The 72,089-nt window shown below is 44.9% G+C and overlaps 1 protein-coding gene and 1 long non-coding RNA gene across 2 annotated transcripts in view; one reads left to right on the top strand and one right to left on the bottom strand.

Moving 5' to 3' along the window:
- LOC141572184 (uncharacterized) overlaps window positions 1-8,807 on the bottom strand; it is a 16,196-nt gene extending 7,389 nt beyond the window's left edge. The window contains exon 1 of the long non-coding RNA XR_012497395.1: window positions 7,140-8,807. This is a non-coding gene — a long non-coding RNA (uncharacterized LOC141572184). The remainder of the gene's footprint in view (window positions 1-7,139) is intronic.
- Window positions 8,808-45,223: 36,416 nt separating this feature from the next.
- LOC109436585 (uncharacterized) lies at window positions 45,224-71,677 on the top strand. Its single transcript, XM_074335511.1, has 31 exons — window positions 45,224-45,579; window positions 45,821-46,038; window positions 46,696-46,857; window positions 47,055-47,237; window positions 47,700-47,805; window positions 48,079-48,174; window positions 48,285-48,456; window positions 48,567-48,729; window positions 49,364-49,543; window positions 50,435-50,609; window positions 51,249-51,370; window positions 51,934-52,059; window positions 52,368-52,603; window positions 52,742-52,863; window positions 53,560-53,787; window positions 54,102-54,437; window positions 54,897-55,277; window positions 56,374-56,544; window positions 56,995-57,152; window positions 58,576-58,716; window positions 59,003-59,120; window positions 59,367-59,551; window positions 59,751-59,876; window positions 60,009-60,201; window positions 60,946-61,068; window positions 63,063-63,214; window positions 63,901-63,987; window positions 65,582-65,728; window positions 66,135-66,332; window positions 69,818-69,940; window positions 70,815-71,677. Exons 1-31 carry the CDS (start codon window positions 45,384-45,386, stop codon window positions 70,818-70,820), a joined length of 5,130 nt encoding a protein of 1,709 aa, XP_074191612.1. The 5' UTR covers window positions 45,224-45,383; the 3' UTR covers window positions 70,821-71,677.
- Window positions 71,678-72,089: the final 412 nt, after the last annotated feature.

Here is a 72,089-nt window from a genome sequence, read left to right as displayed (position 1 = left end):
CAGTTTCGCTACTTACTAGCTGTGTGACTTTGGACAATCTATTTCTCTGTACCTCAGTTTTTCATCTGCAAAATAGATGTAATACCACTTGTCTCATAAGATGTATGAGGATTAAATATATATAAAGCACTTAGAAGAGTTCCTGACATATAGCAAAGGCTGCAAATGGGTTAGATGCTATTATTGCTATTATTTTTATCTATTTGTTTGTTTATTATTAAAGCATTCTGCAGATATGTTATCTTTATCACTCTTCATAATGTATAATATTTCGCTTTCTCCCCACAGACTCATGAGATTTTATTAGTATCCTCACTTTAGATAAGGGAAACATTAAGATCATAAGATTTAAGTGACTTGTTAACAATCCTATGCTCATTTCACTGCATCATTCTTGTCTTTCGATGATGGTGCAGATAGTGGTCTTCAGGTGACAGTCAGGTCCTGTGGTGCCTGGAGTGGGGCAGGGCAGATGGCTCAGCAGGGCATTGCTGGCCCAAATAGGCTGGAGGATCATGTCTCTTCGTTGGCTCACCACCACATGATTAATTCCATGCTTGTACCACCATCGTACCTCTGCTTACTCCTCACATACAGTCCCTAATACAGTCCCTAACTGCGAAACGAACCTCCGTTTTCCTTATTCTCATTAGCTTGGTGGTCATTTTCTCCCATTGTAGTATGCCTTGTATACTCTAAGTGCTTTTCCCTGGGGGAAAAAATCTGCCATCTGCTGCCAGGCTCAGATACAGCCTATTTAGTTGCGCCAGAAAAGAGCAGAAGGCCAGGGCTTTGGGAACTGGGTACTGGGCTGCAGGTACCTGGGCACTAGGAAGCTGGCATCCTCCCTCCCCGGGCTATTAGCTACTGAAGAGCTGGCATGTTCACTAATGGCATCTCCACGACCACTGCAAACCTGGAGCAATGTGCAGGAGAGGTTATAAGGTTGAATCAGACACAGGCAATGCACCCATTAGACTCACAGCCCAGGGGTGGGTGCAAAGCCCACATACAGCAAACTTTAATATTGGAGCCAGCCTACCTCATTTCAAATGTTGCTCTTCAGGTCTTACTAACTTCGTATCCTTAGGCAAGTTGCTCAACTTCTCTTTGCCTCAGTTTCTTATCTATCAAATTTGGATAACAATTATACCTACCTTGTCAGGATTCAGTGAATGAGTATACATAATTATTCGTATACATTATTATTAAAATAACTATATTTTATTACAATGTTCTCTAGTAACACCAAGGAAAGAGTGATCATTTCTGACAAAGTGGGTTTGAGAAAGATGTAGTTATAAAACAACATACGAGTCACTATTTGTTGAGAGCTCAAAATATGCTAAGCCCTTCATAAGCATTACCCAATATAATCCTCACAAAACCCCATGAGTGGATATTTGCCACATTTTGGATGACAAAACTAGTCTTCAGAGAGGGTAAGTAACTTGCACAGCAGTCCAGGTGGGGTCAGGATTTGTACCCAAGTCAGGCTGCCTCCAGAGTACAACTTCTTAACCAGCATGCCTTATTCCTCAGGATGTGTAGCTTCTGATGAAGATCAGAAAGGCAGGAAAGGGGTAGTATATGGGAGTTAGGATGGAGAGGGGCATGGATGCCTCTACAGCCAGGAAACAGCGTTGGGGCAAAGTGGCTGTCAGGGCAAATGCAAGAATGTTGAAGGCCCCTCCATGCTGCACAGTCTCAGGTAGATCAGGGCCAGGCTCATATAATACTCAGCCTCTCCTGCCCTAAGCCATCAAGCTCACGTGGTAGACCAAATGAAAGTCACAGAGAACAAGTGGAAATGATTGTGCAAGTCATTGGAGCTGGAACCACACTTGATTGATGGGGTGGTAGGAGGCAGGAAACCATCCCCCTTCTCATCTATCTCATATTCTTCCACTTCCTTTTGTCTCCTGGTTGCTGAGATACCAATCACCAAGACCTACTCAGAGTCCCATGAGCCTGACTCACTGGCTCTGGGGGAAAATTCTTTAAGGGCAGAGGCTGCTGCAGCACCTGAAGGAAGGTCCCCAGCAGGAGTGAGTGGAGGAGCAGGCTCACTGCTGGGAGAATCAGGAGCTGCTAATGACTGGCCACCCCTGCCTCGTCCAGAAGCCATCCTCAACATCCTTACCTCCATCATCTGAGAGAGCATTTCAGATCAACAGGACGGATGCACAGCTGGGCCATAGTCAAAACAGAGCAGCTCTGCTTTCATTCATTTCTGATTGAGGCTGAGAGGTATAAAGAGAGCCTGGACAAACTGGAGACGTTTCTCTCACCAGGAAATCCAGACCCTTTGAGGGCTGATAAAAGAGAAGCTAATGACATCATCTTCAGGGCAACCCAAGTAAGCATCATGCATGCATTCATTTATCAAAAAACATTTATTAAGAACATACTATGTGCCAGGCACTAGGCAGCTATAGAGATAAATAGAATCCCTACCTTTTAGTGAGGGAGGCTTTTGTGTTAACAAATATGGAAGAAAATGGGATTTATGTTTGATAGAGAAGAACAGTAGAGGGGCACCCGATAGCCAAGAGAGGGTGGATGGGGCAGGTGCAGTGACCTCTGAGTTGAGTTATGAAGAATACGTGGGAATTAGAGTTAACTGAGGAAAGAGGAAAGATAACACCATTTCAGGAGGAGGGTTTATGCAGATGTTTGTCAGTTGCAGTCACAAGAAATTAAAGGCATTCCTATTCAATAGCCAATATTTTCTCTAAGAGTGATGGAAGAAGTGGTGGAAGAGAGAAAGGTTTTAAAATCACCCCTTTAGGATGTGAAAGGAGCTGAAAAGGGAGCTGACTAGATACACTCATGAGGTTCACACAACTCTCCCATGTCTGAATTCTCTTCCTAATGGGGCACTCAGTTTGGATTCTGATTATTTCCTCTAGCTTGGATGGCTTTGGCATAAGAAATGCTGTGTGTTGTGGTAGGAAAAAAGCAGTTTCATCAAACAATTTTATGTAAATTATTTCATTTGATGAACTCTGTTTTACAAATGAAGAAGCTGAGTTATACAGGGGATAAGTGACTTGCACAGTTTCACATGCCTGCAGAAATGGAGGCCTAAGGAATGTAAGGAACTTGGCTAATGGAGATGATGGGAGTTGAGCATAGATCTTCCAGCTCTAAGTCTTAAGTTTGGCACCGTGTGTCAAGAGACATAGCTCCGGTCTCAGTTCTGCTACTAACCTGCTGTGGGATCTTAAATTAGTCACTTAACTTCTCTAGGCCTCAATTTCCTTATTTGTAAATGAATCTATGAGTCTTTCTGAAACCCTTTCTTATTCTCAATTTGTAGAGTATCTTATAAGGAAACTTGCACAATCACTATCCCCTCACCCCTAAGTGTTCCTTGATCCGAGATTCAAGACGTGGCACGTGGGAGCCAACTCATGTTCCCTCTAATCCAGAAATGAGGCTTTGATAGGAAATAGCATAGACGGCTTTCCCTACATTTCCACAACACCACAAGGTTTGAAAAGTCCCCTAAATAAACAAATTTGCCTTAATAATTCATTGATCTAGAATCTACACAAGAAAGGATAGTGTGTAATGAATAGAAAAGACTGAAAACATGCTCTACAACCAACCAATTATATGCCCTTGGTCAAAGCTTCACACAGACAGTTTGTTGATCTGTAAATCATCGGAATAAATGATCATTAAAATTTATTAATGTCTCCCACCTTAATCCATATAAGCAACTGTCTCCTCAGTATATCTGCTTAACATGCTGCAAGCCCATGGACTACGCTTTGAGTAGCAAGAATATACAGTATATAGCAGGCATTAATTTGTTTATTGTCTGTCTTTCCCACTAAAATGTAAGCTCAGTGAGGGCCAGAACTTTGTTTGGTTTACTTCGGTAGTCCCTCGCACTTATATTACTGATTGGCACGGATTAGACATAAAATAAATTTCATTGTGTGAATGAATGAGGGAATCGTGAGGGTGTGGAGCGAGTATGGCAAGAACCCCAGAAAGACATCTAAGACAGCGCTAGGAGTTGAAGTGGAGTCCAATGGGATGATTTCCTGAAGCAGACAGAAATGCGATCACCCAGAGAAAGCAACAGAGTTAAATCAGTTCAGCTGTATCCAGTCATTAGATTTAAGAAATAAGTGGGGCTAGCTATGAGAGGCGAGATCCAAGAGTCGGAGCAGTGATGGACCGGAAAGCTAGAGCAAGGGCAAAAGAGAAGTGAGAAGTTTCAAGGAAATTGCTTGAGTCGTGACTGCAGTGCTCAAAGCCCACTCACGGTGTGGACGTTACATGGTACATCATGTTCGTGGTTTAAAGGCACAGGACTGGGAAGGACAAGTTTCATTTCAACCCATCTTGGAACTACTAATTTTAGAGTATAAGAAACATGTACGCTAACATTTACTACTCACTGCATTTGATTTCCTTTGTTCTAAATTTATTTCTTTCTCACTTGAAAGGTGTCCCATAACTCAACTATTCCAGTACAATATGATAATCTGATGGTATTCTGTCTACACGTTAATGTCAACATGGTTTTTCGGATGATGATGACAATAATTATGTATATCCATCTTGATTTTCAAAAGGATTTGAGGCATTTTATAAAATAACAACAAAAAAATCACATTCATGTGGTACTTACTATATGCCAACCACTGTCCTAAAGACTTTATAGATATTAACTCATTTAGTCCTCCCAACAATCTTATGAGATAGCTATCACTGGTATCCCCATTTACAGGTGAGAAAACTAAATCCCAAGGAGGTTAAGTGAGTTGTCCAAGCTCACTCAGCTAGCTAATGGCAACATATAAAATAAAACAAAAAGTAAATTCTTTAAGAACCAGCAGGAGGAAAACTCAGGGGAGAAAACACTGCTAAAACTCACCACAAAACTTCCTTGCAGCCCGGGGCTTCCTTGCAGCCCGGGGGTAAAAAGAAAATGGGATGGTTTCCAGCCATAGATGACCTCTGGCAAACTGTAAGACAGCCTTGTGAGACTAAGCCAGAAACATTAAAGGCGGGTAGTCAGTGTGAGCAATGCTTCTCTAGCGGGCAGAGTCAAATAGAGAGAAGAGTATAATCAGAGGCAAGAGAGGAAAAGACCAGCAACAGCGCTGTGTGAAATAAAGACTAGAAGGATGAGGCAGGAGGTCCCACACACAGAGGAGGTAAGAGTCAGTGCAATGGACACACAGTAGGATCAGCACCCACAAAAACCCTGGAAAGGCAGGATTCTGAGCATAAAGCCTTTAGTACCTTGCTACTCAAAGTGTGGTCCTTGGATCAGTAGCATCTGCATCACCTGAGAACTTAGCAGAAATACAGAATTTCAGGCCTACCTCGTTCTACTAAATCCGAATCTAAACTTTTAACAAGATCCTCAGGTGATGTGAAAGCACATGCAGGTTTGAGAAGCACTGCTCTAGCATAGACCTTGGTGAATTTCCACATAGCACTAGGCTCCTGACACGCAGACACTCGGCTCTTCACCTCCACGATCCCTTTTGATCCTCATAATAATAATACAATAAAGATATCCTTTTTGTACCCACTTTACAGATGAGGAAATTGAGACTCACAGTGACAGTCACACACCTAATGAGTGGCAGAGATTTGTTCCCAAACCAATTTGCTTCAAATTCAGTGCTCATTGGTAATTCAGTAGAAATCCACAGTAAGGGCCTGAGGAAAGGGTGGCCTGACCAGGAGAACAACAGAGAAGCTATTGCTGGCATGTGTCAAAGTTTGTTACAGTGAACAATTGAAGAAGGCTCCTACAGTAGAGATGGAAAGAAAGAAGGGAGATGTGAGTGGGTATAATTAATGTCTTATAGGAAGATCCAACCAGGCCCTTCTGAGAGCATGGCAAAGCTGTCCCTGAATCCTTTAAGAAAACAAATCCTTCTGATGTTATTACAGGGGACGTGTGGCGGAAGCTCCAGCCATGACATGCTGCCCTATTCTGAGCACGGCTCTCCTGTCCGCCCCCAGCTCAGCTAGCTGCAGTGGTGTTATCCTTCTGTTCCGTTCGTTCAGCAAAATGTCAGTGTGGGAGCAAACCGAGAGTGAATGCGTCTTTCATGTGCCAATTAGTCATGTACCACTAACTGCTTGTGTGTGATTTGTGTGTGTGTGTGTGTGTGTGTGTATGTGTGTGTGTCTGTGGTATGTTATTTAACTTTTCCTTTATTATGGTTGGTCTCCCCACTCAATTTTTATTAAGCTCCATGTGGGTCAGGACTGTCTTGTATTTAACTGGATTCCCCAGAGCACAAGGCAGACACACAGTGTGTATTTAATAAGGTTTATGTGATGGATTGCCTCTTCTGGAGAGTGAAAGCAGCCCAGCCTCACCCAGGGCCCTCAAGCTCCCTCCAGGAAGAGCAGTAGTGCTGGAGGTGACAAGTCCTGATTGCTAAGTGTGTCCATCCCACGGACTGGCCTGACAGTCTCAGATGACCTCCCCATCCAGGGCTCAGGGAATCCCTGGTGCGCCTCACCCTCCACTTTCATCTTCATGGGAAACGGCAACATCACCGCACGTGGGTGTGTGGTGTGAAGACATAAGGTGGGGTTCTCGCCTGGGCAGCTGTTTTGCTGCGTTGTTTTCCTGCCCCTTCCTGAGGAGATAAGATCTAGACAGGCTTGTGGTTCTCTCCCACCGACCCTCAAAGGCAACCAGCAACCAAGTTCCCATTTCTCAGGCGCCTCCTCAGAATCACACCCCGTTTCAATATCTGTAATGAGATCCGGGTCATTTGAAAGCAGCAGCGAAGAAAAACGAAAAACGCAGCTTCCCAGAACACAGGGAAGATCAATGTCTCTGAGCTTCCCTTTCTTCTCTGAAGATCTCCAGGCAAAACTGATTTGCATGGGCTGCCCAGTCAGCACCTCACAGAGGGAGTCTCAAGCCTGAGGTTGCTGGAGATGCTGCCACCTTCCCCGGCCCTGGGGGATGAGGGGAGGTGATGACCTAAAAGAGAACTCACTGTGGGTATCACAGGGGAGCCTAGGGAGAGGGAAGCAGACTGCTCTGGAAAGACAGAAGAATACAAGCCATATATCCCTGAAGAGGGAGAAACAGCTAAAAGGAACAAATGGCTATGCACACAAACCCTGCTTCCTACCTGGCTCTGTAGTCAGATTCCAGTTGCAAGGCGCCCTACGATAATGGACTAACTCCTCTGGAACCCAGGCTGAAGCAGAGGTGGTCTTTCACGCAGAGTGCAGAATCAGCCCTGCTCAGTGAGCCCTGTGACTGGTTTGCTGATTCCTAGTGTGTTCTGCCAGCCCCAGAGGAGGAAAACCTAATTTTGATCACACCTTCTTCTTCCAAGCCTTCTCCTTCTCCTTCGTTCCTCTTCAGACCCCCTCATTTTATAAGCCGGAGATACCAGTCACCTTGATGCAAATACTTACTGAGAAATCAGAGAGAGTGAGTATGAAACATAGCACTGTGCAGAGGGCTTGAAGGGACAGAGGGTAAAAGAATTAGAAATATCTCTTTTTACTTAAAAAGAATCATGCTCTCCTGACCTTAGGTCCCAGAGGTCAGGCTGAGGAGAGGGAGAGAGAGAGAGAGAGAGAGAGAGAGAGAGAGAGAGAGAGAGAGAGAGATTGGGACTCCTTATTCATCTCCTGGTATGAAAGACAGCAGGACAGAGAGGCAGGTATGGCCCCATGGGACCTAGGGGTGGCCTCTCCAAGTGGCCAGTCCAACAGCCTCCCACAACACATCCACATGGAACAAATAAAAGAACTGGTCTCCAGAATGGAAGTCCACCTGGTCACAGCTTTGCAGGGTGTGGAAAAGGGAAAGCTGGTGTATTACTGATGGAATAGCCTGGTTGGAGAAATGAGATTATATAGACTGAGTCTATAGGAATCCCGTCGGTTCCTTTCCGGACCCCTGGTTAGAAAGAATGGAGTCTCTCCCTCTCTGACCTCTTCTTGGTTATGTAACTACATTTAATCCTAGGTAAGGTGTGCCCCTCACTGGACGTCCCCCAGACTTCTGGGGGCTCTGACTTACTGAGGTTAGAGCAGAATAGATTTGAGAAGCCATCAGTCATGCCAATGGAATTGAATAATTTGAAGTACCTCAGGTAGACCCAGAGCACAGCTTGGTTCTAGTTCAATACCCATGCCTCCTCCCAGTACACCTCGAACCCACCAAAAGGCACAGAAGGTGTCTGCCTAAGGCAGAACCGTGTAACCATCAGAGCACAGGCTTTGGGGTCAGAGCCCCTGGTCTTGTATTCTAGCTGCACCATGTACTTTGTAACCTGGACAAAACCATTTGACTTCTCTATACCTCATTTTCTCACATGGAGGAAGGGGATAATAATGGTCTTTGATAGGACTAAATGAGATACTGTGTGTGCCCAGCACTGTGCCTGGGCGGATCAAATGCTCAATTACTAATAGTGATCCTTATTATTTTTTATTCCTATTATCATTGTTTTCCCCCAGATCGGTAGCTTCACTGGGCCTGCAGTGAGTCCTCTCAGAGTGTATTTTTGATGAAGCCAGTCCCCCAGCACTTCCCAAGTCCCAGTAAACTCTTGAGGATGTCAATATGCACAGTTTGCTATATGTTAGTTTAACCGTGATGGCCAGGATATTAACCTGCAGCCTGAGGGTGGGCCTACCTTTTGAGCAGAGTTTGGTGACTCCAACAACTCTGCCTTATGCCTCAGGGTCTGAACCAGCTTTTTCATAGACTGAGATATTAACTATATGAACGTGCCCTTGTCAAAGTTTTATCAACTCCGATGGAAGGATTAAACATGATATTAACGAGCAGCTCTGACTAGGTTTCTGCCAGTCACTGCTTTGCATGACTGCCTCAGCTTCTCTTTCTCTTCCTCTTCCTGTCCTCTCTTTGCTGATCTGGACTCAGCTTGGTATTCTTGTCACATGGTCATTGCCCAGGTGAGCTCAGCTCAGCATGAAACAAACAGCTCATCTAAAGGCACCACACTGTCTGTAGAGGGAGGGAGACCGCCCTCCTCAATCTCAACCTCTGACAAGTGGGCTCTTTCGGTTCCACTTTGCAAAAGCCAGGCAGAAAGGGTTTTCATCTAAGCTTGTGCAGCCCTCCAATGGGGACCACAAGCCGCCCTTTGGGTGCTGGGTGGTCTGCACCCACTCCCTCATAGCACTGTCTGGGGGTCGACCACTCAGCTTTAAAAGATGTCTGGGCACAATTTGTTTTCAAAAGGCTTGTATGTTTGTTATTTTTTGAACTTCAGTTTTAGATCGATTTGGGTGTTCTCCAGAGGAGAGCCATGCTGATTTGGCATTCAACCATTCTCGCTCCCACACTCTCCTCCCTGCTCCCAAGCGTCTTGAATCCCTGCTGCACCAGCTGCTGGTTTGTGCATCTGAGGCTTTTTCGTGTTCTTGGGCCGTGGGGCGTATTTTATAAACACACGGTCAGTTTACACTGCCTGGGAACTTAGGGGCTTTCCTCTCTGCGGGAAACAGCTGTGAGGAGCTTGACCAACCTTTGCTTTGTGGAGAGCAAGACGTCGCCTCTGATCATGCACGTGGGGCAGGTGCACTGGCTGGGTTCCTGTTATTATGCCTGAGGATTCTCCCAGAAACGCTAAGAAGGGAAGCTCATTATGCTCTCCTCCCTCGCTTCCAGTTCAGTTGCTCATAAGTGACTTTGCATACTACAAACCCCCCCATGTGTTCACCTTCACACCATTTGCCAGCAGCACCTTCCACCTTCTGACTGCTATGGGCCTCTGAGGTCACAGAATCATGGAATCAGAAAGCTGGAAGGGACGTCAGGAAAGTCATTCATCCAACAAACTAGATGAGCTTACTATGTACAAAGCACTGTACCAGATTCCATGGGTGAAGGAAGGTAAACAAGACCAAGTCTCTGCCTTGGCAGAAGCAAGACTTCTGGTTCTGTCATCACCTCCATGAAGCCTTCTGTGACCCCCTCCGGCAGGCTCAGGTTGTCTTCCTTTGTGGTCCCATGTCCCTCTGCTAACCACTATCGTGACATCTACATGCTTCAGCGAAACGATCTCCATGTTTTTCTTCCTCATAGAATGTGAGCTTCTGGAGGGTAGGACATGCTGGGTGACACTGAGATTCTGCAGCTCATATCATAAGCTGCAGAATGGTGAAAATAAGAAGAGAATAAAGGTGAGATAAGAAGAGAAATTCTTTGTTTATTAGCCACCAATAATGGTAGATGTTTGGATAAACACCCAAACAAGATGAGGTTGGTGGCTTCCAGAAGAGGAGAGAACTGGAAAAGCCAGCGGGATACCACCAGTCTTGAAAGCCCAAGAGATCAGTCAAAATAGAATCATCCAAGCTACTTCTCTCATGGACCTTCTGCAAACCTTCTCTGCTATGACTGGAGAAGGTTGTATTCATTTGCTAGAACAGCATGACAAAGTACTGCAGACTAGGTGGTTTAAATAACAGACATGTATTCTGTCACAATTCTGAGGCTAGAAGTCTAAGATCGAGGGATAGTAAGATTGGTTTCTTCTGAGAACCTCTCTTCTTGGCTTGCAGATGACCACTTTCTCCCTGTGTCTTCACATGGCCTTTTCTCTAATCTCTTCTTCTGATAAGAACACCACTCCCGTTGGATTAGGGCCCACCTATATGACCTCATTTTACCTTAATTACCTTTCTTAAGACATTGTCTCCAAATACAGTCATATTCTGAGGTACTGGGGGTTAGGAGTTCAACATATGAATTGGTGGGGTGCAGGGGGCAGAGAAACATAATTCTGCCCATAATAGAGATCAACACTCTTGCTCACAGAAGCACCAGAGAGTTCCTGATAAAAGCCACAGCCAATCAATCCAGGATCCAAGAAATAGGCCTGTGACTACCTCCCTTCTTGGCTGACTTACAACTCTGGAGATTCAAAGCTTCAACCAACACTGGTGGCCAAACATAACCCTATTTTGTCACCCCCATTTCCTGTAAATGCCTCCTCATCCCTTCACCTCCCGATAGCACTGGTACTACCTGAGGTTTCTGTAGTTGAGCCAGGGGCAAAAGAAGGTGTCAATGTGGGAAAAAAGTAAAGAAACATGTCTCCTTTGGGACTAGGATGGGAAATGACATTGATGGAGGTGATTTCCAAGGAGAGCTACTGGCTTGTTTCCCAAGCTCATAAGCAGAACATAGAGAAAAGATCCAAATGCCCTGGCTAGATGGAGGAGAGCCAAGCCACCAACAAGCACCAGCAGTGGATTGCTGACTGCCAGCCAGCAGGAACCAAGATGGAGTGGAGAGAGAGGCATGGCAGCCGGATGGCCCTGCCCGCACCACAGCCCCTGCCGTTGGCTCATGCAGGGTCATGAGTCCTCAGCAGCCTCGGTTCCCAGGGTTGTTCTTCACTGTTGGGTGCCAGGTGGCTAAATGTCGTGTTGGAAAAGAGTACAGGATGCAAGCTTCCAGATCAACTGAATCATTGTAACAGACTTGGCTTAGCATGGCTGCACAATGCCAAAAGAGCAGGGACATGTTGCTGACTCAGCACAGAGGAGTTCAAGGACAGGCAGGTGAGGGAGTGGCTAGGGGTGGAGCACGCCCGCTAAGACAACTGGAGTGGCCTAGAGATGCACAGAGCTCAGCCAGCAAGCTGCAACCCAGTTCTCCAGAGGAAGCGAACTTCACAGGCAGGTGTCTCAGCTGCCCCAGAGCCAGGTTTCAAGGTGCGAAGTCCTGGAGGACTTGCAGAATCCAGATGCAGACTTCTCCAGATGTTAGAGCTTCTCCAAAACCATTCCAAGCAGTCCGGATGGCCTGCTCCTGAAATTGCACTATGGCAGGGTACACCAAGTTCAGAAGCCTAGCTCTGGAGCTATAACTCAGGAGATGAGAGCCAACAAACTTCCCTGGACCAGGTGGCATTCTGGGCTTTGCCTGGAGAAAGCCACATTTGTCGCCCAAATACTAGAAGGCTAACAATCAGGAGGAAGAAGGCAGGGGGCGTGGTAGGAAATGGACCCTACCTTAGCAGAAGCAGATAAAAACAGGAGGAGATGAAACTAATGATCATCTTACAAGCGGTGAGCATCAAAAATCATAGGTGCTGCATGTAAGACTCCTTAGTCCACCTGTGGTTCTCCCCTTCCATGGGTAAGAACATAAAATAGCACCTACACATTCTGGGGCAGGATTCTATCGGCTAGAAGGTGGGGAGGATTCCTCTGGCAACGTGATAGACCCATTCGTTCACTCATCAGCACATATTGTTGAACACCTAATTTGTGCCTGGCACTGTGCTTAGTGGTGAACAAGATCAACTCATAGGTCCTACCCTCATGAAGCTCACATTCTAGCAGAGGAAAGATAATCAATTATACAATTCAAACTATTTATAACTGTCACAAATGCTATCAGAGGCTTTGAGAGCATATAATAGGACCTCGTCTGGGAGGTCTGAGAAGGCGTCCATGGAAATGATGCCTAGCCTGGGCTCTGAAAGATGAGTGGGAATTACCTAGATAAAAGGATGGCATGGGGAGAGGGGAGAACATGCAAGGAAAAGGAGAAACACATGCAAAGACCTTGAAGTTGGAAAGAGCATGACAGAATCAAGAAACTAAGAGATCCAGAGTGGCAGGAGTCCAAAGAATGATGTGAGATGGGCCTAAAGAGCATCTTTCTCTAGAAGGTCATATTATGTGGGGCCTTGCAGACTTTCTAAAGGGTTTGACCTTTATCTACGATCAGCAAGGAGCCGTAAAAAGACTCGAAGGAGGAAGAGGTGACATTACTAGGTATGCCAACCTAAGCACTCAGGCCTCCCTTCTTACCTAATGTTGCAGATGGGGAGACTAGACCTTGTGTCTGGGTCCATCATGATCTGAAAACTCTACATTGGACAACTCAAGAGGGTTACTTTGTTTCTAGTGAGCAGAGCAAGCCAAGTAATTTGCAACGATAAAGTTTAGGTTTGCACTTGTGTGTGCAGAAGGGCTGGATGTCCCTGTGGGCTCCAACCTAGGCCACACATTAACTGGTGTCAGCACTGGATTCAGGAAAGAGAAAGTAAGGCTGGCTTCAACAGCACTGCTCCACACTGAGGCCTACAGGTGGGAGGTGTGACAGGTTACAGTGCTTTTTTCATGGTACCATTGAGATCAAGCTAAAGCATGCGAGCTGCTCTCCATCTCTGAAACTCTGTGGTTCACAGCAAATTCCATCACAAACAGAAAGGCAGTCTCTTCTCCATTCACCCAAAGGGAATGTCTAATGCTCCAGTCTGGTAGGATTTTCCTAACTGCTCTGAGCCACACAGTCTCTTCTCTGACCCCAAACAGGAAGAATGTAGAGAGGGTCCTTCTGGTCCCAGTGACCTTCAAAAAGAATTCCAGCAAATTCTTCCCCCACCTCTGAGCCAACCACCCTCCCTGGCACCCCAGTCTTCATGTCCAAGGTGCAAAGACTCGTCTTAGAAGTCACTAATAAGAGTAGAGTGATTCTGGATAAGACTACATGGCCCCACTTCTGTGGGCTTCTTTCCCACCTGCCTGTGAGAAATGGCTCCTGAGCTCAGCCTCTCATACCTTCGTGCCCCCTCCTGCTCCAAAGCCTGGACTCACACGAGCCAGTCTCATCTCACACACATGCAGGACTGACGACAAACCTAATGTCCTGTCACAGGCTTCCCACGGCCTCATCTAGCATGAAACAGATGGAGAAGCGGCTCTGCGGCCTTCTGAGAAAGGGAAAATGCAAGTATCACCTGAGTATAAGACCTTCTGCAGGAGATGGACATTCATGCAACTCACACCCCACCCACCCCCCAGCACAAGAGTCCTGGGGACACACATGCACATACACATCTGTCCCCCAAATGCTCACATGGCCACCACAAGCACTGAAAAAGAAGGATGTGTCCCTTTATCTCATCCTCATCTCCCCCCAGTGTAAAGCTGGGGGTCAGGTGCCTGGCAAAACAGTCAACCTGAGTCCAGAAGAAACTGTTACCACTTGGAAACATTCTCATCTAGAACCTTCCTGCCTTTGGCTGCAGATGGGCCAGGACCAGAGCAAGGCACCTCCTTGAGGCCGCTCAGTGAGCGTGGACACGAGGCAGTTTCACAGGGCACACTCAGGGACTCCAGGTTCCATGCTGGGCCCCGCTGCAGCCAGACCCTAGGGCAGCCCCGTGTGAGGACTATTCCAGTATGTAGGTGCTGTGGCAGCTTCAGTCTCAGTGAGACCACACCCCTTCCTCCCTTTCCTCCTCACCAAGACACCCTAAGTCAGGACATTCATGCAATTTTTGTGTGTGCTTAGCCTGAGCCCCTTTCCGATCCTTGGGCACCAGACACAATGGATTTTCACTTCTTTTCCACCTGAGGCTCCGACAGCCTGTGATTCTTGATCTATTCTTGAATAGTAATTCAGCGCATGCCTACAAAAGAGAGCCCCCTTTGGCCACTCCTCAAAACGCTCCTGAGGTCCCCAGACAGACCCACACCCCACAGGCAGGAAGAGGAAGCACTACAGTGACAGAGCTCCCCCTGCTGACCGCTCAGTGTGGTGGCAGGCCCAGGAAGGCTTGTGGGGTGAGTCTCTCTCCTAATCAACGTTCTGTGAAACTTGGTTCCCTGAATACCTTCCAGCTCCCCTCAATCCACCACTCCCAAATAAGGACAGCTTATCCAGGAGATCTTGAGAAGCAAATGCCTTTATGTCGGTGCCAAGGCTCCCCAGACAACACAGAACTTCAGGCAGAACTTGAAATGACACCCAGGCCAGGCCCTTAACCCAGTACTGGGCCAGACTGATGGGATGTGTTCCAGGGTCCTCAATGCACCGAGCTCAAAGAATCATGTGTGCCAGGAGATTCAAATAAGTGCCCACGCTGACCGCCACCCAGAGAGTTGGCCTACCCCTCCCCAAAGGACTTCTTAGACACTTTGCCCACCTCTCACACTTAAGCACATGCCTACAGCTTCAGAGGGACCTGTTGATGTCCATGAAATGAGTAATAATATAATATACTTGGTTCTCAGCATACATGACATTGGTTATCTCATTTAATGCTCAATACCTGTACAAGCCCCCTGCTCATTAAGCAGATGTCACCAATCAGATGAGGAAACTGAGGCATGGAGAGATGAGGTCATGTGCCAGAGCTATTGAGCTGAGGACCCTAAAGAGTAGGCATCTGGGAACTAGGAAACTTCTGAGGCCTGAGCTCTCAGGATCCTTCCAAACGAAAAGAACCAAACTCTCCCTCCTTAGGCACTGAGTTCACCATAGGAACCCTCCTCAGATCTGTACAGCCTTAGAGCCACCAACACTCCTGGAGAAGCAAACAGAGGAGGGGAATTGGTACAGGCTCATAGACTTGACTGGCCTCTCCTGTCCTGACCATCACTATGAAATGCATCTTCAGAAGGGTCCAGGAGAGCGGTCAACTGGAGGGATGCTAGAGCTCCTCACGGGTTCGACCTCAGGGCATCTCCCATCACAGCCTCAGTTGGTATAACCTTGTCCCACACCACTTGGTGTAGGATTCACCTTGAGGTAAGTTTTGCTGTAAGACAACAAATGCTCATTTGTTCACAGTTATGAGAGTTCATTAATCAACGCAGCAGCAGCAGCATAAATGAATGCTAATTGGCTTCAAAGTTATTCATCATCATTAAAGCTGAAAGATTGTGTGGTTACTAATCAACCAGACTTAAAGATAAGAGTAAAAGATTTACCAGTCAGTTAGGTATTCATTTATTAATTCAGTAGATTTTACCTATAATAGTACCTTCCAGAGAAAGACATTGTATTAGGTGCTTGAAAAGATGAATAAAATATCCCTATCCTCAAGTAATTCAAACCTTAGTAGAGCACGATATGAGAAGTCCTCAAATATGCCAAGTGCCACTGGAGGGTACAAACTGCCATGATAGTACAGAGAGGGGGTGATCATGTTCCTCTGGGCAATCACAGAGGACTTCATGAAGGAGGTGAGATTTGGGCTGGGTCTTGAAAAGTGGGTAGAAGCAGAACAGACAGAGATGGTGGAACATGCATTCCAGGGAGAACATGTACAGTGGCAGAGGTGGGGGAAATGAAGGGTATTTTTTGGAAACAGTGAGGATTTCTGATAGTAGCAGCATTTGTGTATAGGGAATAGTTCACAAGCATGGCTCAGGCCTGCCATGTGCCAGGCTGTGTGCTACATGCAGGCTGTATACTAATCATGGGGATACACCACTAAACAAAACAAGGTCTCTGACCTCACGGAGCTACAGTTCCTCCAAGGATAAGGCTGAAAAGGAAAATGGAGAAGCCCCAATTCTACCCTTTGAAGTAGTTTGGGGGTTTTCAAGTTAGCACTGGAGAGTTAGTGACAGTTTTTCATATTGAAAGGTTGTGATCAGAGTCCTTTGGAAGATTGATCTGGCCCCAGAGTATAAGGCAAATTTCAGAAGAAAGAAGCAAAAAATTGAAAGTCCCATTAGGAAGCTATTGCAATAACTTAGATGAGACATGATGACCAAAACCATGGTGACAGGTAAAAAGGAAAGTAAAGGTATGAATGGAACAAATACTACCCAGATAGACTGTCCTGAATTTGGGAATTCGCTGGATGCAGAAGCAGGACAAGAAAAGCATCAGACTGAACTGGGCTCTAGAGCGCAGTGACTTAGAGAATGCTGGTGCCGTTACCAGGAGTCAAGAGGAACACATTGGGATGGAAAGATGATGCGTAAAGGGAGACTATGCCCAATGTCTTGCCCACAAGGAGGCAAGGGGTGTTCCATTCAAAGAGAGATGAGAATAGCTAAGAAACCTAGAAGAGAGGGCCGGTGGGAAGGGAAGGGAAATATAAAAATGGCAAAGGAGGGCTAGATAGTGAGCAGTTACATCTCCTCAAGACCCTGGCACTTATTGTTGTCTCTACATGTCTCCAGAGCTCTTTAAAATACATTTTCTTTCCTAAAAACCATAGCTTCTCCCCCAGAAGACCATGCAACAGAGAATACAGTAGCAATATGTGTGACAAACGTGGTGGGGATATTGAAAGGGATTTGGATTCTAGTGGACGTGGGTGGCCCAGGGTCTTCATCTCCAATGTCCCTGGCAGTTCTCATGCTTTACCTTGGCTTCTCCTCTGACAGTCATTCTCCTTCCATGTTCCAGAGACCCCAACTCCTGGTCCAAAGATCCTGACTCATCAGTTTTTCCATTACCCCCAGAGTCCAGGCTGGTCCTATTCCAGATGATGGCTACCACTGGCATCAGAAGGAGCAGATCAGAAGTCACGCTCTTGGCCCACACCCAGGGCCTCTTACCTACCCCCTCACCCCTATCACACTACATCAGAGGCAGGCAGGCCCAGGCAGGTCTGGCAGGGCAGCTCGCAGGCTGGGGTGGGAAAGTGACCTTTCCTCGGAGTTTACTCCAAGTGCATGTGCTCTAACAGAGCATGTCCTTTGGGACCAACCTCACAGGGACTATGGTTGGCACAAGTAGGACATTTCTCAGGCTTCCAGCAGCCAAATACAAGCATCTCCAATTTGAAATCCCACCAGCAGTCTCAAAAACAGAATGAAAATCAATTTCCTACAAAGGAATGGATTTGCTTGGAGACCTAGAATTCCCTGAGTGGCAGAGTTTCTTCACAGATGGGTAAGAAAAGTCACTGCTGCCTCCATTTTCCTGTTGGAACATGTCTTTTCTCTCATGATGCCATTAAACAAACCCCGGCAAATTGAAAAATAATTATTAAATGATCAGTTCTCTACACATCTCCAGCCCAGGAGATTAGAGGAAAAATGAGATCCATGCACAGAAAGATTCTCCTCTTTCTGGAGAAATGCAGCCACATTTATAGACTTTCTGAGCTGTGGAACCAAGCAGGATCCTCCAAGAGAGGCCAGGAGAGAGATGGTCAGCAGGCCAGGAGAGTCATCGTCACTCTCCCGACATTGCTGATGACCCAGATAACCGACCTCTGCTCACAGCTCGCAAAGTGCTCTTACCTCACCCAGGCAATATATGGCTAACTCCACATGAAAGGACAGAAGAATAAAAAGGGATTTTTCCTAATAAATATTCTTTTGCAGCTAATCCACCCTTTGTAACTGTCAGGCTTCATGGGGCTGGCAACGAGCCCATCAGATAACAATGCAGCTGTGACCTGAGAAACGTGAGAAGAGGAGCAGATTAATAAAGATGAAAAACATGTTTGGTAACTGTGTCTGAGGGGAGGTATGAGGGGAGTCCTCAGAGGGATACCCTGACAGCTCAGGGACCCCAAAACCAATGCCACCCAGAAGCTGCGGCTACCCCACAGGGTGGGGGTCAGATGTGTGGGCCCTGAAAGTAATCAGCTGGTTTCTCTTACTTTTTGCACAGGCATTTGCTTGCTGAACCTTCCTGAGCTGGCTTAATGGTAAATGGCAATAAAATGGCAGAGCTGTCACATCACAAAAGGCACATTCTTTTGGTGTCTCTGATCCCCAGCGTTAAACTGAGGATACACACAGCTCTGCAGGGAGGCAACCCGAGGCAGTAGCACGCTGCCCTCCCACTCTGACAATTCCCCGATAAGCAGCTCCATCTGAGGATGAATTTGTAGGGAGAGGGATTTGACCAATGACCATGAGTTAGGACAAGTGGCCCGACAAGTTTGTGGGTAAGGTGGAGATACCAGGGCAGAAAATGTCTGAGTTAGGGCTGTCCTGAAAACTCTGGGATTTGTATCAAGTATACAATGGAAATACTGGACTTCTTGGCTAATTGATATGACAAGGACGATTACATAGATGAAAGAAGAAGAAGAAGATGAACGAATTGAGTTCCTTGTTTACATCTCTACCTGTTTCTCCAGTCTCCCTCCCTCCATCATTGTCTATAATTATATCCTAAAGAAGGAGCTCCCGCAAACCAGCCCTCAGGATTTCTTCAAACCCAACCACATGGTTCCTGCTGCTTTTCTTTGCATCCCTGTCCTGTGAGCCTACACAGGTCATGCTGACCTACAGAGCCTTTCAGAGCCTCCAATCACAGATCCTCCCCCTCTACCCAAAAGGAACTGGAAACTGCAGGCTTGGGCTCTACAGTAACCACATGGGGAACAGCAGGCCAGTGGGGAGAATAATCAAGCATCAATAGTGCCGTTCCCCATCCAGTTAAACTTTGGCCCAGAGGCCCAGAGCCCCAGGACAGAAAGCCCAAGGTTAAATCTTTTTTGACTCCCCTCTGCTATCCAGCCGTTCTCTCCTATGGGGAGTTACTCCTAGCCCTTGGTCATCAGCTGTCTGGAGCAGTTCAAGAAAAGTGGGCGTACAGGCATTCCCTCAGCTCCCTGAAGAGCCAGCATGAATGATACCAGCATGACAGACACCCAGGAAGTGCTCCAGGGCCAGCCTCTGATAACCAGGAAGACAGAGGGAGGGTCTTGGGAGCTCAAGGAAGAGTAGGTCCAATGATAGACCACTAAATAATTAAGCAAAATTATAAGCACTATATTAGACCACTCAGTATGGTCCAAGGAGTGTTCCAAATTTTTTCCATTCACAACTTTGTCCCATCGTCACAGCAACCTACTTTTATTTATTGAGGTAAAAGTCACATAATATAAAATTCACCATTTTACTTTTTATTTTTTTAATATTTAAGTATAGTTGGTATACAATATGATGTTAGTTATATTAGTTTTAGGTGTACACTATAGTGATTTGACAATTTTTTACCTTACAATGTGATCACCCCATTAATTCTATTATTCATCTGTCACCATGGGAACTTATCACACAATATTATTGATTATATTCCCCTTAACCTTTTTCACTCATCCTCTCCCCTCTGGCAACCATACCTTTGGTCTCTGTTTCTATGTGTCCATTTTTGTTTTGTTTTGTTTGTTTTGTGTTTTTTTAGACTCCACATAAAAGCGAAACTATACAGTATTTGTCTTTCTCTGTTTGATTTATTTCACTTAGCATAATACGCTCTAGGTCCATTCACGTTGTCGCAAATGGCAAGATTACATTTGTTTTGATTGCTGTGTTATATATGTTATATATTATATATTTTTATACATATCATACATATTTTATATATATATACACATATATGTATATATATGTGTATATATATATATAATATATATATATGTATATATATATCACATCTTCTTTTTTCTTTTTTTTAAGATTTTATTGGGGAAGAGGAACAGGACTTTATTGGGGAACAGTGTGTACTTCCAGGCCTTTTTTCCCCCCCCCCAAGTTGTTGACCTTTCAATCTTAGTTGTGGAGGGTGCAGTTCAGCTTCAAGTTGTTGTCCTTTCAGTCTTAGTTGTGGGGGGCGCAGCTCAGCTCCAGATCCAGGTGCCGTTTTCTAGTTGCAGGGGGCACAACCCACCATCCCTTGCGGGAGTCGAACCGGCAACCTTGAGGTTGAGAGGACGCGCACCAACCAACTGAGCCATCTGGGAGCTCAGCGGCAGCTCAGCTCAAGGTGCTGTGTTCAATTTTTAGTTGCAGGGGGCGCTGCCCACCATCCCTTGCGGGAGTCGAGGGATTGAACTGGCAACCTTGTGGTTGAGAGCCCACTGTCCCATGTGGGAATCCAACTGGCAGCCTTCGGAGTTAGGAGCATGGAGCTCTAACCGCCTGAGCCACCGGGCCGGCCCCCTATATCACATCTTCTTTACTCATTCATCTATCAATGGACATCTAGGTTGCTTCCATATCTCGGCTATTGTAAACAACGCTGCGAAAAACATAAAGAAGCATATATCTTTTCAAATTAGCATTTTCATTTCCTTTGGATACTCAGAAGTGGAATTGCTGAGTCATAGGGTGGATCTATTTTTAATTTTGGGGGGAATCTCCATAGTGTTTTCTATAGTGGCTGAACCAATTTGCTCTGCCACCAACAGTGGAGAAGAATTCCCTTTTCTCCACATCCTTGCCAACACATGTTATAGTTGACTTTTTGATAATAACCATTCTGACTGGTGTGAGGTGGTATCTCATTGTGGTTTTGTTTTGCATGTTTCTGATGATTACTGATGTTGAGCATCATTTCATATGTCTGTTGTCATCTGTATGTCTTCTTTGGAGAAATGTCTTTTCATGTCTTCTGCCCATTTTTTATTGGAGTATTTATTTTTATGCTATTGAGTTGTACGAGTTCCTTGTATATTTTGGATATCAGCCCCTTATCAGATATATCATTTGCAAATATATTCTCCCATTCAGTAGGCTGCCTTTTTGTTTTGTTGGAGGCTTCCTTTGCTGTACAGAAGATTTTTAGTTTGATGAAGTCCCATTTATTTTTTCTTTTGTTTCCCTTGCTCCAAAAAGGTATTACTCAAACTGATGTCAAACACTACGTAGTTTACTACCTATGTTGTCTTCTAACAGTTTTATGGTTTCAGGCCTTACATTTAAGTCTTTAATCCATTTGGAGTTTATTTTTGTATATGCTGTAAGAGAGTGGTCCATTTTCAGGATTTTGCGTGTATCTGTACTTTTCCCAACACCATTTATTGAAGAGACTGTCATTTCTCCATTGTATATTCTTGCTTCCTTTCTCGCAGATTAGTTGACCATGGGTTTAGCTCTGGACCCTCTATTCTGTTCCATTGATCTATGTGTCTGTTTTTATGCCAGTACCATGTTGTTTTGATACTATACTCTTGTAGTATAGTTGAAATCAGGGAGTGTGATACCTCCAACTTTGTTCTTCTTTCTCAAGATGGCTTTGGTTATTTGTGGTCTTTTGTAGTTCCATACAAATTTTAGGATTATTTATTCTAGTTCTGAGAAGAATGTCATTGGTATTTTGATAGGGATTGCATTGAATGTCTAGATTGCTTTGAGTAATATGGTCATTCTAACAATTAAAAATCACCATTTTAAATATTTGTAAGTATATAATTTGGTGACTTCCAGTACATTCATCATGTTGTGCAACCATCCCCCTATTTAATTCCAGAACATTTTTATCAGCCCCCAAATCAAACACCATGCCTTTTAAGCAGTTACTCACAAGAACCTGCTTTTGAGGTAGTGACCCCTACTGACAAAGCTTAACATCATGCTTGCTGGAGGGAGAAATGCTTAGAGACCAACCAGCGTTGCAGAGCAAGTGTTGGAAGGTGAACTTGGAGCCAGAGGCAATAAATAGATAAAAGGCACATTATTCAAATTTTGCACATGAGGAAATAGAGCATGGGACATTAAGTAACTTGCTCCAGGTCACACAAGTAAAGTCAGGCTGTCTGACTCCAGAATGAGGCAGATACTTCTATCTGGAAGATAAAGGCTAAGAAGAAAGATGCTTCATATCTTCTCAACGATAAACAGTACAGATGAGGTTTTCATGAATTTGCTGACTAAACCTGAAGATATTAGGGAAAAAGGCACATTTATGGAACTTTGAACCAGATAGTTTTAGGAAATTGAATGGAAGCACTCGAGAAGATTAGTAAACCTGTGAAATTCATTAGCTAGAGAGACACGGGCCTGCCTAAATAGGCCAAGAATTTCAGTAGCAAATAATGAGAATTTGCTGAGCAAAGTACCATATGAGGCACAATGGACAATACAAAGAAATGACTCCCCAACTTCTCCTTCAATGGCTCCCACTTAATTTCTCATATCTTCCCAGGTTATGTTCTCTATTCAAGCCCTGATATAGGGCCTACTGTCATCATACACTCCTTAGTCTTTCGGGGCTCTGTACTGTTGTTCTTTTGTTTTGTTTTCCATCTATAGAGGATTCTCTTCTCTTCTTAATTTATCTGAATCCTGTCCCTTCTGATTAGCACAGGCCTTGGTGAGCTCTTTTATTTGAAGGCAGAAAAGGCACAACAATAATCATAGTAATTAACAGTTATAATTAACACAATAATAATAATAATTAACACCTTGCCATGTGTCATGCACGGTGACAAGCACTTTTCAATGCATGACCTCATTTAATCCTCACAAAAGAACCCAGACGAGGAAACTGAAACCTAGAGAGGTTGGAAAACTTACTCAAAGTAATAAAGCACTAAGTGGCAGATCCAAGATTAGAATGTGGTCTTTGTGATTCCAGAACCTAATCCCTTAACCTATTAGGGGGCCTCTCAACTGAGTCTGGCCATCTGTAGCCCTTCATCATATGGAGCTAATATCGTTTCCTCATTATTCCACACAGACTGGCCTTTCCTTCCTACCAGGTTACTTCAAGGCCAGGTGCCATGACATAACAGCAGCTCAGCACAGTGCCTCACATATACAGATCCATCTCCTCCTTCTCACTGTGCCCCCAAAGTGTCCATGTCAGTGACGAAATGGTTCCACCTCCAGAAGCAGAAATTAATGGATTTATCTGAAGGGAGAACTGGTCCTTGCACTTTGACCCAGAGAATAAAGGAGGAATATAGTTTCAGTAATGTACTAAGAGGTGAACTGGGGGTGGGGAAGTGCAATGCAAGCTGCACATGTCGCTTTGTGGCTGAACCCCGGGCTCAGCATGAATGTCAGCCTAATAATAATAACAACAATCCCATTTTTCAAGCCTCTGATATGTGTTAGGCCCTGTCCTAAGCTCTGAATTTACACAGCTCATGAGTCTACATACTGAACCTACAAGGTAGGTAGTGTGATTATCGCTCCTTTATGGATGAAGAAATCAAAACTCAGAGAAGTAACTTTTCTAAAAGATCCTAGCTGCTAAATAATAATTTTAGAATTTGAACTCAAGGTTTTCTGATTCCAGAATTAGAGAGGAGAGGAAGACCCCCAAAAACCTATTTAAGGAATAGCACTTCTCACCTGAGTTCAAATATTCAACTTTGATAAACTTTTCAAATTATCAAATATTCATGACATATAAAGAGGTGTTAGGTGATATATAAAAGATATGGCTGCTGCTGTGGAAAGGCTCATAATTTAGGCAAGAGGATAGAAGAAGGGAAAAAAGTGGGACCACTGCCAGGGCTAGACAACAACAAAATGGGCTGCTTTGTGAGGGAGCTGATGGGAGTAGAATAAAAGCACAGGAAATTTAGGTAAGGGATCTGATTACATAAATTCTAATTTGTTTTCCAACACTAATAGTCTGTGCTTCTGTTAATTGACCAACAGTCAACAGGAGATGTAAGAAGTCAATTCTAGCAAAGTTCAGAGCTGAGGACACATGCTTCATAGCCATCAGCATGAAAGTAGTAGATGCTGTCACAAGAGTCGCTGGGGTTCCCAGTGCAGGACACAGAGAGGGATCAGAGCAGAAGCCAGAGAACTGGATAGCAAGGAACACTGAGAATAGAGCCCAGGAGACTGTCAGAGATAAGGAGAATATAACAAGCTGGTCAGAAGGCAGCAGCAAGAGGGAGAATAGCTCAGTGCAAATCAGTGAGCCCTTAGGAGTAGCTACTTTTCATGCCTTTGACATTGTAGTCATTAACAAGTATTCCTTGAGTGTTACTCTGCGCCAGGCTCTGTTCCTGGAGCTAGAAAGACAGCAATAAACACACAGGTAAAGCCCAGCTCTCATTACGCTGACACCCTTGGGGAATGCTTATGAACGGGCATTTCATTGTGGGGTGACATAGAGCAGGATCCCTATGCCCAAAGCACTCAAAGCTGGCCTATGGCTACTAAACAAACACATGGCAAGCTACATTGCAATCCAATATTTAAGTAAGATGTAAAGAAAATAAAGGAGAAAAACTAGCAAGTCAAATAAAATTGTGTCCTGCCAGGTAGAACATGTTCGAAGGCAGGGAAGAATGCTAAACAAATTTAATTGAATACTGCTTTAGGCTGTTTAAAAAATAAACGTTCATATTTTTTAGGAACTGAATCTTACTTACTTCTCAAATAATAGATGTGTCCCTCCTAGGAGTAGTTCTAGGAGCCCTGTCATCTCAGCTGGGCCCAGCCAGGCACTTTCCAGAAGGGGAGGCAGGAAGGAGCTGGTGTTCAGAATTCATTCATAAACCAGCATTTATTGTTCACACTGGGTCAAAGACATAAAATGGTCATAAGATGTACACCAAAGACAGAAGGGATCTTAAAGATGATCCAGTCTGGTTTCTTTATTTTATAAATTAAGAAACTGAGGCATGGGAGATAAACTGTTTTGCCCCTGCTTAATTGATGTCATTGGCAGACTCAAATCCAAGTTTCCTAGTGAGCACTCTTCCTCCGGATAGAAAAAGGACCATCTGTCCAGGAAGAGGTGGGGAGGCAGGGAATTTCTGAGGGCCTCCTCGACAATATCTTTATTGACCCACCTCACCTGTCACTCTCCCTGCCTCTCTCTTTTTCATCAGCCATTCGTTCTGGCTGCAGAATATAAGATGTCACTGGCACGTCTCTACAGTTCAGACCTCAACTGGTCCTGGGAGTCTCCAGCAAGATGAAACTCAGAAAGACTGGTGCAGGCTTCCCCAGGGCTGCCTAGTTCTGACCAGAACTCTGAAGTGTAGCAGTACGTGCCCTGGAGGATCCAAAACCCATCTCAGCTTCTCAAAGCAAACAGAGATGAGGGCACCAGGCACAGGCAAGGCAAAAGAGCTCTTTGGTGGTTCTCTTGGCTGCAATGCACCTGCACCAGCACCACCCAGGGTTCGGAAGGAAATCCAACAATCCAGCCTCGGTCTCCACTGGGCCAAGGGAAGCTTCAAGCCCTACTCTGTTCTCAAGGGCTGAGACCAGGAGTGAGCAAGATATCCAGGGTAGTGTTGGACAACACGAGGCCTCTTGAGAGGGGGTGGGGACTGGAGAAGGTCGGCCGCCACAACAGGTGGGAAGGGGAAGAAGGACTCTTGTTTCCCTGGAGGCTGCACCCTGCCCTGGAGAGAGCAGCTCCCCAGAAATGATACTTGAGGGCCTGGCTTGGGGCCACGAGAGCATAGAGCTGAGGGTTTGGTTTCCCCTTTACAAATGGAGGCAGGCAAGGAAAGGAATTCTTTGGCTGAGTAACACAATACTTGTGGGTCCAGCCCACCAGGCTTGGCCCTGGGAAGAGCAAACAAGCTGCCTGCCCTGTCCCAACAGGTTTGTGGACACTGGCTGCCAGCTGCCACTCACTGCGCTGAGGTGTGGATGTGGAAGCCAATCCTGGAGAAGTGGGGATGCTGGGGAAGATCTCTACCCTAGTCCAGCCTCAACCCCCCAGAGCAAGGCCAGGGCCCGGCACTTAATGCTACCAAACCATTAGATGTAACTCTGTACCCCCACCTGAACTGATGCTATATCAGTTCCCACTTTCCTCACTGACCCAGGCCCCAGAACACAACTGTAAGTCCAGGGTTTCTTCTCTATACACCCCATAAATTGAGGGACTTACCATATACTACTTGCCCAGATGGTGTGCCTCCCCCACTGATGTATACATATGTGTTCTGCATATCACAAGCCAGGAGCAAGCACCTGTGACCCAAATGGTCAGCCACAGAAGTCAAATGTTAACAACAATAGCATTCCTGAAATATTCTGCAATTTACAAAGTACTTTTTACAGATATTTCTATCCTCCTAACAACATTCTAAGTTAAGCATCATCATCTCCCCATTTTACAGATACAGAAGGAAGAGGCTCAAACGGGTATTCATTGCAGTGGCAAAGTCAGGTCTTGACCCCAAGCTACCTAACTCTACTTTCCACACTGGATCTGTCGCTACAGACCAGCAGCTTGATCATTGGTATTGGTGATCAGTAGAAGGGGTTATAACTGACTATGGCTTTGCTACCCCTGGCTTTCCAAACCTGGCATCTGAATGAATGAGAGGGTATCACCTGGCAGCCTGAGGACAAACTTGGGTACAGATCTCCCTGAATCCTGCACCCACAGGCCGCCAGCCCAGGCCACAGCACAGCAGAGTCCCCACCCACTGGCAGACGCAGGCTCACCTCTCCCTCCACCCGCCCTGCCACACACTTCAGACCAACATCCTCCATGCTGTTTGTTTTGCTGAGAGTTTCCGTTGGCTCGCGTGTGGGTGTTTGTTGTATTTCTCCTGCAGATGGCAGGCAGCGTGCCCTCCCCGCCATCACCCCATCCCGAGGGCTGTGTGGAAAGCAGACGCTGCAGGACAGAACAAAAGCCTAACAGGTGAACAGCCCGTCTGCCGGCATCTTTTATCCAACCCAAGTCCAGACAATATCTTTACAAAATTCCTTTCAACTCCCCCATCATCTGGGGCTCTGCCTGTCTGGCTCCCAACCAACTGGAGCCCCCAACATGCCCCCACCCTCATAGAGACATCTGCTCTTCTCATGGGGCAAAGGACACACAGTTCCAAAAAGCAATTTGCTTTGTTTGGGGCAGGAGTTTATTTTGTTCTGGTTTGCTTTTTGGCTTTTATCTATTAGGGCCCCTCAGAACCCAGAGACCCCCATGCTCACAGAAACTTCTGGCTAAAAGAGAGGGATGTATTGATCTGTGGAAGGCAGAAGATAATTCTCATCCTCCATGTTCAGATCTCCCCTCAGCAGAAGGGCCCACAGCGACCCTCCAATTTTACTGCCCCTGAAAATGTCCTTGATGCTAGAAAAGGATAGAGTTTCTCTGCTTTTAAAGCAAATGTATCTCATCCCCAAATTCCCATCTGGGCCCAAGAGCTGTGCTCAGCTTGAGGACTGGTGTCGCCCCCTCTGGCAATACTGTGGGCCAACGCCAGCTCCCACGGGATACAGGGGCTGGCAATCTTCTGAGTGTCCTTCTGCCCATGCCTGAGCAAGAGGTTCCATAGCAAATGCCTTCAGCCATTCCCTGTACCCCCACCACTGCCCAGTGATCAGGAAGCAGGCCGACACCCCAGTTCTCAACCTGTGGTCTCTTACCTGCTTCTACCACTCTGCCCAGGTTCTCAAATTGATGGCTTGGCTACCCAGCCCTCCTGGGTTTTCTTTTCGGCCCCAGTCATTTCTTGGGTGATCTCCATCAGCAACACATCTTATAGCTCAAAGGCCCATCTTATTCCACCCTCATGCTCAGCTCAGATCTGCAGGACCCCAGATAGGTCCAGAGCCTGCAGGGAGGAGGAACTAAAGTCTACTACTCCTGACCCCTGCTGGACAAAGTTTTTGCCCACCTGGAAGTAGGACCTTAGAGACGTCCAAGCCAACTCTGTCATCAACGACCTAGAAGCAGCTAAAGATGCTGCTTAAGGGAAAAGGCAAAGGAACATGCCAGGGCATCCATAGAGCCATCAGCAGGCAGGCAACAGGAGTCTCTGGGGCCTCCCACTGGCAGTTCTGCAGATGCTGACACAGGGTCCCAGACTCCTGAGACCGGACTCCATAGTTTGTGGGTTAAACTGCTGACTCCAACTCATGCAGGCCAAACGCTAACACAGAAAGAGAACTTGGGCCCTGATGTGCAGAAGCTGCTTTGCCCAGTCCCTAAAGACACAATGGGACCCAGAGCACATTGGCAGCCTGCACCCTATGCTTTCCAACATGAACCCCTGTCTTCCCAGCCCCTACCCCCTCACCTGCCCTGGCCTCCAGACCTTCAAGGCCTGGCCCCTTCCTAACTGAAGCCAAGTCTTCTCTTAGGGCATTTCTTCCAGTGCTTACCAAATCCCACCAGGTATTTTAGTTATCTAAGTACACATTTTATCTGTAAATTCGTGAAGGACAGAACTATCTTACTCATCTCTGTTCTCAGACCTCCCACTGCTCCCTGCCCCCAGCACCTAGCACTGTACCTTCCATAAGCAAACATTAAATATTTTCTGGATCAATAAATCCAGGTTAATCCCCCTAAGTCCTTCTGATAGGCCACTCGGGATCCTGGCTAATGGTTGAGAGAAAAAAAAATTACAAGAAAACCAAAACATGTCCACTCCTCAGCAACAATATATATTACTCAAAGTTTCAAAAGAGAGAATGCTAGAGAACGCCCTGGTAATATTGTCAGAGGGTCCCTGGATAGAAGAATCTTCCCCATTCTTACTGGACATTGTCCTGAATTTCCAGTTATACTTTTCTGGTGACACTTCTGTCCCTACACTCCTATTCATCCATGAGAAACTTCTGGTGGACACATTAAACACTTTTCCAAAACCCCAATTTTCTGAACTTGAGGCAAAACAGGCTTCCCTTGCCTGGGGTGCTGGGTGTTGCCCCGTCCATCCCGCGTGTAAGGCTGCCCTGTCTCCCTCACACACACCCCAGCGGGTGGCAGCTGAGCCTCTGTGGTCAGGACCCCAGTGAGGCCTCCTGGTGATTTGCATATAATCGCACACAATGCCAGGCACAACAAAGCCACTCCACACAGCAGAGCCTTCTCAGCTGACTTTCAGGTTTAATCTCCTTAATACAAAAGTTTCTGCTTTGCTTTGGATGGGTTCTGGGACTCTTGCTAATGATGCTAAACAAATAATCGCCCTTTATCCCCCTCCAGGAGACTTTGCCCCTCGCATTATGGCCGCACAAGCCTGGTTGTTGTGGTTTACGGGCCAGGCCTGCACCTGCACTGTTTGTGTGAGATCACTGGGCACCCACAGAGCTCTTTAAAGGGAGCAGAGCACAGTGGGGCAGGGGCAGCCAGGAGAAGGCACCAGCCCAAGGGCTACTTGAACCCCTCACCAGACACCAGCTCTAGGCTTCCCACACTCACATAGGCCCCTGTTCTTCCCCCAACCACCACCATCCCACCTCACTCACCCCATGCCCTGCTCCCAAAATCCAGCTCCTTCTTTACTGGTCTTCCAAGTTGATCCTTATCCTTTTCCAGACAGTGTTCAGCCCCCTCATACTTCCCCTCCCAGACTCACCCAGCCCCTCCATTTACGCACCCTTTGCCCCACTATCTGAGAGTCACTGAGTAGATCAGTTTCCTATTTATTTCAGCACTCCACCCCTAGGACTCATAGGGTCGCCCAAGCAGAGAGTCTCTAGGACACTATTTCAGAGTGATACTTAATACCTTTAGTCTTGGCTCCAGCCCTCTGCCACATCATTTTGAAAATGAACCATGATCTCCTGTCTCATATTGATACGGGATTTGGAAGTCTATAATTAAGCAGGTGGCCTAGAGGGGAGAGCCTTGGCTGTCTTGATTTATTGCTATGTAATAACCCCCAAATCTAGAAGTATAAAGCAACAATCATTTTATTATATCTCACAATGTTGTCACTCAGAAATTTGTTGAGGGCAATTCTTCTGCTCTATGTGGCATCAATAGGAGTTATTCTGTGGTACTCAGCTGGTAAATGGGCTGATCTGGGAGTCTAAGACAGTGTCACTCTCAGGTCTTATGACTTGGTAAGTGTCGCCAGAAGGCTTGGCTCTGCTGGGACTATTGACCAAAGGGCCTATCCTTACATAGCAAATCAAGGCTGCCAGATAGAATGTTCCAAAAGAACTGGACAGAAGCTGAAAGTCTTCATATGACCTAAGTTCAGAAATCCCAGAACCTCACTTCTGTCACATTCAATTGGTCAAGCAGTTTCAAGATGAGCAAATTTGCAGACATCTTTACTCTACCATGCCAGCTAAAAAGGTCTTGTCAGAATCCACCAGCCCCTGTAACCAGTACAGGAGCAATGTCCTGGGCCCAAAGCCTGAACAGCCTAACCTTGCAAATAGAACATTGCAGTTTTCCAGCCTGCATGCACGAGATGCTGGCATCACTCTCCTTCTTTTCCCCAGAGACTCAAACAAATATTCTCCCCCTTGCCTAGTACAGCATCCCCAGTTGACATATTGCTTGCCCTGTGGGAAGAATCTTTCATTTTTCTTGGCTGCTGCCAGACCTACAGCTGCCCTTTTCAAGTTTTTGTTCGCAGATAGCTTTAGATGAGAGATAAGGAAGTTTGAGTCCATTTTTGCAGAGGCAAAGATACTACCCCAAGATAGGGGATTAATGTTCCAGACTTTCAATCCCATCCCAGCCATGGCAGAATCACAGCAGCAGCAAGTCCCTTTTGAGGGAAAGGATGGTCACCTGTATTTTGCTCTAAGGCTCTCTGCGAGTCAAAGGTGAGCCTTGAGCATGAGTAGGACAACGAAAATGGGGAGTGGGCAGGGAGGTTTCTATCTGCCACACCACTTAGGTATTGAGTAACATCCACACCAAGCAATGCTGGTCAGACAGGCTCCAGCAGACCCACCTGGCCCAAACTAGCCGCATTTTTCCTGGCTCCAGGCTAGGAGTGGCAGGCATCTGGCAAAGCCAATTTTGCTCCAGGCGCGAGGGTGCAGGGTCATGTAGGCCAGGGCCACACAGGCCTTTTGTATTTTCTTCTTTAATATGTTTCAAATTCTATTATGAAATGTTTAAGCCATACAAAAAAGAATGATGAATGCAAAAATTAATATCCGTGTACCCACCCCTCACTTAAGAAATAAAATGTTACTGACACTGTTGAAGTTCCCTGTGCCACATGTTTTTTCAGGGCCCTGGAGTGTTAGGGAGAAAAGGGGGTCTGCTCATTTCTACCCAGGAAGGGGAGAAGCATTGATAGGGAACAGGGAGGTTAACCTCAGCATTGGCAATTGCTGCTCCTTCCAGAGAAGGGCCACTTATTGGGGCCCCAGTCAAGGGAGATTTTATGAGTCTGGGGAATGGACCATAGCAAATGTAGAACACTGTTTCCTTTAACTCCCAGCTCAGAGACTTCCCAGATCCCACCGTATGAGTTAGTCACTAGTTCCTTAGGGATTCTTCAGAGATTGACTTTTTCTATCTCCCACACTCAACTGTAAATTTTCTCCACGAACTGTGTATTATTCACTTTTGATCTCTCACAAAGTTCTTGTGCAGAGTCAGGAGTCTTTGCTATTGACCTGAATTTGTGATTAAGTCTTGGGAAGCCCCCATGGTCAATGGGCAGGGGACAGGAAACTTAACAAAAGGAAAAGTGGGTTGAACAAGAAGAGACCAGAGCACACTTAGCATCCAGATCTTGGTTTCTAATACCATCATAGCACAAAAGGAATCAGGACTCCTTGGAGAAATGACTCATTCAAAGACTGGGGCAAGAAATAGACAAGATGGGCCTAGGGTATTTTCTGGTGCTAGAAAGTAAAGAAATGTTAAACAACAACAAAATACCCATAATGATAAATTATGTCAAAGAACCCAGGAGCCAACTGAAAGAGCTCCCAATGCCAAATGCTGGATCATTTTGAGAGAGAGAGAAACAAAAAAGAAAAATAGAAAGAAGTACAACCCAAAGTAAGAAATCAATAGCTATGAGTCCATACTCTATAAATAAATAACTGAATAAATAAATAAGGGAGAAGAAATCAATCTCTCATGCAGAAGAATTCCATATATTTATGTATTAGGTTGGTGCAAAAGTAATTGCAGTTTTTGCGATTATTTCTAACCTTTTAAACCACAATTACTTTTCACTGACCTAATAGGTACTCCACCCTCAGGGAGGTGGAGCATAGCTCTCTCCTTCTTAAGTGTAGGGTATATATAGTGACTTCCTTCCAAGGGATGCAGTACAAAACGGAGAAAAATAAAACAGTAATGTAACAATGGAGAAAACCTGACAAACACCTCAGCCAGGTGATCAAGGTTATCACATCAACAGTGATGCTTCCTAGTGACAGGATGCACCCTTGATGTGAAATGATGGAACAGCACCTTATCTCTGTGGTCTTCTTCCCAAAAACCCATAATGCCAGTCTGGTCATTAGAAAAACATCAGACAAATCTCAATAGAGGGATATCCTGCAATACATCTCATCAGTACTCCTCAAAACTGCCAGGGTCATTGAAAACAAGGGAAGTCTAAGAAACTGTCACAACCAAGTGGAGCCAAAGAGACAGGACAACTACATGTAATCTGGGATCCTGGAACAGAAAAGGACATTAGGTAAAAGCTAAGAAAATCTGAACAAAATATGGACTTTACTTAAAAATAATGTATTGGTTCATTATTTATAACAAATGTACCATATTAGTGTAAGATGTTAATTATAGGAAACTGGATGAGAGGTATACTATATGGGAACTCTCTGTACCATCTTTGCAATTTTTCTGTAAATCTAAAACTGTTCTTTAAAAAAGTGTATCAAAAATAAAAATCAGCATGTTCCAGGAAAAACTTAAATACAACTGTAAAAACAGAGAGAAAAAAATAAGAGACTGAGAGGACTTCAGAATCACGGAATTTAAGAAGTCCCCAACCTGTCAGAATGAGTGGAGAGTCAGTTAAAATCAGAACTGAAAGATCTAAACCAGCTGGGGGTACTGCCAATGGCCTTGGAGAGGGCAGTGTTAGGAGATGATGAGTATGGAAGGCAGAAAGCTAGGGGAGACAGTGCAAGGACATGGAAAGAACAAATGTAGACAGACTCAGAAAGTGTGGTCTTTGGGGATAAACAAAAAGATGAATGAAACACTAAGCCTCAGTTAGAAGACTCAAACTAGATACACACTTAGAAACACAGGTGAGTCTTTCAACCAGTGCTGAGGGGAAAAGTAAAAAACAAAATAAGATCTCACAATAACCTTTACTAACATTTTAAAAGTGCACGTGCATAAACAATACTCATTTTGCAAGGACACTCATAAACACGTGTTAAATTTATTAGAATGATTGCCTGTGGGGAGATGGGAGAATAAATGGGAAAAATAAATGGATACAGTAAGAGACAGTTCCTGCCCAGACCAGCAATGAAAATATGCCATGAGCTGAGTAGGAACTCAAAGGGAACTCATCACTTTTCTGAACTCAAACCTCTACACCTGAGGAACGTAGGGGTGCGGGGGAGAGATTGGCAAGAAAGAAAGAGAAGGGAAGGGAAACAGGAGAGCCGTGTTGCCAAGAAGTAATGGAATCAGATTTTCTTCAAAACTGGAGAAAAGGCAAAAGAAAAGGAAGTAGTGGAAAGGGAGAGGTAGGCGATGCCAAAGGAGACAGGCAGGAGAGCACAGCATCTAAACCCAAGTGGGGGATTTCTTTGTGGGAGAGGAGGAGCGAGGGTGGACTATATTAAAGTAAACTCTCAATCAGGAAGTTTGTTTTTGAAAGCCACAAACATCCCTGTCAAGCAGGACACTCTGATATAAGCTTTAAGGAACAGGGGGAAAAAAATAAAGATCAATAAATATTGGTGCTGGGGTAAAAAGGAGAGACTGGGAGCTCGAAGGAAAACCTAAGGTTCCAATCAGGGTATCATGAAAAAAGCACCGATGGGAATTTGGGCACCTCATTCTGCCATCAACCAGTTATGTGACCTTGTGAAAAAATCCCTTCACCTCTCTTAGCCTTGTTTTCTCATCAATGTCTAAGCTTCCTTCACTGATTCCACCAATTAATGCAATTTGTGAATTAAGGCAGGAAGGAAAACAAATAGCATCCCCTGGCAGTGGCTGGTGTTCTACCAGGCCTTTGTCATTTACTCTCCCACTCTCATTGCTTATTATGCCAATGAAGTCTAGGGAACATTCTCTTTCTGGCCCTTTCAGCACGTGTAGTCATTAGCACCAATTGTCTCTCTTTCATTGTTTCATTGTGCCCTCATTTGTCATATACGAATATATAGTCTATGAGGATATATATATATATATATATATATATATATATATATATATATATATATGAATATATAGTCCATTCGTGTCTTGTGCTTTCTTTTTTTTTCCTTTTTTTTGTATGCCCACAGGTCTGGGCTAAGGAAAGGGGCTCATTCAACACTTTGCCACTTTGTAGGCTCTAAATATATCCTATAGCTATAGACTCTGAGGCCAGGCATCCCAGGAAAGAATAATCAGGATCAGATTTTTTTTATTCAATCTTTGATCTGAGGAGCAATCTGAACTTTCTTTTTTCTCTTTTCCAATTTATTATTTCTAGAAATCTGATCCAGCAACCTCACCTTATGGAAATTTTCCATCTTGGCTTGTGTTGACCCAAGACAAATCACTTCCCTTCCCTGGGCCTCAGTTTCCTCATATGCAAAATAAGGAGATTGAAGGACACAACCCCTAGGGTCTCTTTTAGCTGGAATATTCTCCACCCACTGGAGTAATCTGATGCTATTTAGGCCCCCAGGACCCTTTTATCAGCCAAGTACAATCTCACAGGCCCATTCACTGGGTAGAAATAACTGTTGAGATTGATTTCACAGCAAAAAGGGGAATGAGGAGATTTTCTGGCCATGATTGCAATAGACACAGGATAAATAGAGTTCAGAAGGCTACAGAATTTCCCATAAGATCTCAGAGCAAGAAAAAGTTCACCTGTCTTCTCACAGAGGAAGGAAGGGTGATGAGATGAACCCACATTCTGCCACCTGGGAAATTTACGTGATTGATATGGAAAGTACATTCTTGGGAGCCAGATTACCTGGGTTCTTCCCTTGACCTCACTTCCTATTAACAGTATGATCTTAAGCAAGTGACCTAACCTTATTGAGCCTCCATTTCTTACATGATAAGATGGGGTTCAGCACAATGTCTATCGCATAAGATAGTTGTATCAGAAAGGATGGTGTATGTCAAAGTTCTTATAAAACTTCTCTGCATAAAATATGGTAACTATGGCCTTATCTGACAGCTTGTTAGAAATGTAGAATCTCCGTCCCTACCCTATATCACCTTTAGTACTGAATCAGAATCTACCTTTTAGGAACTCAAACAATCAATAGCAAGACAACAATCAACCCAATTTAAAAATAGGCAAAGGACTTGAATAGACATTTCTCAAAAGAAGAAATACAAATTGCCAACAGATATATGAAAAGATGCTCAACATCACTAATTATCAGGGAAATGCAAATCAAAACCACAATGAGATATCATCTCACACCTGTTAGAATGGATATCATCAAATAGACAAAAGATAACAAGTATTGGCAAGGATGCAGAAAAAAGGAATCCTTGTGCACTGTTGGTGGGAATGTAAATTGGTACAGGCATTATGGAAAACAGTATGGAAGTTCCTCAAAAAATTAAAAATAGAACTACCATATGATCCAGCGATTCCACTTCTGGGTATTTATCAAAAAGAAATTAAATCAGTATGTTAAAGAGATATCTACACTCCCATGTTCACTGCAGCATTATTCACAATAGCCAAGTTATGGAAACAGCATAAGTGTCCATCAATGGATAAATAGATAAAGAAACTGTGGGATATATAATGGAATATTAGTCAGCCATGAGAAAGAAGGAAATCCTGACATTTGCAACAGCACAGTTGAAGCTGGAAGACATTAAGCTAAGTGAAACAAACCAAAACAGAGAAAGACAAACACTATGATATCACTTATATGTGGAATCTAATATATATATATATATATATATATATATATATATAGATATAGATATGGAGATGTTTGACAAAGGGCACAAAGTTTCGGTTAGGTAAAATGAGTAAGTCTAGAGATCTAATATACAGCATGGTAACTATAGTTAATAATACTATATCGAATACTAGAAACATGCTAAGATAGTAGATTTCTGGTGTTCTCATCACACACAAAAAATAACTATGTGAGGAAATATGTTAATTATATAGTCATTTCACTATATATGTATATCAAATCATCATGCTGTATACCTTAAATGTACACATCTTTATCTTGAAAAAATATATAAATAAAAAAGAAAAGTAAAAGTAAATAAAATTGAAAAATAAAAGATCCCCAGGTGATTGGTAGGGACAATACAGTTTTAGAATTGTTGTAAAACATTACATAGATGTTAATCTCAATTTCCACCAAAATAATTAAGGTAATGATATTAATTTACACACACATACATTCTCCCTTGTAACTGCATTTCTTCTTCTCCCTCCATTAGAGCAACACCACCACCACCAACCACTACTGCCATTTCCTGCAATCTCACAGTGCCACCTTCTGGAAATACAATGGCAGGACAACTGAGCCACTCAAGGACAAAGCAGAGGACAGAGATAGGGCAAAGGTGGGGGTGGGCAGCGGCTCACAGGCCTACAAAAGCCTGCAGAGAAGTGGTTTTGCTGGAAGATGACATTCTGTGCTGTACAATATGGTAATCACTAGCCACTTAGGGCTACTGGACACTTGAAATGCGGCTAATCTGAACTGAGATGTGTTGTAAGTATAAAATGGATTTCAAAGACTCAGTATGAAAAAAAATGTAAAATGGCACATTATTTGTGTTTATGTTGATTACATGTTAAGTAATATTTTAGATACATTGGGTTAAAAGAACATCTTATTAAAATCAATTTCAATTGATGCCATCAAAATGGCTGCGTGAGGTGAGCCTCTGTAAAGCTCCCCTGGAATTTACAACTAATCGAACAACAGCAGACAGGCAAGACGAAGAGGCCCACTACCGAAATCACCTACAGGTGGGAGAATCGCGAGAGCTGGGGAGGACGGAAGGGAGAAGTGCGCGGAGACGGAGCCGCGCAGGCGCAGGACGCAGACCTAGCTCAGTGCTTCGAGCTCGCTGCTTCCCAGAACTACCGCAGCTGCGGGACAGGGAAGAACTCGGACTGCTAGGGCTCCGCTTATGGTCCACAGAGCTGAGGGGACAGCATATAACATGGCTCAACCCAACGCTCACAGCAGAGACCTCGGAGAAAGGACTGAGGGAAGAAGGCTGAAAACGGAGGTTTAAGCCCTCACTGCCAAGCAGAGAACAGAAGCCTTAGGCACTGAGACTAGCCGCCCCTTCCCCACCCTCCCAGAGCTCGCCCCGCCCCCACCTGCCCGGTGCTAGAAGCGGAACAGTAGCAGTGTCAGATCAAAAGAACAGAATATTTGCTGTTCTGAGAACTGTGGACCGAAGACACAGACTCGCAGCCCAACTAGTTCTGGCAAAGGGGAGGGAGCTAGGGAAGCAGGACCGGCTGTGGTGATGGTCTCCGCCATTTCTCCGGCCATCTCTCACAACTCACCCCCGCCCCTGGTTCAATCTAACTGGGTGGATCCCTGCAGGTGTAACCAGAACTGCTGAAGCATACGGCTCTGAATCTGGTGCGGGAAGAGCTTTGCAACTTCAAAAGCTCTCCGCATACTCACAGGGACACTGCGCCCCATGACCCAGGCGAACTATTAACAGAGGAGAAGCCCGTCTCCCAGGGAATCCCCCCATTGTGTGAGAAGCTGGAATAGTGCAAAGAAAACACAGGACTACAGTGTGAGAGAAAAAAAGGCTGCAGTAGGAAAGAAAATAAAACATTCTACCGACAAGTACTGGAGAACAAAAGAAAGACCTCTTCTATCAACCTGTTGCAGAACCCACTCCTGTAGATGTCTAGGAAGAGAAATAATAAATCAGTAATTGCCATGAATAACCAAGGCAACAACACAGCTCAGAAAGAATGTGAAAAGTTTCCAGAAAAGGAACTTAAAGATATGGAAATATGTAACTTAAATGACAGAGAATTCAAGATTGCAGTGCTGAAAAAACTCAACAAGATGCAAGAAAACACAGAAAGGCAGTTTAATGAACTCAGAAACACAATCAAAGAACAACATGAGCATTTTACGAAAGAGATAGAAATTTTTAAAAAGAACCAAATAGAAGTTCTGAAGATTAAGAACTCAGTAGAAGAAATTAAGAATGAAACAACCAGCTTAGGTAGTAGAGTTGACCAGATGGAGGAAAGAATCAGTGACATCAAAGATAGAAACCTGGAAATGACACGGATGGAAGAAGAAAGAGACTTGAGACTTAAAAGAAATGAAAGAACTCTACAAGAACTTTCTGACTCCATCAGAAAGAGCAATATAAGAATAATGGGCATACCAGAAGGAGAAGAAACAGAGAAGGGAACAGAGAATATATTCAAACAAATTGTCGATGAGAACTTCCCAAACTTGTGGACAGAACTGGACCCTCAAATCCAAGAAGCAAATAGAACACCTAATTATCTCAATCCCAACAGGTGTTCTCCAAGGCACATTTTATTGAAGCTGTCTAAAATCAACGACAAAGAAAGAATCCTCAAGGCAGTCAGGGAAAAGGGGATGGTAACCTACAAAGGAAAGCCCATTAGATTATCATCAAATTTTTCAGCAGAAACTCTACAAGCCAGGAGGGAGTGGAACCAAATATTCAAACTACTGAAAGAGAGAAATTATGAGCCAAGAATAATATATCCAGCAAAGATATCCTTTAGATATGAAGGAGGAATAAAGACCTTTCCAGACATACAGAAGCTGAGGGAATTTTCTAATACACGACCTGCACTACAAGAAATACTAAAGGAGGCTATTCGACCACCATCAACAGGGACAATTTGTGGCAACCAAAACATAAAAAGGGGGAGAGTAAAGGCCTGAACCGGAATATGGGAATGGAGAAAGTAAGCGTGCTGAAGAAAATGGAATACTCTAAATATCAAACTTTCTTTTACATAAACTTAAGGGTAACCACTCAAAAAAAAATCCAGAACTCAGATGTATATTGTAATAAAAGAAGAAACAGAGGGAAACATCATAGAATACCACCACACAGAAATAATAGACAACAACCAAAAGGCAAAGAAACAATGGAGACACAGCCTTACCAGAAAACTAAAGATAGAATGACAGGAAATTCTCACATACCAGTAATCACCCTAAATGTAAATTGACTGAATTCACCAACAAAAAGGCACAGAGTAGCAGATTGGATCAAAAAACTAAACCCAACCATATGCTGTCTCCAAGAGACACATCTCAGCTACAAGGACAAGCATAGACTCAAAGTGAAAGGGTGGAAATTGACACTCCAAGCAAATGGTACCCAGAGAAAATCAGGTGTAGCCATAATGATATCAGATGAAACAGACTTCAAGGTGAAAAAGATAACAAGAGACAAAGATGGACATTTCATAATGGTAAAGGGGACTATACAACAAGAAGACATAACAGTCATCAATATTTATGCCCCCAATCAGGGAGCACTGAAATATACCAAGCAACTACTAACAGAACTAAAGGGAGAAATTATACTAAAACACAATTATACTAGGAACCTAAATACATCATTGACAGCTAAGGATAGATCATCCAAACAGAAAATAAATAACGAAATAGCAGCCCTAAATGACACATTAGATGAAATGGACATAATTGACATATATAGGCACTTCATCCTAAAACATCAGACTATATATTTTTTTCTAGTGTACATGGAACATTCTCAAGGATAGACCATATATTGGGACACAAAATCAGCCTCAGCATATTTAAGAAGATTGAAATCATACCGAGCATATTCTCTGATCACAAGGATTTGAAATTGGATATCAACTGCAAAAAGAAAGCAGAAAAAAACACAAATACATGGAGATTAAACAACATACTTTTAAAGAATGACTGGGTCAAAGAAGAAATTAGAGGAGAGATCAAAAGATACATAGAAACAAATGACAATGAAAATACATCCTACCAAAATTTTTGGGATGCAGCGAAAGCAGTTTTAAGAGGGAAATTTATATCATTACAGGCCTATCTCAAGAAACAAGAAAAATCCCAAATAAATAACCTCATGTTACACCTTAAAGAACTAGAAAAAGAAGAACAAGTGAAACCCAAGGTCAGCAGAAGAAAGGAAATAACAAAAATCAGAGCAGAACTAAATGAAATAGAGAACAAAAAGACAATAGAAAAATTAATGTGACAAAGAGCTGGTTCTTTGAAAAGATTAACAAAATTGACAAACCCTTGGCTAGACTCACTAAGATAAAAAGAGAGAAGACACTAATTAACAAAATCAGAAATGAAAAAGGGGAAGTTATCACGGACACCACAGAAATACAAAGGATCATCCAAGAATACTATGAAGGACTATATGCCACCAAATTCAATAACCTAGAAGAAATGGACAAGTTCTTAGAAACATATAGCCTTCCAAGGCTGAACCATGAAGAACTGGAAAATCTAAACAGACCGATCACCAGTAATGAAATTGAATCAGTCATCCAAAACCTTCCCAAAAGCAAAAGTCCGGGACCAGATGGCTTCACTAGTGAATTCTACCAAACCTTCAAAGAGGATCTAATACCAATCCTGCTCAAACTCTTCCAAAAAATTGAAGAAGAGATAGTACTCCCTAACTCATTTTATGAGGCCAACATTACCCTGATACCAAAACCTGGTAAGGACAGCACAAAAAAAGAAAACCACAGACCAATATCTCTGATGAATACACATGCAAAAATCCTAAACAAAATTCTAGCAAATCGAATACAACAATGCATTAAAAAGATTATTCATCACCACCAAGTGGGGTTCATCCCCGGGGCACAAGGATAGTTCAACATCCGCAAATCCATCAATGTGATGCATCACATAAACAAAATAAAGGACAAAAATCATAGGATTATATCAATTGATGCAGAAAAAGCATTTGACAAGATACAACATCGATTTATGATTAAAACACTTAATAAAATAGGTATAGAAGGAAAATACCTTAACATAATAATGGCCATATATGACAAGCCTTCAGCTAATCTCGTAATTAATGGTGAAAAACTGAAGCCCTTTGCTCTATGTTCAGGAACACGACAGGCTGTCCCCTATCACCTCTGCTTTTCAACATAGTGTTGGAAGTCCTCTCCAGAGCAATCAGGCAAGAGAAAGAAATAAACGGCATCCAAATTGGGAATGAAGACGTTAAATTGTCACTCTTTGCAGATTACATGATGTTATATATAGAAAACTCTAAAGACTCCACCAAAAAGCTATTAGAAACAATCAATGAATACAGTAAAGTTGCTGGCTACAAAATCAACACACAAAAGTCCATTGTATTCCTATATACTAACAATGAAATCTCAGAAAAATAAATACAAAAAACAATTCCTTTTGCAATTGCAGCAAAAAGAATAAAATACCTAGGAATAAACTTAACCAAGGATGTGAAGGACCTATACACTGAAAACTATAAGACATTTTTGAAAAAAATTGAAGAAGACACAAATAAATGGAAAGACATTCCGTGCTCATGGATTGGAAGAATCAACATAGTTAAAATGGCCATATTACCCAAAGCAATATACAGATTTAATGCAATCCCCATCAAAATCCCAATGGCATTTTTTAAAGAAATAGAACAAAAAATCATCAGATTTGTTTGGAACCACAAAGGACCCCGAATAGCCAAAGCAATCTTAAGAAAAAAGAACACTACTGGAGGTATCACACTCCCTGACTTTAGCTTGTACTACAGTCAAAACAGCATGGTATTGGCAGAAAAACAGACACATAGACCAATGGAATAGAATTGAGAACCCAGAAATAAAACCACATAAATATGGACAGATAATTTTTGACAAGGAAGCTAAAAACATACAATGGAGCAAAGACAGCCTCTTCAATAAATGGTGCTGGGAGAATTGGATAGCTATGTGCAAAAGAATGAAACTGGACTGCTATCTGTCACCATGTACCAAAATTAATTCAAAATGGATCAAAGACTTAAGCATAAGTCCTGACACAATAAACTGCATAGGAGAAAACATAGGTACTAAACTTATGGACCTTGGGTTCAAAGAGCATTTTATGCATTTGACTCCAAAGGCAATGGAAGTAAAAGCTAAAATAAATGAATGGGACTATATGAAACTTAAAAGCTTCTGCACAGCAAAAGAAACCATTGACATAATAAAGAGGCAACCAACTGAATGGGAGAAGATTTTTGCAAACAGTGTCTCCAATAAGGGGTTAATATCCAAAATATACAAGGAACTCATGAAACTCAACAACAAAAAAACAAACAACCCAATTGAAAAATGGGCAGAGGACTTGAAGAGACATTTCTCCAAAGAGGACATACAAATGGCAAATAGACATATGAAAAAATGCTCAACATCACTAATCATCAGAGAAATGCAAATAAAAACCACAATGAGATATCACCTCACCCCAGTCAGAATGGCTATCATCAACAAGACAAATAGTAACAAGTGTTGGAGAGGCTGTGGAGAAAAAGGAACCCTCATACACTGTTGGTGGGAATGCAGACTGGTGCAGCCATTATGGAAGGCAGTGTGGAGGTTCCTCAAAAAATTACGAATAGAATTACCATATGACCCAGCAATCCCTCTTCTGGGTATCTACCCAAAAAATCTGAAAACATTTATCCATAAAGACACCTGTGCTCCAATGTTCATTGCAGCTTTGTTTACGGTGGCCAAGACATGGAAACAAGTAAAATGTCCTTCGATAGATGAATGGATAAAGAAGTTGTGGTATATATACACAATGGAATACTATTCGGCGGTAAGAAAAGATGATATAGGAACATTTGTGACAACATGGATGGATCTTGAGAGTATAATGCTAAGCGAAATAAGTCAGACAGAAAAAGCAGAGAACCATATGATTTCACTGATATGTGGTATATAAACCAAAAACAACAAAAGAACAAGACAAACAAATGAGAAACAAAAACTCATAGACACAGACAATAGTTTAGTGGTTACCAGAGGGTAAGGGGGGTGGGGGTGGGAGATGAGGGTAAGGGGGATCAAATATATGGTGATGGAAGGAGAACTGACTCTGGGTGTTGAACACACAATGGGATTTATAGATGATGTAGTACAGAATTATACACCTGAAATCTATGTAGTTTTACTAACAATTGTCACCCCAATAAATTTTTAAAAAATGAAAAAAAATTAATTTCACCTGTTTCTTTTTATTTTCATAATATAGCTACTACCGTGTTTCCCCAAAAATAAGACCTAACCGGAAAATAAGCCCTAGCATGATTTTTCAGGATGATATACCCTGAACATAAGCCCTAATGCATCTTTCGGAGCAAAAATTAATATAAGACCCAGTCTTATTTTGGGGGAAACACGGTAGAAAATTTTAAATTGTGTGTGTGACTCACATTATATTTCCATTGGACAGGACTGCTGTAAGTGGTGTTCTTTCAGAATATGGGTTCCCAGGGATCTTAATTTCTTCCCCCTCAAATATACTTCTGCACCCCAGCAATCCTCCTTCTGGCTTCAGCTCCACAAACAGCACCCAACAATCTTGTAGTGCTTGTGGCACATTCTTATAGGAATCACCAGTCCTAGAAGAGAGCCTGGTACATAAGTAACCACACAATAAATCTTTGTTGAATGAATGAATGAATGAATGAATGAATGAATGAATGAATGAATGAAGTGTCCTCAAGTAGAGGGACACCTTATCCTTAACTGGTGGATCTCTTTTTAGAAGCAACCAAGTCATAAGTCATTCAGAGGAAAATTTGGCTAATTAAGTGGGACAGATCCAATCAGATACACCATTTATCATGTTTTAAACCAAGATCTGAGTACAACATCATACAACAATTTCCCTTAAGGCTCTCCTCACCCAGTGCTATTCAAACTGGAGTCAGAGGTCTCATTTACCATTTCTAAGTTGTGCTTACAAACTGGGTGGCCATGAAAGTCCCAGAGCCTCACTTCCTTTCCTGAATAGCCACACTTTCCTTCACAGCCACACCTCATCCATTAGCACTTCTGTTAACACTTCATGGCTTCCCAAGCACTGTCAGACCTGTTACTTGATTGATTTCCACAACTGTTATGAAGAAAACCAAGTAGAATTATTTATTATCACATTTTTACAAGTGATAAGTCAACTGATTATCCAGTTTCCAAAGATAATCAACAACAAGGCCGGGACTTCATCCTTTCTCTCCACAACCTGCTGCATGCTTTATCCATTGCATCACGGGCATATTCCAAGGGCTCACTGGCTGGTTTACATTTCCAGGTATTTCATGTGTGCATATACTTTAAGAGCGCTTGACTGGTTGTGTGAATTTGTTAAAACTTTCCATTTTTCTGGCCTCAGTCTTCTCATCTATAAATTGGGAGGACAGAACTAAAATGATCTCTAAGGTCCTTTCTAATGTTGACATCGTGTGGCTCTCTGGGCTGAACGTGCACCAAAGGTAGAATATGTTTCATTCCCTTTGCAACTTTCCTGCAGGATTTTGCACACACCATGCTTAAATGAGGTTGACTGACTTTGCCTTGCAAAAGGAGGGAGTTGGTATGTCCCTTGCCCCCACAGAGCCCAGTTACACACACACACACACACACACACACACACACACACACACACATACACACACACACACACCCCGGCTGCTCTAGCAAGTAAAATGGTATATGAAGAGAGGAAAAAGAAGGTGACAGTTTTTAAGTTGTGTGGGCCAAAGCTGCCCAGAAGATCCATATCTCAGATTTCATCTTCATAAAATATTCAGTGAGTGCTTCCTGAAGCTCCTGTGAGTGGCAGAGGCTGGCCTTTCCAGGCATTTCTGTCTACATACAGATCCCTGGGCGCAGCTCTCTCTGTGCTGCTCCCATCCTGATCTCATCCTCTCCTGGTGTTGCTCTGTTGCTGTGTCTTTGCCTTCTGCTCCTCTCTCTCCATCTGCATCCCCAGAGGTCTTTCTGGGACACTGTCCTCCCCCCACCTCCATGTCTGCCTCTCTCCCTGCCACTCTCAACCCTGCTCAGAAGGTGAGGATTTTCCCCTTCGGGACATGGGGCTGTGTAGCTCTCCTCTGCTTTGCCTTCCAGAGCACCACGTGCCTGAACAGGAAGACTCCTCGGGACTGCGGGGACAAGACACCCTGTACAGAAGAAGAGCTGGAGCAAACAGGGTGTCCACAGGGTAGGGGTTGGGACTGAATTTGCTCCAAAGGAGTTGGGGATAAGTTGACTAGTGGGGAAAGAAAAACATCTTTGAGGGGAGATGCTGGCTTTAGGAGATACCCAGGCTGGTCAGAAGGCCCTGTATCAGGAAAAAGAACAGTCAGGGATCCACCTAGGGCCCCTGGGGAAATCACCTGGGGCCTCACAGCTTCCGGGAGCTTAGTCTTAGCCCTAATTACTGTGCACTTGTAACTCCACAGGTAAACTCTGTCCTGGTCTACCACCTGCTCCCTGTCCCCCTGGAACTTTCCTCTCCAGAGTGAGTCCTCACAACACCCCCTCCTGCCAGCTCTGCCCTCGGGGATTCTTCAACCCCTGGCCTGGCCAGGATGCCTGTTATCCCTGTGGCTCGGTGGCCACGCAGCCGGAAGAGGGCAAGGACACGTGCATCTGCCCTGGGCCCGGCCAAGTCTTCCAGGTATGTTCTCTGACGGTGGGACCCAAGGACAGGGGGCATTTCCAGGACTGTTATGGTCTCTAGTCAAACTCAGCTCAGGTGTAACCCGACCGGGGTTAGCTCAGGTTTCCAAGTGACATGGGGGTAAGGTTGCCCAGTTAAACCTGAATTTCAGATAAATTATGGATGAGTTTTCAGCATAAGTATGTCTCAAATATTGAATGGGACGTACTTATACAAAGAAATTATTTATCTGAAATTCAATTTAACTGGGTATCCTCTATTTTTACTTACTAAATCTGGCAAACCTACTAGGAGGAAAGGGCAGACTTTATTATTCTCCACCATGACCACTCTCAAAACACACGCTGCCCAACCCCTTCCAACTTGGACTTTTCCCATAAGCCAATAAATACGCCTGTGAATTCCTCCTTTCCTAAAATTCCCAAGTCTTTTTGACCAAAATGGATCCTAACCAGCATGTGCTAGGAACCTTCCCCTCGTATCTGACTCCTGTCCAGCCTGGTCCAGGAGCTTGAGCCCTCACTTCCCCAATCCCACCCTTATTTTCTGGCCCATGGCAGGCAGAGTCACAGCCAAGGGATTGTGTGTGGTTGACTACAACCACATATTAACCAGCCAGCCTGAAACTGTATTCCCTCCCTCCCCAACCCCTAGCCTAGTGACGGGCTATGCCCCTGCCTCCCCGGCTACCAAGATGTTGGGGAGACAAGGGGCTGTGTCCAGCGGGAACACCAAAGCTGCAAGGATGGGGCCACCTGGAACCAGGAGGGGTTATGTTTGACCAAGGACCAATGGAATGACCACTGTGCCAACGAGGTAGGAGGCTGCTGATATATTGCACCCCTTGCATTCCTGGCCGTCTGCCCAACCGTTCACATGCCCAACCTCGTAGCCTCTGGGCTCATTCCACTAGCATTTCTCTGGAAACATGGAAACAGCTACACTCTGAAGCTGGAAAGAACTGGTGGGAGCCTCGCCCAGGGAGGAGTCCCCAAAAGTTAGTCTTTGTACAGGTATGTGCCACACCAGGAGATGCCCGTGGCTATGACCCAGGCCTGGGGCTCTGTCAGTGCTGGGGACAATACTCAAGTGGAATGTGTGGCCCCCCGTGCGCAGAGAGACAGAGACATATCCTGCAGCTCAGCTGCTCTGAGGGCATCCCACAGATTTCCATTGCTGAAGACACCGGGAGCCAGGTAAAATGTCCTAAGGTCCAACCCCATGCTGAGCTGGGCCATTGCTGAAAGCAGAGACCTGTGGCCTCTGCCTCCTAAGGGGGAGTGTATGTGACACACGTGGGCACCGGGTTCAGGCCCTGCTCACTAACCCATGTCACTGGCACAATCTCTGGTACCGTAAAAATAGCCCATTGCTAATTTAATTTCATCCTATCAAACTCCTTGAATAACTCATTGTGTCCATTAAAGAAGGGGAACTGTTATGGAAATATTCCCACGTAAGCAAGAGACATACCCAGAGTCATCACTCCAGGTTGCCTCTGCCCCACGGAGCTCTTCAACCTCTTCCCACCACCACCTCCCTCCAATAGGACACTCAGACAGGGCTCGAGGAAGCCCTGTGCTCTCCTCACCTCCCTGCCAGCCAGTGTGTTAAAGTGTCTTAAGGGAAGAACTAACACTGGACCTCCCCGTTCCCAGGAATTTTACCTTCTGGACAGGCCTTCCTCACCACGCTCTGTGGGCCATCCCTGCAACTTAGACCAAAGGCAGAAGCCTGTCCCTTTGTATGTGGTCTGGATGGACGGTAAGAGAGCTGGACAGAGGGTGGGCCCAGGGAGGCCCACGGCACAGGACCACATGTGGGCAAGACTTGTCCATGCCCGGTGTAAACGTTGCCCCTGCAAGTAGAAGCTGAGGGCTCCCCAAGAAGTACATGTGGATTCTGACCCCTCAGTTTTTCAGAAAGTTGAATCCTTCCATATGCAAATCAGGGATGGAAAACGGCAGTTATGTCCATGTACCAGGAAAACTCTCTCCATGGGCCCTGTAGGTTCAGGAGAGCCCTGTCTTGTTCTAGAGACTGGCTTTCTGGGCTTGACCAGACCGGGTCGTGAACTGCTGCTTGCCCTCAGCCTGCCCCTCAGAGAGCCCAGGCTCCCAGGCCAGGATGCAGGTGAGCACCCCACCCCCACCCCCCGCTGACACCTCCTCTACCCTTCCCAGTCCCAGCATGAATCCATCTGAAGAGTGGCTGCTCTCCCTCATGTTCTCAATCTTGACCAGGAAAGTTAAGGGAAGGACACCTGTCTTCTCCTTGGTCACTGAGCCTCAACTCCACACACCTTGGGGATCTGTCACCCCCAGAGCCAGGCATCCGAAACCCCACAGTCTGCCTCCAAATCAACGATACACTGGCCTTCCTGGTGACCCGTGAGCATTACCCTGAGTATGACCTGTGAGTGTCCAGAGAACATGGCCCTACCACCGAGGCTCTGGAGGGGAAATGCTCCTGTGCCTACAGCCACCTCTAAAAGAAAGTACACCCCCTCTTTTCTCTATCCCCAGGGGCCACTTCTATAACACACTGGGGGAGTTTGACTGGGGACGCTTCCGGGCCCTGGCTGAGGAATCCCCCCTCCATGATCAAAGCCCCTTCCTCTTTCTGCATCAGTTCCAGCAGCCTGGGGTCTATGTCTTCCGTCTGAGTAGCAACCAGCATCGGAAGATGGTTTGTCTATGATGGTTTGCTTCATTTAAGACATTATCCCTGTATCGCCCCTCTCTTTAAAAAATACCACCTCATAACCATCCCAGAGGGATCTGGAGTGCCCTGGATGCCCCACCCCCACCCCAGATTTCAGTCTAACAGATAATTGTGGGGATGCCCAGAAGTTGCTCTGTAACGCCGAGCCTGTGATGTGTGAGGAGGGGAAGACTGTGAGGATGAAAATTCAACGTGTATGTAAAGACATCAGAACATGTGTTTGTCTCTCACAGCCCTCGTCACTTTCCCCATCCCCACCCTCTTTCATCCTGAGTGCACATATCCCAAGCCCCTCTACACAGGCTTTTAGCCATGTGACTTGCACATGATGCTCTGTCTTGGTCAAATGCAGGATTTAGTATCTCAACCTCTCAGCATACTTCTAAGAGGGTGTGCTGACTTAGCCCAGGAACGTGCAGACAAGTAGTTCTCTGACATGAATTCTTTTCCAGGGAAAACCCAACTTCTGCTCCCCTCAGGTTTGCATAAAGATCTGGACTATTCAGTTAATATTGACAGCCCTGGGTTCCCACTTTTTCCCCCTGCCAGTCTCTGGCAGACAGTGGGACAAAGGCTGAACAGACTTCTTTCCATCCAGTACGTCCGTACCCTCCCGCCAGGGGGCCAGTGCTTTGGGGAAGGGCCCTACGCCTCCACGACTCCCAGGTATCTCATCCAAACTGGCATTGCCAGGATCCCCAGGCCCCCGAAGAGTTCTGATTGGCCGGGAATCCTAGGGGAGATTGTCCTGCTGCTGGGTCTCTGCCTACTTCTGTTGGTGAGTAAAGCTGGACTAGTGACATTTTAACCACTATGCCTCTCCAATCCCATGTAAATGGGTCTTCCAGTCTTCTGTTGCTGCAGGCATTATAACAGTTGCTAAGATGCCAAAGTGACAAAGGTACAGCCTCAGGCCTCCAGTGGGCCACATTTAGTAGGGAGAATATAGACAAGGACACACATAAATGTCAGCAAGTGTTGCAGAGCTATGGTGAAAGTATGTCCAGAGTGCCCTGGCTACACAAAGGAGGGAGTTGACTGTTCTCCCTGGAGGGTCAGACTTTCCAGAAGAGGTGATTCCTGAATGAGGCTTGAAATATGAGACTATAAGAATGCAGTCCCTGTACTAACAAAGGGGTTGGTGAGTTGGGCAGTGGGAGGGTAAGGCAGTTGGGAGGAGAGGAGGGAGGAAAAGAAAGGGAGTATTATGATCAAGTCACAGAGGCATGACACGGCATTCACCTGCTCCGGGAACCAAACGTGGTCCCCTGAGACTGCAGCTTAGGGTGCAAGGACAGAGATGGGGCTGCCACTGGGAGACAGACCAAGTTGTGGATGGTCTCATGGGCCCTGCTAAGAAGTTTGGACTTTACTCTCTAGGCAGTGGGGATCCATTAAGAAATTTGAGCAAGGGAGAAACCCTAGTGAAACTTCCATTTTTTTCTCTAGCAAGACTTATGCTTACTCTAGCAAAAGGGTGGAAGGTGGAGATGATTAGGGAGGAGAAAGCCCCAAAGACCTAGGCTGTTAAAATGGTCCAAACAAGAGAAGATGAGGTGCTCCCTAACCATAGCTGAGCAGGGATCTTCCTCCTCTCAGAGTCTTCAGAAAGGATGCTTCTCCCTCACTTCCCCCTTTCCTTCACATCACCCTATTATGTACCCTGTAGATTCAGTGTCACAGCCTGAGCTGGGCTCGGAAAGCAGCTCCCTACCCCACCTTCAGGCAGCATCAGCAAGGATACAACCTGGACACCTACACTTCTCCAAGAACTGGGATGACATCAGTGAGGAGAGGCCGATCACACCAAGACTCTGATACCCCCAGGATTGAGGGAGGTCATGGTGAGTGACAGACTGGGGCTAGAATCCCAGAGGGGCTCACAAGTCCAGCTGGCCAGCTCCTGCTTCCTTTGTTCTGCTTCCTTTGTTCATCTTCCTAGATTACTCATTGTTCCATTCCTCTTCATTCGCTCATTCATTTGCTCAATAAATATTTATTGAGGGGCTACTGTATGCCAGATACTGTCAGGTTCTAGGAGTGTAAAGTGTAGAGGGGGACAGGGACATCTAAGTACAAACTTTCCAAAAGAGAAGTGATATAACCATGTACAAAGTGACCAAGTCAGGGAATGACCGGTACTACCTAGAGGAGCAACTTGCAGAAGGCCTTACACGTCATGCCCACGTGTTTCATCTGTCTACCCTTGCTACTCAAAGCATGGTCTTTAGATGGCAGCCTGGGATTCGTTTGTTCTTCTCAAACTTCGGTGAGATTACAAATTACCTAGGGATCTTCTGCTGCAGTAGGTCTGGGTTGGGGTCTAGAATTCTGCATTTCTAACAAGTTCTTCAGCAAAGCTGAGGCGGCTCTTCCAAGGACCATACTTTCAATAGCAAGACTGTGTCTAGACCATTGAGGATCTGTAGGGAAGCTCATGTTTGTATTTCAGCAGGATAATCCTGCTTCCCGTCCCTGCATAGGTGGGAGCTGGGGGACCGAGGAGCAGGTGGACCTGGAGTGGTTTGACACCGAAACCTTCTTTGGGGTCCTGCTCAGGCAGTCTCTGTCAGTGACGACCAAACTCAGCCAGACCAAGGAAGAGGTAAGTGGACAAGCTGGGCAAGCAAGTGGAGCTGGAAACAGATTCGCCTCTGGGAGAGTCGGTTATGGGACATAGAGCATAAATAAATCCTCAGTCTATCAGTAAGGAATCATTAAAAAGGAGAGCATACAAGAGGGAAGATAGAAGGTTTCAGATTACATTTAAGACTGAGCTTATGAGATGTAAGGCCTCAGATCAATAGTAGGAATCTACCAAGGCCACCTCTAGAGTTTCTTCTTAGATCCCCATTCCTGGTCTTCAGTAGCCCAACTGGGTGAGTAAATTCAGGCAATAGGTGACAGATATTGGGAGCAAAAAGAACACACTAGAAGTCCACGTATGTAAACTAGGCCAGCGGTTCCCCAGACGGAATGTGCGAACTGATACTTGCCAGCACCTTCTTCAACCGGTCTCCACCCCCATTCCTTCCAAATGTCTCAAGCATTTTGTCCTGGAGAATCCCTCCACAAACTAGCAGCAGGGGGCGCTGTAATCACAGCAGTGAAAGAGGCTGGGTGGCTCCAGTAGCCAAGCTCACCGGAGTACTACACCATCTCTCACAGCTCAAACTCCTCTGCCTCAAACTTGGGAGTGAAGTCCATTCTCTCCGGCAGCTGTGGGGTGCTGAGCGTGGCATCCCAGCCTCCACTGACCAGATTCTGGGGAGCCCCCAGAAGGAACGGCAACAGGTTGGGCTGTGTTCTTTCACACCTTTCCATCTGGCCCTTGTGCCCAAATGTGATTCTCTCTCCTCACTGAGGCCCATGCTCTCCTCTGAGCATGTCTCCCACCCATTCCATCTCCCAGGCCCCAGGGTTTTTAGCCCCACACCCACACCCACCCCTGGGGATTTCTCACTCCCCTTGCCACTGCTGCCATCCCTGCCCAGAATGCTCTGGAGTTCCCAGGGGAAGCTGGGTGTCTAGTCCCCAAGGCTGCTGTCTCTGGTTGGCTGTAGCCCCTGCAGGTAAGCCAGCAGGGTTTTCTCTGCCCCCAGGCTGCTGAGGCAGCTGCCAGGGCTGCGGAGGAGGAGGCCAGGCAAAGGGAGCACCTGGCAGGCGAGTATGCAGCTTGCCTTAGTTATCAGCTGAAGCTCCTTCGCCAAGACCTCCATGCCAGGCAGGACCAGTGGGCCTCTTTCTGCTCAGCACTAATGGCAGCTCAGCGGCTACTGAAGGCACAGACAGGCTCCAGGCCCAAGAAGTCCTCTCAGACTGGGCAGAACCCCAAAGGGTGTGTACTTAGTGAGATCTGCACTGGGGGAGGAATGAGGGTGGCTTCGGTGGGTCCTGGAACTGGCCACACCAATGTGTCCTTTTTCCATCCCTAATTGCCCCTCCCCCTGATGAGCGCGCCCCCATGCCCCTGCAGGGAAGTCCCCCAGCTGGATGCTGTGCTGGGCCACCTGTCCTGGGCCCTGCTGCAGGAGGGCCACCGCCTGAAGGCCTGGGGCATCCTGGGCACTGGCACGGGGGCAGAGCTGCTGCGGCCAGGTGAGCCCTTCTCGGTCTCAGCCAGGGCCCCCAGGAAACCTGGCCCTGCATTCAGGGTGACAGGCCTTGCAGTAACTAGAGTTCCACCCTCAAGACACTCTGCAGGGGAGGAAGGGAGGACAAAACAAAGTGGAAACCCCCAAGGTGGGGAGGGGCTTCCTGTGCAGTGCTCTGGGCAAGTGTCTGTGTGACAGAAGAAGGAGCTTCAAAAATGGGAAGAACAGAGAAGGAAAGAAACAAAACCACCTCAAATTATAACTGTATGTATAAGGTAGCACTTCCTGAGTGCAAAAACCTGACAGATGAATTCAAACCGCCAAGTTTGGAAAACGCTGGGCTTGCCTGAAAAGGAAAAGTGGGAGAAGGATCCCGTTGGGAAGCCTGTGGGGCAGGCTGAGTTCTGGGATTCCCCTAGTCCCATCTGATCACCCCGTGCGCTGTCACCACCATCCCCCAAGGCTTTTCCAGTTACTGCCGGCCTGCAACATAACGATGTCAAAGTGTCACATTTTGAATGAGGAGTCCTGACCTGGACTCAGCAAAAGATGAGCTCCCCTGCCCTCGGGAAGCACCTACTGTGGGTGTTGTGGTGCGCTTCCGGATGGTGGCTCAGCAGCCAGTCACCAGCCAAGGGAGTCCCTTGCCTTCCTTGTTGTCCTCAGACCCTGGGCTGAGCAGGCATTTGCTTTCCTGCAGCCTCAGCAGGCCCTGAAAGGGACGCTGATGACATCAGTGTGAATCCCATCACCAAGTTAATGGTCCCTGGCCCCAACTGTGCAATGCTTCCAGCCAGTGGCCACGCAGGGTCCATACCCCATGGCTACTTCGTCCACCCTGACACTGGGCGGGTGCTGCCCGAGGCTGGAAATCTGGGATACGATCTGCAGGGAGCCACCCTGGTGCCCACCACTGACTTCAGTCCTGGTGAGACCCTGACCGCTAAGTAGCCCCAGCCCAGCCCTGGGCTCAGTGGGGCACTCTGGAATGAATCCCCAGGGGCACAGCGCAGGAAGGGCTCTCTCTTTGCATGGGGTGAGGGGGCTTAGTGACCAGCAGATCAGTAACCGCTGTCTCCCCACGTCCTCACTTTAACATTCTTGCTGCAGAGGGCGCCATGTTAGAGGGAGCGGCTAGATGAAAGACAGCAAGTGCCGAAGCCACACTGTGCTCTGGCTCTGCAGCGCTAGGGAGGGAGACTGGTGTGTCACGGGTATCTATGCCTCCCTGTCTCCGCCCAGGTGGTGTCCGAACATCAGAAGCTGCCATCCTCCCCTATGTGCCCTACCCAACCTGTCCTGCCACAGAGTCCCCTGCAGTCACCCGCCTGCCCATCCTGCAGCCAAGAAGGACATCACAGCTGGGGGCTCTCATGACTGACCCCATTACCGGCATCGAGGTGCCTGTGCTGGCTGTGACTCTGCACCCCCAAACAAGGCAGTGGCTCACTCTTGGGGGGACATACTGCAATCCCCTCACCAAGACCTTGGCTCCTCTAGAGTTGGGGAGTCCCATGGAGGATCCAGTCACAGGAGGCATCTCACCAATCCTGGGAGTCGGGTTGGACGAAAACACAGGTCTCCTGGCAGCCCTCAGTGCTGTCCTTCAACCTCTCCTCCCTGCCTGGCCTGGCTTCCCAACCACCCCACCCCACCCCCAGTCTCCTAGACCCTCACCCCAGCTGGTCTTTCCACCTACCATCCTCACTCTGCCTCTTATCCCCACCTTCCCTCTCCTTCCCAGCTCCCCTCACCCTTTCCCCATCTCCAGCAGGGTGCCCCAGAGAGGAAAAAGAGAATTGAGCTGGTTCTGCAGTAAAAGTAAATGGATGTTTTCAACCAAGAAGGGGTATCATTCCCCCTCCTGCCACCACAGTGCCCTGTCCTTCGCCCCTTACTCTCCCCCAACCTGCAACTTCCAATCCCCCACTTCTGTGGCTCATTCTGCCCTTGGCCCTGGTCCTCACTTATGCCTTACCTGTCTGCATCTCTGTTGCATCCCCTTTCCACCTCACCCTCTTGGGTTCCCAATTTCAGGTCAGGTGCTGGCACTAGGAGGGCTGCGAGATGCCTCAGGGAACCTCATGTTACCTGGTGACAGCTTTGTGGAGCCACTGAGTGGAAAGACAGTCCGCCTCCAGGGTGCTTCCCGACAGGAGGGCCGGACACTGCCCCACATGGGAGGATCACAGGCCCTGCTGGACGCCAATGTGCTTGTGGCCCAGAGACGAGTGATTGCAGTGCTCCAGCGGTACCAGCAGAGTCCAGCATCAAGGGTACAGGGGCTTCTGGAGGCTGCCATCAGGGACATGAGACACGCACTGGCTTTGAGTCTGCACCACATCCTACAGCAGGCTCGGAGACTAGAACGACAGCTGGAGGCAGCACACGGCATCGAGGCCAGCGGTGGCAGGATAGGTACATGTTGACCTAACTCTCAGGCCCTGAAATCGCAGGCCCAGTGGTGCTTCAGTGATGCTCAGCCTGTAAGCTCAGGGATAGGACTGCAGCCCCACTGGCCATGCACACCCATGACCCGTACAAGGAAAGAGAAGGAATTCAATGACTTCATGCCCTGATCCATCAATGCTTGGCTGCCTCCTGGTCTTTTAAACTCTTGACAATTCCATTGGATCTTAACACTTTATGTTTATAAAGTATGTATTCTCTTATTTTATAGGCTCCCCAAACACCATAACAAGTGTTACTACACCCATACTCATTGACAATCTTAACTTCAGGGAATTATATAACTTGCCCAGCCAGGGTCCCCATAGCTAGTTAGCAGCACAGCCAGGCCTAATGCCCAAGACTCCTGAGTCTGAGTCCTCGATGCTCTTCTCACTTTTATTCCTGCAACAGCCTTCAACTTCCCGTTAACAAACTCAGGAGAGGAGCCCACCCAAATCCTCTAGGTGCCCCTGCCCCAGCATTAATACAAGGAAGGACAGGAACAGGAAGTAGGAATAGAATCTTCCCAGAGCTTATCTCACTTGATCTTTCTAGAAGCATCCTTCTGCCCATGGTTTGACAAAAAAGAACCTGAGTATGGGTCAGAGCTGATTTGAGTTTGAAGACTTGCTTCACCATCTATTAAATCTTTAACCTTGGGCAAGTTACTAAACCTCGCTCTGCCTCTGTTTTGGCATCTTTAAAATGAGGATTGATATAGTACATACTTCAGAGATTTAGTTGTGAGAACAAAGAAAATATAACTTATATGGAGTTCTTAGCTCAGGTTCTGGTTATGGTAGGTACTCATCAATGTTTGTCCTCTTCTCATCTCCCTCTTCAGTGTAGCCTAGAAATTGTTTCCAGCTTCCCAAATGTCCGGATGTCACTCAGTTCTTCCCTTCTGAATTCAAACTGCTAAGCTTGGCCCCAGTGGAAACAAATGAAATCTTTGCGGGGAGCGTCTTTGGCCAGGGATGTAGCCCTTTGAACCTGGACAGACCTTCAGCGTGGCACTTACCCCTCATCTCCTCCTCTCTGCTCCCTCGCCCCCTTCTGTTAGGAATGATGTGCTATCCTGGGACAGAACTGTGGGTCCCTGTCCTGTATGGGATGGAGATCCCAGACCCTGAGGGCTCAGGGCTCATGGTACCCATCCTGGGCATGGAGACTGATGGGAATGCTGCTGATGCCACTCCCCTGGCAGGTTCCATGGAAGATGCCAACGGCAAAGGTAGGAGGGAACTTGTGACCTCTGAAAGCCCCAAGAATGTGACCTATCCCGGGGAGAGAAAACCCTGTAAATCTCAGAGGGGTTCCCCCAGTCCATTCACTCATGTGGCAAGGAATGGGGTCATTCTGATGCTTCTACTAGGGCTGCTGAGACCCAAAATAAAGGTGCTCAGATATTCCAGAACCCCAAAACCACCAGTCATTAACCTCCACTGATCAAATTTGGTCCTTTCAAAGACTAGTGCTTCAGGAATTCACCCCTCACCCCCACCCTCAGGATCTGTGGCCACCAGAAAGTCCTCCAATCCAGTGCAGTCCCTCAAAGAGTTAAAGGGGTTCTGAGGGCTTTTTAAGCTCCTTTCCAGCCATGTTTCTTTCTTCCCATGACTGCCCTTCCTTCTTTCCCCCATCACTGGTTACTAAAGCCAGTGGTGGGCTTGGTACCCCACAGGTCTTGTCCCAATCTCAATTGGGGCTCAAGCCATAGACCCCTTGACTGGGGAACCTGGTCCTGTCATTGGTGCTCAAACGGATCCATCTACCAGAGTGGTGGTGCCCATTGTCCAGGTGCTGGAGGCCCTGCCTCGGGGAGTGAGAGGCCATGGGCTGGTATGTAAGAGAAGTTTGTTCTATTCACTTCTTCATTCACTCAGCAACTCCACATAGAGAACCCAGCAGAGTGCCCCAGAGAGGAAAAAGAGAATTGAGCTGGTTCTGCAGTAAAAGTAAATGGATGTTCTAGGCACTGTGTTAGGTGTTGAAATGGAAAGGCAGCTAGACAGGGCTGCTGTGTTCAGGGAACTGGCTGGACATGGGTTCCTTTCCTCACTGTGGTTTACAAGCACAGACGAGGGCCATTTAGGCCACACGGAGGAGAGTTCAAGGAAGGCTTTCCAAAAGAGGCAACACCTGAGCCGAAACCTGAAGAAGCATCAGAAAAAGGCCTCGGGGCCAGCAAGTGCCAAGGTGGCAGATGTGAGATCACAGATGTCCTAGGAGAATGAGGAAGGTGTAGGGGCAAAGGCAGCAGGAGATTCCAATGAGGAAGGCAGGAAACGAATCTTGAAAAGCCTTGTATGTTTGGCTGAGGCCAAGAAAAGTGACTTTTATCGTGAAAGCCATGAGGAGCCACTGAAGGATTCTAAGTAGGTATGTTGTATGATCAGATAAGAATATTTTTAAGACTTTTAAATTTGGAAAATATGTAACAGTACAAGTAGGAAATAAATTACTCATAATCCTATTACATTTTAATTATGTAAATGAAGCATCAAAAGCTCCCTCCATTCCATTCCTCACTCCATCTGCCATCAGCACCCCTCATCGTGCACTTCTATCCAGACACTACTCTCCTCTAGTCTCTCACCAAATGCAGCTTTTATTAACAGGTTGGCACACCTCTCAGACATTTTTATTCTTATGTATGTGTATATATAATCAGCATTCTAGAAAGTTCTCTCTGGCAGCAGCAGTGCAGAGGATAGATGGGAACAGGGCCAGCCTGAAGCAGAAAGCTCTGTCAAGAGGCTATTGCAGTAATTCAGCCCTTGGCATATCTCCATGAAATGAAAATGATTTAGTGTTCTCCCATACCTTCTCAGGCTAGTTACAGTTTCAAAAACAAAGATGGAGATGTTATAAAAGATTCTCGTTAGAAGGCAAGAAATTTAAATTCTAGCCCAGCTCACAGTTTCACAGATGAGTATGAAGGGGAGAGATGAGCAGGTGAGAACGACTTCCCACTGCCATGTGCCGTCTCCCCTGGCCCCCCAAGAAAAAAGGTGGGAAGAAGGCTAGGTGACTCTGGACAGTCCAGGTGTTAGAAGGAGGGAGGGAGGGACTGGGAGCTTGAAGAAGGTGAATGGCTATTATTTTTCCTTTTACAAACAAGTCAACTGCCTCACCAAGCTTAGTCATAGGTACCCAGGGGTGGGAGAGACCCATGTCTTGAGGAGCTTTGGAATCTTCAGCCAGACCATGTGGGGCTGGGAGGAGAAATAGCTTATGAGCCTAAACAAGCTGGATGTGGTAGCTGGACACCCTGGAGAGCGAGCTGAGAGCCCGGGAGCAGTACTGGCAGCACCAGGAGCAGGAAGAGGTGCGGCTAGCAGAGCACCTGGGGAACCTGAGCCGGGAGCTCCTCTCCACTGCAGGCAAAGATGCCAGGCAGCAGGTGAGGCCGAGAAGCACCACCTCACAGCCCCCACCCGCCTATCAGCCCAGACTCACAGCTTTCCCTTGGAAGTGGGAAGCCCTTGCCTCTCCCCGACTACCTGAATGGAGCCCATCTCAGGGCAGACAACTCCCAAGATTCCCCAGCTCCAGGCCCTAGATTCCAGTCTCCCTATGTGTCTCAGCAGGATGGAGGCGGGGGAGAAGGGGCCAACATGAGGTGGCCCAGCCCAGAGCTCTGGCCTTCCCCTCATGGCCCATTCCTCTGTGCTTCCTGTCCTGTGTAGTTGAGGGCTGTTGAAGAGGCCTGTGCAAACCTGGAGTCCCGCTGCCTGCAGGAGACCGAGAGGAGAGCCAGAGCCCTAAGTGCGCAGAATGGTCCAGAACGGATCCTACTCTCCCAAGGTGCAAAAGCATCCCCTGGGCGCAGATCCCCAGAGCAGAAATCTTCTGGGAGTTGTGCCACCACCCACAGCTGCCCAGTGAGGAGTCTCTCCTACCCACTGAATGTGCTCATCTCCCAGGCTTCCAGCCAGGCCCCAGCTCTGACCTGGCCGGTTCCCCTGGCTCCAATAAACCATGGTCTTTTCTTCTCCTCCCTAACCCCAATTGTGGCCGCTACCATGTCACCCTCTTCTCTGCTCCTTGCAGCAGACCGAGAGGAGTGGGAACAGGAGGCACAGGTGGCACTGGGCATGCGGAAAGTCCTGCAGAGTTTAGGACATGCAGCAGAAAAGCTCAGACAAGCAGCTGGCCGGCTACAGGCCCAGGAGGAGGAGCTGTGGCTACAGAAGAAAAGGAATCAGAGCCCACAGATCTGGAACCGTCCCAGGAAGGTGAGGCTCGGAGGCCAACAAGAAGACCCATGAGGGATGAGCACATCCTCCCAGGTCATCAGAGGCGGCTCTTCGGGGCAACGTAATTAATACTCAGGGATAGGTGGACCCAAGGAGCAGAGGATGAGCTAGGAAGGGAGCAGGAAGAAAGAGAAAGAAGCTCCATTTTAATTTGGGAATTATGTTTCCTGTGTTCTAGGTGGTTCAGCATCTCTCTGATGAGTTTCAGGCAGTGGTGAGGGAGAGACAGAGCTTCCTGGATAGGGCCCTCGGTCAGTTGCAGTACCAACGGGAGCTGAGCCGCCTCCAGCTCTTGCACACTCAGGTATTGACCTCTGGACGTGGTCAAGGAGATCTGTATGTCATTCTCTCATGGGGGCTTCAGAGAGAAGCTCCCAAAGGAGCCACGTGGGACAGGTATGAACCAAGCACGGAACTAGGTTCTATTTCATCCTAGATTGTTGCCTCAGGAACCCCCGTGTGTTTGGAGAATTACCCTGGAAACAGATTTTATGGAACAGTCACCACTTCTCTCAGGGACCAGGCTGCTGCCTGCCCACTATTAATCCCGTTCCTGAAGAGCCTCACTGCAGTGCTAGTGGGAGCTCAAGGCCATGGCCCAGGATTGGAGAACTGGGGCCCAGAAACAGGTAAGGCTGATCCAGGTCCAACGTTCCCTTCTGCTGCCAATTCTGGTCATGTTTTGATAAGTTCTAATACCAGTTCTAATGAGGGTTTCGGGCACCATAAGAGTGTGGCCATGTGTTCTTGAAGAAGAACATAGAGAAACCTGCCATATTAGTTATACATTACTGCATAACAAATTACTCCAAAATGTTGTGGCTTAAAACAACAAATATTTATTACCTCACAGTTCCTATGGGTCAGGAATCTGGGTGCTGCTTAGTGGGGGCCTCTACCTCAGGGTCTCACGTAGGCTACATCAGGGCGTCAGGCCAGGGCAGTCATCTTAAGGTTTGACTGGGGAACCCAAATGCACACTTGCAGCTATTGGCAGACCTCAAGTCCTCACTTTTGGTGGCCAGAGACATCAATTCCTTGCCACATGACTTCATAGGGTAGCTTACAACATGGCAGATGGCTTCCTTCAGAGCAAGGGAGAGAGGGCAAAGAAAAAAAAAAAGGAAACCATAGTCTTGTTGTATACTGATCTCATCACTTTTGCCATATTCTAGTCATTAGAAGCAAATCACTAGATCCAACCCACATTCAAGGGGAGGGGATTACACAGGGGTTTGGATCCACGTGGGGGGATCGGGGGTGGGGCATCTTAGAGACTGTCTGTCACACCTGATGCTATGTCTGGCTCTTTTTGACTTTGACCACAGTTCTATGCCCTTACTTCAATAACTATTTTCTTCCCCTTTGTTCAGATGCAGATAAAGTTGACATCATGTCGACCTTACCACTCTTCTCCACCCTAAAAGAGGTAGACATCTGGTCCCAAGTCTACAAGGAGAGAGCTGAACTGCAAGGACAAGTGTATCACAAACCAGGTAACTGTTTTACCCTGGTAGCCCCTGTTTGGAATTATCATGGCACACTAAAGGTATTCCACAGTGTAGCCCCCAAGGACTAGGAAGGTCAGAATCCTGCCTGGCCAAGCATCCCTTTCTTCACACCCTGACCCTAAGATTCCTAAGGAATTTTTCCATATAAAGAATAACAAATAGAAATTGAAGTCCCACTGTAATAATAACTTGGCTAATTCCTAAAAGGAAATTCCTAAAGGCACTCTATTATCCTACTAAACACTGAATCCAAATCTTGGGAATTTAATCTAGACTGACCAGCCACATCTCACAAGGAGTTAATGGGGAAAAATGTGGCACATGGGGAGAAAGACAGAGGAGGCAAAGAGAGACAAGAACTTGCCCCCACCAATAGGGACCCCAGATCATATTACCACTCCTTGGAATTGGAAGTCAAAAGAGAATGTGCCTGGCTTGCCCTGAGGGTCTGTTTCAACTTGCCCACCTCCCAAGTGGAGGAGGATTAACAGAAAGTGAGTGCATTCCTTTCAGTTGCCCACGATGCAGGCCACTAGTAAGCATAGTTCTGTGAACATCCTTGAACTGAACCAGAGGTCAGCAAACGGTGTCCCACAGGCCAACTCTAGTTTGCTATCGGTTTTTGTATGGCCCACAAGCTAAGAATGGTTTTACATTTGTAAATGATTGGAGGGAAAATGTCAAAAGAAGAATAATACTTTTCTGGAGTGCTGTACATACAATATGTGCTCTTCTAAATCTTTGGATATGTTAGCTCATTTAATCTTTACAACAACCCAGTGAAGTAGGTACTTACTCATTTTGTAGATAAGAAAGTGAAGTTTCTGAATAGGTCAAGTAAGTGATCAAAAATCATACTGCTATTGAGTTCAGCTCGAATTCAATCCCAGGGAGTCTTACCCCAGAGTCTGTGCTCTCAGCCTGCGTCCCCATATGAAAAATTATCCAACATTATAAAGGCTGTGCCAAAGGGAGATGCACACACCATATTCTGGTGAGTTCCCAAAAAGACAGGTCACTGTCTATCAGAGAAACAAGGGAAGATTTTTTAGGAGAATGAGACCACGCTTCTACCATGATGACAGGGAACACTAAATTTGAACCCCAATTTTGGCTCTTGGCTGGGAAAGCCTAAAATATTTACTTTCTGACCCTTTACAGAAAAAGTTTGCTGACCCCAGAACTTGACCAATCTTAGTATTAATTCTGCCTCCCTTTGGGGGAAACTTAGAAGAGTATGGGCAGAGAGGTGGGTCCTCCTTTGAGAGTTCCCACCACTATTTCAACCTTCTTCATCTTACAATTATGTTGACTTTATAATATTGAAAGCAATTTTATATACAATTTTGTGTACACTTGGAAACCCAAACTCTAATTCTGTAAGGTAGTGGAAAATTAACTTATATATTTTTTTTGTAAATGAGAGAACTGATGCTCAAAAAAGGTAAGTGGCTTTCCCAGGGTCTTACAGAACCTGACCCAGAACTCATGTCTTCTGACTGTTAGTTCATCATTCTTTCCTATATCATGCTACCCAAGCATTTCGTCATTGACCTCTCAAGAACAAAATGACAACAGAAAATGTTTAAAGAGCCAAGTCCCATTAGAGACGGTTTTGTAGGAAAATAACACTGCTGATACAGCTAACATTTACTGAGTATCTACTGTGCACCAGACACTGTTCTGAATACATTTAATGCTCTGAACAGCCCTATGAAATAGAAGAAAATCTGTTGCCATCTTTCCAGGTCCCTCATTCTGTCATCTGGCTCATCTTCCTATTAACTGAGACTCAATGGCTTTTCCATGAAGATGGGCAGGAGAACAAGAGGCACAGTGTATACACATATATAGCAAAGGAAGATGGATGGATGGATGGATGGTCACCTTCTCCTAAGCTGAATTGTGTTGTTATTAATATGTCATTACTGTACAGAAAAGTCAGTGAAATCATTACTGGTTTTTCTTGATCTCTGTAGCCCCCAAAAGCTCTTTGCAGGATGTCCCTAAACCTCAAATAATGCAGCAGGAAGAGCTGATAACTGTGCAGTCCACGGACCTTTCTGCCAGGGAGTTTGTGGTTTACCAGTACGGCCTCTCCATCCTGCACCTCCTCATCCTCCAGCTCCATGTAAGGCTGGTTTTTTGCCTCTGTGGATCAGTCATCCTTGGGACAAAGGTCAGGGTGATCAGGAAGGCGGTTTTGAGGTGGTGAAAATTCCTTAGGATTTCACCTGAAGCAGGGAACTTTCTAGTCTCTCCTTTAAGGGGACTGATGGGAATCATTTTACCAATCTAAAGTCTAATTTCTCAAATGACATTAATAATAAATAGAATGAATTAAGCACTTTGTATATGCCAGAAATTGTTGTAATAATATGCATGAATTAACTCATTTAATCTTCACAAAAACCCTGTGACATAGATACTATTAGTTTTGCTCATTTTAAAATTGAGGGGGGAAAATACAGAATGGCTGAGTAAACCTACTCAAGATAACACAGCCAGAAGGTTAGAGCCAGGTTAGAATCCAGGCATCATGGTTCGAGAGCCCCGATGCCACTCTAGCCTACCTGTATTTAGAAAAGTAGTAAATTCATTCTTGTAGTTACCATAAACATCAAACACATAGTTGAATACTCTTTCCACTTTCCTATAGTGTATACTAAATCTACTTACCCTGTTAGAATTTAAATTGATGTTCCAATGCACTTACTTCCCATTGATTTTGTGGCGCTATGTAGCTGAGCTGCATGAGAATTTTTTAGCAAAAGTATGTGTTTTGCTTTCATTTCTGCTTGGTTTTTATTATTTCAGGCTCCAGAAATCACCCTGCAGATTGCTTCTCATCTCCCTGCTATGGAAGTCCCTGACAATGCCTTCCAAGGTTCCTTCTTCTATCAGGTACTGCAAATTCAGCTCTAGATGTGGGGTTATATAATTCTAGGGTCTAGTAAAGATAGACAGAAGGAAAAAAAAGTTATAAAACACTTTTCTCTCTCAAGTCCTGACATGTTTTAGTCCCCATTGGTAATAAATCATTTAGCTAAGGCATAGTAAATGTCGCCACATAAGAGCTTTCTCTAATCAGTGAAATGAATATGTCCTGGCTGGTGCCCAGAGAATCATAATGGCTTTGTGAACATTAATGAATCTCCGTTATTACCAAAGCCAGTGGTTCCAGACTGGTGCTTCCCGTAAGAGTCATGGTTCCAGCTTCAGGAAATCCTGCACAATCAGCATCTTTCTACAGAAATGGATCTAAATTGTTGCTGTCTTGGTAGTTCTTCAGATATGTAGATTGTCAGTGATTTGGTGGAAACTCCAAGCCGGTGTATACAGACCTTAAACACTGATGCCAGTACATTGGTAAACACTGATTGTGAGAGGAGGAACTGCTAATCAATGTTAGAGGACTAGAAAATGGTTTATACTTGACTAGAGGTTGTTAGGGGGTTTAAGGAGACCAAAAATTACTCATCTGTGGTACTTGCCAGCCATTATTTCACTTAATCATCAGAGCAATCTATGAAGTAGGCAAGCATTTAATCTCATTTTACTGATGGGAAAACAAACTCAGGATTCACTGAGTGCTGTGTGTCAGACACTTGGCCATGTGCTGCATGCATTATCTCATTTACAACTTACAGCAGCCCAGCCCCATTTTATGAATTAGGAAGTTGAGGCCCAGAGAGGCCAAGTAACTTACCCAGAATCACAGTATCAGCAAAAGGTGAAACTTCAGTCCAGGTATATTTGGCACCAAACTCATGTTTTACCTACTAGTTGGTGGTGCCACCCACAGTGATTCCAGGGACAGAGCTCGGAACTGTCTGATTCCAAACCACCTAAGTCTCTTTCATGCCACACTACTGCCTCTTAAGAGAATGAACAAAGTTATTTCAAATCAATTCCACAACACGAATTTGAGAACTTAGTATCGATTACAATAAAGGCATGAAAGACAAAGAGAGCCTGAGAACCCTCTGAGACAAGGTTCTCAAACTGTGGTCCTTGGACCTCACGCATCAACCACCTGGGGAGCGTGGTAAAAATGGAAATGCTGAGGCCTCACCTAAAGCCCACAGAACCAGCAGTTCTGGGACGGGCCCCAAAAATGGAATCATTGAAGTGTGACTCTTATTCACAGTCAAGTTTGAGAACCATTGCATAGGGAAATAGCAATTGGAGGACATTGATAAAGAACAGATACATGAGTAATTTTGCTCTGAATTTCCAATAGTTTGTTTTCTGGAAGATGAGAAAAGCAGAAAAATTGGGAGGCAGTGGAGAAAATGATTTATTCAGAGAGTTGAACTAAAATAATTTTTCCTTCGTCATCTGAATCTTTCCTTCAGTAAATTTCCATTAAGCCCAGGGAGTCTCTGATTTTATGATTTGAAAAGTTATTTCAGACTATGTAAAACTAGAAAAAGAAAGGCAGTGGAAATGTTCCCTGAGGATCCCATCTCTGTGTTTGGGTATTTTCTCCACCCAGAGTGCTGAAAGCACACTGTTCGTTGAGAGAGAGTGTTTGGCATCGGTGGGAAGCTTCGTTCTGCTGTTGATCCACTGCCTGGCCCACGTCGTTGCTGAGGACTTCCATCAGGACTCCAGTCCCGCCTTTCAGAGGTCATTTTACAAGGTGCACAGGCCTTTATGCTTCTCTTTCTCTGTGACTAAGACCCCACTCCCCAGGATAATAAAGGCTATCAGCTTTGCAACATTTCAAATCTACTGAAGTTCTATCGGTGGCCTTTGGTTCCTACTGCCTGGTCAGGAAGACTTTCCTGATCACACATGAACCAGTCTGTAAGAATTCTGGAGAGAAGTGGTCTTCCTATGAGAACAGCATCACAGCTTTCTGTGGCTCTTTCATTGTCAACACTAAGCCTCACCATAATTGTAAATGACAACAGTAACCCATGATGAGGACAAGTAAAAATGATAAATCTCAAGCCCCATTTTTCTTTCAACTATAATTCTAAAGCTTTAATAGCAATTGCCTAGAAGTGGTACTGATCTTTCCCCTATACCTTTTCCTTGACCAGGGGTTGAAGGCCTATTTCAGGGAAGCATTCTCTACCACACTGCAAATTTCAGCCATTTCCCGGGACAGGAAGCTGGATCAAAGCATAAGTGCTATTCTGCTGGAAGAGCAGCCCATCTCTGAAAGAGGAAGAGATCTTCTCTCTAAACTCATTGAAAGGAAGCATGAGTCTCACTTGGAGCCAGAGTCATCAGAAGAGGTAACTAACTCTAACATGTGTAGCACATGGTCTTGATTAAAACTGACTACTTGGGGCAGACGGGTGTCTCAGTTGGTTAGAGCGCGAGCTCTGGGGAACAGGGTTGCCGGTTCGATTCCCACAAGGGCCAGCGAGCTGCACCCTCCGCAACTAGAATGAAGTCAATGAGCTGCCGCTCAGCTCCCGGGTGGCCAGATGGCTCAGTTGGTTGGAGCGCATCCTCTCAACCACAAGGATGCCGGTTTGACTCCTCGACTCCCGCAAGGGATGGTGGGCTGCGCCCCCTGCAACTAACAACGGCAACTGGACCTGGAGCTGAGCTGCGCCCTCCACAACTAAGATTGAAAGGACAATAACTTGACTTGGAATAGTTCTGGAAGTACACACTGTTCCCCAGTAAAGCCCTGTTCCCCTTCTCTAATAATAAAAAACAAACAAACAAACAAACAAACTGACTTCTTCACAGAGTAAATGCCTCAGTGTATGACCTATTCAGATATTTCTGGGTTTCCTAGGTGGTACACTGCCTTGACACTCAGCCTGCTTCTCAAACCATATATGACAGTGTCATTTTTTTTTTTTTAACTTCTATTTATTTTAAGTGTGTTTTTCCAGGACCCATCAGCTCCAAGTCAAGTAGTTGTTTCAATCTAGTTGTATAGGGGGCAGCTCACACAGGCCCATGCGGGGATTGAACCAGCAACCCTGGTGTTACCAGCATTGTGCTCTAACCAATTGAGCTAACTGACTGTCGCAACAGTGTCTTTTTAATTCTGTATTCTACACGGCAGACAGTGGGTACCTAGCTCTTTGAATTATGCATGGGGATTGCAATATGTGTCTTCATAGTTACTTAACTTATGTCCCACTAACATATTATCAATAAGTGAGAATTCCATATGTAAAACTCACTGCTACTTAGAGACTAAATGTAGATGCCCCAATGGTAGCCTATTTACCTGAACTTACAGTGTGCTGTTTTCTGTGCAAGCTTCACAGTGGCATTCTTAATACTGTGTTCCTTTAAAGCACTTTTATGAGAATATTATCATCTCAGCTTTCCAACTATTAAAACTATAAAATTTAAATCTATGATCTTAAGAAGGTCAATCTCCATTAAAGGTCAATTCATTCTTGAATTATAAACAAGAACATACCTTCTTTTCATTATTTATATTAAACTTTTAAAATTTCAAACACTTTTACATATATTGTCTCATTTGATCTACCCAGCAATCCTGCAAAACAGGTAACATATTTTTAGTCATATTTTGTACTTAATGAGAGATTAAGCAATTTGCCCCAAGTCATGAAGCTATTTGTAATGGTGGATCCGAGACTGGATTCTAGATCTCCTGACTCCTAAGCAAATGTTCCATATATATCTCTCTGTAATCAAATCTCCATAAGTTACTAAGTTAGAGGTTTATTTTGTAGTTGATGCTATAGATGGTGATATTGGTTATCCAGATCACAGAATTCTGTTACAAACTAGCTCTCACAAATCACAGAGAATGGTCAGTTTCCTAACAACAGCATTTGATACATCTGATCACTTTCTCCTCGATACACGTTCTTTACTTGGCTCCCAGGATACCAGTCTCCTCTCGTTTTCCTCCTTCCTCTCTGGCTATTCTTTCTCAGTGTCCTGTGCTGGTCCCTCCTCTTCTCCCAGGCCTCTTAATGTTGGATGGCCAGGACTCAGTCCTGTCCTCTCTCTTCTATGTCTATATTCACTACCCTTGGGGATTTCATCCAGTCTTCAACTTTAAATCCCATCTATATGTCAGTGACTTTCAAATTTTTATTTCAGCCCTAGCTCACCTCTCTAACTCAACATATATCCAGCTGCTCACGACTCATCTCCCTCTGTCTAATAAGTATCTCAAAATCAACATGCTCCAAACCAATGTTTTTTGCAAACCTGCTCCACTCAAAACCTTCCCCATCTCAATTGATGACAACTCTATTCTTCTAGTTTTTCAGGCCAAAGTCTTCCTTGAAAACTCTGTGTATGTGTGTGTGTGTGTGTGTGTGTGTGTGTGTGTGTGTGTGTGTTACATATACCCCACAACAAATCCATCAGGAAATCCTGTTGCTCTATCTTCAGAGTATATCCAGAATCTGACTTCTCATCACCTGCACTGCTACCAGCCCTGTACACGGGGCCACCGTCATCTCTTGCCTGGTTCACTATAACACTTACTACCTGGTCTCCCTGAGTCCAACCTTGCCTCTCTTCTGTCGGAGTGATCCTTTTAAAATGAAAATCAGATCGGTTCAAAATCCTGCTGTGGCTCCCTATTTCACTTAGAGTAAAGCCAAAGAAGCCCAGTCCCCTTGTCTACCGCCCCCTCACCTATTACTCCTCCCCTCATTCACTCAACTCCAACCACAGTTTCCTCCTTGCTGTTCTTCAGACATACCAGGCACAATCCCCTCCTATATGTTCCCTCTTCCTACAACACTCTTTCTTTTAAGGCAGAGATCCTTAACCAGGAACAATTTTCCCCCACAGGACATTTGACAATGTCTGGAGACATTTTTGATTGTCCAGACTCAGGGAAGGAGGTTGATGTCAATAGTGGTATCCTGGATAGAGGCCCAGAATACTGCCAAACATCCTACAATGTATGGGGTAGCCCCCACAACAAAAAATTATCCATAAAAATATCAATAGTGCTGAGGTTGAGAAACCCTGACCTAAGGAGTTAGAGCATGCCTGCCTCCCTCACCTCCTTCATGTCTTTGTTCAAGTGTCACCTTCTCCATGAGGCCTACCCTGACTAGCCTATCTTAATTTGCAACCCTCTTTACCCCCTACTCATCAGCTGTTCCTTACTCTGTTCTACTTTCCCTTTTAATATGTCACTTCCTAACATACTACATAATTTACTTACTTAAGCTTGCTATTACTTTTCTTCCCCTACTAGAATGTAAGCTCCAAGAGGGCAGAGATGTTCGTTTTGTTTCCTGATATAACCCATGTACCTGGCTCATAGTAGGCTTTTGATATGTAGGCTTTTATTCACTACTATGTTAGTGAATAAATAGATTTATATGCACCTTGATGCTAAATACTGCAACATTCCAATCTACTAGAGCTAACTATAAGGAAGGTAATAGCAAACGTTTATATCACACTTGCCACATGCCAGATGTTCTGCTAGGAGACTTACGTGCATTATCTCATTTACTCTTCCTCGTGCACTTATTGGGTAGATACTACTTTTATTCCTAATTTATAGATGAGGAAACTGAAGCTTAGAAGTGTTAAAAACAATTTTCCCAAGACAGAGATAGTTATGGAGCTGGAATGTGAGTCCTCTGACAACAACATCTATAAAGAGATCTCATTTTATTTTAAAAGCAGAATTATACGAATATATAGTACTCTCCAGTCTACACTCTGGCTAAGAAGATCCAAGAGTACTTAAAAGAAATGGGAGCAAGAGTATTAACTTTGTACTCCACACTCTCTCTAGTACATTAAGAAAAACAAAGATCTTCTCCTCTTCACCAATATGGAACATTTCCTGAAAAGCATCCTCGCTGCAGAGCAACAAATCCCAAGAAAACCAAGAGATCAATTTGGAGGTGAAGATAAGGTGAGGGGCCCTTAGGATCTACAGCATTAAGATTATACTTTGTTACACACCTTGAAATTTTTTATTATGCGTTTGAGGCCATATTTATAATTGAACATGTCAGCAGAACAAATGATTAGAAATTAATGGTGGCATAAATAAGTTGTATCATTAGCTTTTTATTTAGCTTTCCCAGTACCAACAATGGTGGATCTTAGAGCTAAGGGTTAGAAAGGACGCAAGTGATCACAGAGTTTTTATCTCTCTGCCTTTAAGCAGGTAAAGTATTAATCCTAGAGAGCAGAAATTGAGACTCAGACTTGCTCCAGTTTACCCAGCTGAAAGAGGACAAAAAGTCATTAGAATTTGGGTCCTCTGCCTTCTCATTCAGGGGTTTTTCTACTGAATCATAATGATGCCTACTGCTAGTTTATAAAAGGTTGTTTGTTTTTAATCATAAGTATTTAAAATGTTATATCTTTAAAAACCAACAAATAATTGACTATGTTCAACTTTATTAGATACTACAACCAGACTTCCAAAGTGAATATATAAACACATACTACCACCAGCAGTGGATTAAGAATTCTGGTTGCTCTTCATCTTTACCTGCACTTAATATTTTTCATCTTTTTTATTTTATACATTCTTCTGGGTGTGTGGTTTTAATTTGTACTTCCTTGATGGCCAGTGAAACTGAGCACCTTTCATATATTTATATACCATTTGAATATCCTCTCTTGAGAAGTGCGTATTCAAGTATTTTGTCCATTTTCCATTGGATTGCCTATTTAATTGATTGGTAGGAATTCTTTATTCTGATACTATTTTTCTCATTTTGTGCATTACCTATTTATAAAAATAACTACATATAATTTTTTTTCTTTTATTTTAGCTCTAGAAAGAAAATGGTGATCTCATTTCAGCCTGCATGATTAAATGGTATTAAATATGTCAGTACAACATCTGATGAAGCTAAGAGAATTTTTAAAAATACCTACAACATTCATGTGTAAATCACACAAGTATTTATTATAATCTTTGGTAGATATATAACATAACAAGGGTTAATATTTGACATAGAAGATAAAGAACATGCTGACATTTTCACTGTGACTAAAAGATCATTAGACCACGTAACTTATTAAAATATTCATTGTTTAAAGACATTGACTGAACCTCTTTCTAGAGATGTAAAATTTCTATTTATTATTATTTGTCAGGCTGACTAACTTATCTAAAATTGTCTGTTACCAAGTCATATAAAGTAGTTAGATATATTTTCACAATATTTGGTGATCTGGAATGAGAGTACATAAAATATAGTCCATGTGGAATACACAAAATTCACTTGGGAGGCCCTGTTTAGAATCCCTCAACGAGATAAGCAGTCATCTAAAATGAAGTTCCAGGATTTGAGTGCTGATTAAGAAAGATACAACCCTCACATGAAAAAATGTAAGTGGAAAAATTTTTTTTCAAATACACACACCAAATCAAAAGCCTGCTCAAATTACAAACCCAATGCCAGCAATTCAGGTTGCATCTTACATGAATAATTCTCCTTATTGTGCTCCAAGATGAGTAGCAAAGGGGATTTATATATAAAACAATTGTTGGTATGATTTGGTAGGTTATCCTGGGGTCTGGGAATGCTCAAAAATTTTTCCATGTAAATTAATGGTAACTGCTTCTTTGTTTTATGCCACTTTGGCTCATGAAAGGTTTAGTAGGAACACTCTACTTCCAAATAGTGGAGGGAGCCTGTAAATGAGTTACCTATAAACAAATAAAATTTAATCTGTTGGTAAAATAAATAAATAAATAAATAAATAAATAAATAAATAAATAAAACAATTGTTGTTGAGTCTCTCGAGCAATGCAAGGAAGGCAGGCTAGTAAAGAAAACTTGAAACAAACACTATGTGGGTAGATAACGAATAACTAATTAGTGAATTCAGTATCTAATTCATAGTCAACATTTTTTAGCCCTACAGGTCTTTTGTCATAATTAAGAGATGTTCACACATGAATGAGGATTTAACTCTAAATCCAATCAAAATAGTAGTGGTGAATTACTTTAAGGAAAATAAAATTAAAAACACTGTGAGACAACATGACAAGAAACTTTACAATTAAGGTTTAACAAAGAGTTTTAAATTAAGCCATA

This window comes from Rhinolophus sinicus, linkage group LG06 (genome assembly GCF_036562045.2).
Source record: "Rhinolophus sinicus isolate RSC01 linkage group LG06, ASM3656204v1, whole genome shotgun sequence".
In the NCBI taxonomy this organism is placed as follows: domain Eukaryota; kingdom Metazoa; phylum Chordata; class Mammalia; order Chiroptera; family Rhinolophidae; genus Rhinolophus; species Rhinolophus sinicus.
Note: the sequence above shows the minus strand (reverse complement) of the source record. Positions and strands in the feature narration are given on the sequence as shown.

What these genes read in the sequence shown, in the direction of transcription:
- LOC109436585 (XM_074335511.1), top strand. Translation starts at nt 45,384, where the DNA reads ATGTCTGCCTCTCTCCCTGCCACTCTCAACCCTGCTCAGAAGGTGAGG. An exon ending in GAACTGGGGCCCAGAAACAG is followed by an intron (nt 60,202 to 60,945) that starts GTAAGGCTGATC and finishes CCCTTTGTTCAG; the next exon opens with ATGCAGATAAAGTTGACATC. An exon ending in ACAAGTGTATCACAAACCAG is followed by an intron (nt 61,069 to 63,062) that starts GTAACTGTTTTA and finishes TGATCTCTGTAG; the next exon opens with CCCCCAAAAGCTCTTTGCAG.